The sequence below is a fragment of the Amblyomma mixtum genome, chromosome 3 (assembly GCF_055824585.1).
Source record: "Amblyomma mixtum isolate Tamu chromosome 3, ASM5582458v1, whole genome shotgun sequence".
Classification (NCBI taxonomy): Eukaryota; Metazoa; Arthropoda; class Arachnida; order Ixodida; family Ixodidae; genus Amblyomma; species Amblyomma mixtum.
The window spans coordinates 318,797,712-318,864,031 of NC_143014.1; the positions used below are offsets into that span (position 1 = coordinate 318,797,712).

Sequence of the window (66,320 nt, forward strand, 5' to 3'; positions counted from 1 at the left end):
CCACCGGAATTACGGATATTATTTATGCACTAGTAGAAAACAACTACACAGCTTGATTTCCACGCTTAGGTGATATTAAGTTATCGGATTTTGCGTATTGAATTCAATTCTTGCTTCATTAATAAATTCTAATGTTTCTTCTCCAAGCCAAGCACTAATTTGCTGCTTCTAATTTTTGTTTCATGTGCGCAGTTTAGACCACAAATAGTTCCTTGTGCTAACCCACCGCCTCCGAGCCGCCGCGGTGGCTCAGTGGCTATGGTGCTCGGCTGCTGGCCCGAAAGACGCGGGTTCGATCCCGGCCGCGGCGGCTGGATTTCTTTGGAGGAGAAATTCGAGGCCCGTGTACTGTGCGATGCCAGTGCACGTTAAAGAACCCCAGGTCGTCGAAATTTCAGGAGCCCTCCACTACGGCGTCTCTCATAGCCTTAGTCGCTTTGGGACGTTAAACCCAATAAACCAAACCAAACCAAACCTAACCGACCGCCTCCCCCATAACCAGCCATCGGGTGCACGCCCCTGGAAAAAGTGCTGCGGACGCCCTTGCTTGCATCCCAAAGAACGCTTCTAGCGTTCTTCTTAGCTGCCCGCCGCGCGCCCATGCGATACACCTCACAAAGAAGCGTAGTCATCACGTGTTTAATTACTCAGTTCCTTGAACAAATTCATCATCATTTCCTTGATTTACAGCAGGCTAAGATGAACCACACAGCTTGTCATTCTTGAGAGTCACAGTGCTTGTTTGTCGCAAAACTGCTGCTTTTCTCTCAGGAGCAGTTCTGTTGGAGGTTCGGGATGAATTCCAACCGCATAAATTATTTTGCTGGCAACACCAATTCACGTAGTATCTTCCCTAAATCTACACATCCTACACCTTCTATGAATAAAACCGTTGCTTCTGACTCCTTAAGTTAAACCTACATGAGAAAGTAGGGTGATGAGAGCCCTTTGCAAAATGTTGCTGGGAGTGCATATTAATGCAGTAGCGTTAGAAGCCTCATTACGGAAAAAAAAAACCCTCCTGGATTGTCTTAAAATCTGTTGGTTTTCCGAGACATCAATGGCATCACAGGGCTCCGTGACATGGCTGAGCTCTGAAAGGCCGACGGGGTGAGATGTTTTCAGACCACGTAAGCGACCTGGGTTGGCAGGTTCGCTAGCCACGCTGTCCGAGAGAGAGCTGTAGTGGCCTCGGCACCAGTGAGCAGCTCGGTTTGGTTGCGTGCAAATGTGTCTACACATCTCTACGTATCAGGTTGGACTACAGCCAGAATCAACGCCGCGCGTGTCTACAGTAGTGGGTGATCCCCGCAAGCGGAGAGTGCGACCACAGGAGTACGTCGCTGAAGATGGAGTATCGGCAGCTGCACAGATTGAGTGTATGCGGCGAACTGCATTTACGCAGGAGGAAGACCAGGCCAAGCGGACTGCAACCTTTAATGCTCCCGCACTCCCAACGCGTACTGTGATTAATTTCCCGTTAAATTTTTCACAAAAAGGTACACGTTGATGTATAGCTGCACATTGCAGGAATAGCGCCTAGGAGTTTTCACACAGCAATACGCATTAAATCTGGTCTCAACGTAGCACAGCCACTGGAGTGCCAGTTACCTCCTGGGCAGGAGCAGCGCGCTCTATCAGGCCGCTGTCTGAGCTACCAAACAGTGGTAACTAGACAAGCACCCGCGCTATGGTACGCCGCAGTCTTGAAGTTGCATCCAGTAATTTTGACGCTATTTTTTGAGTCACTGTAACACTTAGCTAACTCGCCTTCGCACGTGATCTTGAGGAGCCTTTAGAACTCAAATTACGTGCATGGACACAGGTTGCTGTGAGGTTTTCCGCGCGATAAAATTGTCTGCATCACAGCCTAAAGAAGTTATTCTTCTATGCAGGGCGCACGACGGAAGCCTCGTGACCATCCTGGCAGCTTTACACTGTTCCAGAGCTTCCTCAGAGGGCGGCGGAAGATATTTTATTAACTTCCTTTGAGAAATTTTCAGTTAAAGCTATTGCAGCAGCGTGCAGACGTCGTCTTTGCACTCTTTCGCGTGACTGTAGTTCCATTCTGTAAAAGAGTAGTCTCCGGGATTCAGTTCATGAGCTTTACCGTTAACGTCGCCTCATCGCCTTATCAATATTTGTGGTGAAAGTGAACGAATATAGTTTTCGCAGCTGCCGGCTAAACGTGCCGAAGGTGACGTGAGGCAAATTTCGTTGAAAACTTCAAGCACTGAAATATATTCAGCTTTCAACTTTTATTTTAGCCATGTTTCCGCGATTGCTCTTCTAACGCAGGTCTTTATGCATAGGTGGTGAGCCCCACAGAGAGAAACACATCAGCAGAATTATACTTGATTCAAAAATCTTGTTACAGGGATGGACATCTACAAAGCAGTTTTAATTAGAGTTCATCAGCGGGCACCTGGGCAGCAGAGATGTCAACGCCGAACTGCGTCGAGCACTAAAACAGCTTCTCATACTTGTGTGTGCAACAGATATATTCGTCACAACGAGATTGGACAGAAATTGATCTCGAGATGCATATTAAACTCTAAGGCCTTTTAATAAAAGTCATCTTAGTAGCATTAAGGTAACTTTTCATGTGGAATGCGTGAGATGCCTCAAGAAAAATGACGCCGCGAGGCCTCTCACAACACAAGTTGCTATGGTTCACCATTTTTTAATCGGTCATCACGTTAATCTGCCTTACCATTAAGGAAGCTTGCGTCTGAAAATTGTCACTGGCATGTTATGATGAGCGGGTGCAAGTGACGGCATCTTAGTAAAGGGCACCTACCAAATGAGTGTGCTTCGCGCGAATGGCACTTGACAGCCTCCTGAAAGATTTCTGCAGGCGCAGGCCTGATAAAATAATAAAATGATCAGCTGACAAAATGAACTGGCACTTCTTGTGATGAAACCATCGGACTGAGGCACTCAGAGAGCTTAGAAAGGACATGGTGAAACTGCCTCTTGACGTCGAGGTTGTCACATTCTAAAAACGCTAAGTAGACGTCCACATATCGAAAAACTTCAAAAACACCGGACCCTCCAAGACACTCCTTCAAACGTCTGTCGCGTGAGGCAAGGAACATGTCACTAAGTATAGAAGCTAAGCATGATTTAATGCAGATGGCATCCTTCTGAAGGTTAAACTCGCCATTCCATTCAGCAAAAGTTAAGTCTAGATAAAATGACAGCAATTCGAGGAAACTACTTGTGGTTATTCCGCACTCATTCTGGAATGCTACCGCACATTGCTTGTCAGTAAGATTACTCACGGATGACATAATTTCTGCTTGATGAATTGTGAAATGCAGGTGCCTTAATGAAAGATTAAAAGAATACAAATACGTCCCACGTGATACCACCACAGGCAAAGCAAAGCACTGCAGACAATTCAAGAAAGATGAACGTGACGATGAAGATTGTCATTGCGAGCCCCTATATCAGGACTGCACTGCGATAGGAAGACACCGTGATGCTTTGGCAAGAAAATTATCGAAGCACTGATAATAACGCGGCTTCACAAGGAATATATTGCGCGCGCCTTCGATAGCTTTATCAGAGAAAGAAAGAGCATATCTTGAATGCGAATGACACACGGCAGTTGGTTATTGAAGGTCGATGTTTCATATGCGTAAACTGCATCTCCTCGTTTCCAATTCCTGCCACACGTAGGGTATTTATACTCTCTGGTTTGCCAATAGTCTTCAGTCGCGAGTCAGCGCTGTGTTCTGTCGTCCTTTCTTGTCCTTTGTCGCTGTAAATACGGGAGGAACTTGCCCAGACATTGTACCCACACAGGGGTTCTTGGTGCGCGTGTTGTGTTATACATTTCAGGGACATTTCCCATCGTGCTCATGGCTATAGTTGATGCCAAGCACAGGTTTGTAATGGTCGACGTTGGCGCTCCAGGGCGGCGTAGCGATGGAGGCGTCTTCAAGGAGTGCAGGTTTGCAAACAAGCTCGCCCGTAACGCTGTCAATTGCCAGCACCACACGCCTTCCCAAAAGCCAAACAGTTGCACCACACGTCTTCGTCGGGGATGAAGCTTTTCAAGTGAGGCAGGATTTCTTGCTTCCTTACCCCGGCAAGAACGGGGAGCCTACCAAGAGGGTGTTCAATTACAGGCTTGGCAAAGCAAGGTATTTGATGACATTCTGTAATCTGGGTATGCCTTTGTCTCCTATGAGAAAAGAACACAAAATGCTCACCTCACTACATAATTTCTGGCCTTGGGATATTTGTACCAATAGTCCATTTACTCTAGTATTTTACACAGCACTTGAGGTACAAATAGGAAAATGAACTCTCAAAGAAAAGCAGATCGGGGAAGATTAAGACCTTCACCAAGTCAGATATGCTCCACCTGGCGTGTACAATTGGTTGCTGCAATATATAGGGCAAGTTACTTGATCAAGTGAAATTTCGTTCCGCTACGGAGCGCGAATAACGACTATGCAAACCTTTTTTGTAAGGTAAGAGACTATCAAGAATTTAGCGTATTCATTGCAGAGCATTGTGGAAAACGCCTTTGCAATACTGATTGCTCGGTGGAGAGTTTTTCACACATTTTGGATCTCAATATGCAACCCGGCAACTGTGGGACCACTAGCTCAGTTCTCTCACATTTATTTAGCAGGTGCTGGCATCCATTGACTTAAACTTGCTTGGGAGCTTTTGTTCTCTATGCTGATATTTGTGACTGTTTTCTTGTATTTTGTGTCCCTCAAATACATTACACTCTGGTTGCGCTCTTTTATTAGGTGTGTGTTGTTCTTCGTATAAAATTTATGTTCTACAAGCAACAGCCCGTGGAACTAAGTGCTCACCCACTGCTACCTTGACAGTCATGCTTCGAATGGTTCCTTTGTGCTGTATGCCCTTTAATTAGCTGTGTGCTTTAGTTTGTACAAAATTTGTTTTAGCCTTAGTCGCTTTGGGACCTTAAACCCCATAAACCAAACCAAACCAAACCAAAATTTGTTTTGTATAGTAATATTACTTACGATTAAGTGTATACTGCGCCGGGAGACGAGGCCTTGTCAGGTATGTTTGAAATGCCTTTCGCCTCCTCTGTGTACGTAGATTGTTCCTCTTGTAACCCTTCTTGTCCATGATATGCACCCACTTTAGACTGAATACAAATACAACACCACTTACTGTCACATTGGCCGTCAAGCTTCGAAGGGGCTAGGTGGTGTTCCATGTCAAACTGGAATACAAGAGAATGAATTGCAGTACCTCTTTGCTGCCTGTTATTCTGCCCGCTCCGATACATTGCATTCGGTTCGACAAAATACTTAATTATTGAATAAGACAAGGTGCCTGGGTAGTTGGTGCGGCATCATTTTTAGCGCCACGTAGTAGCATGAGGACAGAGAATGAAGACACGAAGGCAGGAGAAGCTTTGAAATTAAACCTTAATTCACATAAATTCCAAAACACTGGATACCTACTCCCAGAAAAAAAAACACCTAGCAGGGTTGCGAAATTTTTCTTGTAACACTGGTGGGTGTTTTGATTTTTTCATTGGGTGTATGTGCAGTGGTTTGGCAATTCTCTGAATTAATTAAGAGTAAGTTCAGCGCCTGTTTTGTCTCCGTGTCATGAAAGTGCTGTGCGCTCGTGCTCCTATGCGGTCCTTTAAAAGTATTATTTGTTGAACTTGACTTTTTGTAACGAAACCTATATTTTGCAATGAATTGCAGCAGTTCAGTTTCCATCTCGTGTTTGCGATAACTCGGGCAGTGACGAACTTTGTGGGCCACAAGCTGCGTGACTGTCAATATAGAGAGGCCTCGCCCCGCTCATCCTTGAGCAGCTGGTCCACCCTCTCTATGTCGCCGTCTAGCATTTCCCTCTGGTTGTCCCGGCGCTTTCTTTTCGTTCTGCGTTGCACTAGTCGAGGGGTTGCTGGGCCAGTCTGCAAGCAGCCGCTGGATGTGCTCGGCTCCGGGATGTTGCTTCTGCCGAGGACGCAGCTCTCTTGTGTCCGTTCTACCATTGCGTATAGCAAAAAAAATAGAACTGTAGAACTGAATCACTGCAAAGCATTTTTTAGCATGCCATAAACGAAGTTCAGGAAGGCAAAATGGCTCTCCAAAAACTTGCTCTGCTAAGTTTCTCCATAATAAACATGCATTCCAGACATGAGCCCACAAGGGCAAAGATAAAGTTCGGCCATGCTTACTGCAGTAATATGCAATTGTAGTTCCTCTTCTTAAGACCAGTTTGTGGCGTTTCTGGATGCTCCTTGTGAAAAGGTGAGGTGCATTTTATGTCTTTGTATGCCTTCAATATTGTCTGGTTCTACTGTATGTGTGGACCCTTGAATCTCGTATATACCTTTGCGAATACGCAGTAAAGAGCTTGAATGCGCACTATTACCGTCACAGTCACTGCACGTGGCACTCAGCACTGTCTGAGCAGTTTCTGCACGTTTGCTGGAGAAGGTTGCTTCGTCCGACTAGTGGCTGTTGCAGAAGGTGCTCAAATAAAGAGAGTATGCTACGTAAGGCTAATGACTGCACGCTACTTTACTTCTCATACCAGAGCTTTGCAAACATTACTTCATGAACGTTTGGAAGCACAGCAGCTCCAGTACTGTCCGGTGTCCTGGTATCGTTTAGCCTAGTCATAATCACAACAATTTCACAGAAGAGCAAATTCTATAGCTTGCGATTTTCGCACCTTTTTTCACTGCTATTCAAGCCTAAAACGAGGGATTCGACGCACTATAGTGCAAAATCCCAAACTTCAGCCGCCGCGGTGGCTCAGTGGGTATGGCGCTCGGCTGCTCACCCAAAAGACGCGGGTTCGATCCCTGCCCGCCGCGCCGGTCGAATTTTGATGAAGGCGAAATTCTGGAGGCCCGTGTACTACTCGATATCATAGGGTGGTAAAGAACCCCAAGTGGTCGAAATTTCCGGAGCCCTTCACTACGGCGTCCCTCATAGCCGAAGCCGCTTTGGTACGTTAAACCACCATAAAACTATAAAACCGGAACCAAAACCTGAAGCTGGTGAATATATTTTGCCTTATTAGTGTAACTACTGTACCTTTCTAATAAGGGAGTAATCACTCATTGGCATCTACCCGAGCGCAGCCATACGGCTACAAAGGAAAGCTATACAGCTTTCTCAGAAACTTCGTAGTTAAAGACTTTGTAGCCGTATGGCTGCGCTCGGGTGGATGCCAATGAGTAATTACTCCCTTATTATAAATCTACTCCACCTTGGGGGTTTCCCCTAAACATTTGACCAACACTGTTCCCACTTCGAGTTATTGATCAATTCGCTCTCGCCCTACCATAAGCTTGCCGTCCAGGTTAGCTCAATTGGTAGAGCGACTGCTCTGGTGAAGCGGTGGTCCCGGGTTCGAACCGCGGACCAGGACGAATTTTTCTTTAACTACGAAGTTTCTGAGAAAGCTGTATAGCTTTCCTTTGTAGCCGTATGGCTGCGCTCGGGTGGATGCCAATGAGTAATTACTCCCTTATTACAAACCTACTCCACCTTGGGGGTTTCCCCTAAACATTTGACCAACACTGTACCTTTCTATTTTTAAACTCCTTTAACATCATCTGATTGTTGTGTTGTGCTCCCCCCTCACTTATATAACAGTTTTCTATAGGCCTCAATAGAAAAATGGTTTCGAAAAGTCACCGTCAAGCGATGGAGAAATACCTGCCGATCTCCACCTGGTCCTTCAGAAACATGAGCAGGTGAAAATACGGCCACCGCACCGCGGCTTCACGACATCTGCTCCCGAGCCACTCGGAGCGCCATCCTTCTAGGCGCGGTGTTTTTTCTTGAATGTGTCTCTTAGGCTCTTCCACCGCACCTGGACATTGGAGCCTGCGAGTAAAGTTAATAATACCGCTTTTATTCATCTCAAAGGATGAAGAGGTCTCAGGGGAAAAAAGCCTGAAGGACTTGACCAGCCATCGATCCCTGTACACAGACAACAGGCGAGAATTTGTTACATATATCATAAGACATCATACTGATAGAAAACAAGTACAAAGTGAGATATACACACATTCCAAGAAAATAAAACGCAGCCAGTAAGCGCAGCGAAGCTCCTCGTTTAAATGAAGAAAATAATCGAAAAGCGCGTGGATCGCCGTAGTCGCTGCATCAACATTACTTTCGTGTAACATGCCCAAGAGTTTGGGCAGCCGATAAGCAGCCATTTGGTGGCCGTAAATGGTACTAGCAGTTTAAATATTCCGCGCTGGGCGATGTCTCATATCAATGTTCCGTTTCGATGTTCGATAGGCTAATGTTTGAAAGTGTTGAATGTGTTGAGAGGCCTGTTTTTATGGAAATTAGTCGAAAACTATAGACAGAAAAATCTTCATCCTGGTCGTGGCGACGCAAAGAAATATACTCTGTATAGCTGTCGTTACAGCATATGAATTCTTTCTAGGTTCCTTAAAGTCACAGAGTTCCATACAAGGTGACAATACGTTACATCAGAGAAGAACAATTAATACGCAAACTTCACAGATTAAACCCAGGTCGTCACCACAATGCCATCGAAAGTAAGAAAAATTATTTTAATATTACTCACACCCCTTTCAACAATAGCTGTCTCATTAACATGCTGCTAGCTGTCCTTCGCCTAGTCATTGTATAGTTACACTCTGAAATATAATGCATTTAGTTGCAAAGCTTTTCTACCCAATAGAATGCCTAAACGTTTCGGCGTAAACAACTACGTGCGGCCATGCCAAGTTGGCATGGACCTTCTCGGCCCTTTTCCAACTACATCTTCGGGAAACCGGTGGATTACCGTCGCCACTGATTACCTTACACGCTACGCAGCAACCAAGGCCCTCCAGCGTGGCACAGCAGCCGAGGCTGCGAAATTTTTCGTGGAACACATCGTCCTCAGGCTCGGCGCTCCAGCACTAATTATCACTGATAGAGGCACTACTTTCACTGCCAAACTCTTGGAATACCTCATGCCGCTGAGTGGCACTACTCACAGTAAACCAACCGCCTACCATCCCCGGACGAATGGCCTGACCGAGCGCCTCAACAAAACTCTCGTCGACATGCTGTCCATGTATGTTCATGTTGAGCATCGATCTTGGGACGATATCCTGCCATATATTACTTTCGCGTATAACACGGCTCAACAGTAAGCCACGCGGAGGGCGCCCTTCTGTCTCTTGTATAGCCGCCAAGTGTCTACAATGTTGGAAGCAATGCTGCCCCGTGATGGCCGCGACAACGACGTTGGCGCCGATCGAGGAGTTCACGCTTCGCGCAGAAGAAGCTCGACAACTTGCGAGAGTGGGCATCCTGAACGAACAAGACCGTGACGCCGGACGTTAAAACCGCCGTCACAGACTGATCACGTTCGCCCCGGACGACAAAGTGTGGGTATGGACCCCCATTCGACACCCCGGTCTTTCCGAAAAACTGCTCAAGCAGTATTTCGGCCCCTACAGAGTTCTCCGTCAGCTAAGCGACGTAATCTATGAAGTTCTCCCGGATGGGGCTTACCGGACTACTCGCCGTCAGCAGAGACCAGAGATTGTTCATGTAGTGCGAATGAAGCCTTATTTTTAACGACACATTTAGTGACTAAGTGCTGCGCGTTACTCTGTTTTTTTTTCTTCCTCCCTATTTTCTTGTTAAAGCATCGGGCTGATGCTCTTTCTGAGAGGGAGGGTAAGGCCGCGTCTACAACAATAGCCGCTCGGCGGCTGTCCGGCACGCAGCTCGTGCGCCACGCTGTTCTCATCTGAAGAATAAACTGGTCGTTCCACCCTGGCCGTCTAAGCAAACAAGCAAACAAGGGAAGTGGATTTGAGGGGCTCGTTATTCCCTCATTCCCCTTCCCTTGTTTGCTTAATTGCTTAGCGAGGGCCTCGGTTCTGGCAGCCTTGACGCCATAGGAAAGAATAAGAGGGTTCTCACACAGCTTCCACCCTCGCCGTTCGATGGCGTTCTACGTCACACCAGCGGTAACTCAGGACGTTCTACGTCCGCCGCTTACGAACGTGGGTGGCGCTGATGAACACTCTCAAGGTTAGGTTATTTGTAAACATAAATACCCCCGAAAGCAGAAGATTTGACAGCCGTCGCCGTAGCTCAGAGGTGGAGCACCGGACGCGTAATTCGGAGGTCGTGGGTTCGGATCCCACCGGCGGCATGTGGTTGTTTTTTCTTCTGCTTTTCTAATCAATTACCTTTAAGCGATAACATATTCATTAATATTCTAAATTGATCAACACCACAAAATAAATAAATAAATTTTAGAAAAATCCCCTGTGCCCCTTGGTTTCTGTGGCTGTTGGCTTCTCTCATATTTATAACGAGCCCCTCATTCCCCTTCCCTTGTTTGCTTATATATATATATATATATATATATATATATACATACGTGCATACATATGCACTTGAAGAAAACAGACGTGGTGAAGAAACGCTGTACTCTTGACATTTCGGCCGCGGACCGGCCTTCGTCTTTTTTTTTTCAGACGAATGCCATTCCCCGGCCAAAACGTCGACAAAAGCGCATTGTTTTTTCACCACGTCTGTTTACTTCGAGTGTATTGCCAACCTAGACCGAGGATCTCTTTCAGCCTTATCTATATATATATATATATATACGAGGGGGTACCCAAAAGAAACCGGACTTATTTTTGTTTGAACTTATTTGTTCACATTTTAAGCACAGACCTTCAATCTCCTTCAAAGCATTCCCCACTTGCAATGATACGCTTGTCGAATCTTTCATTCCATTTTTCAAAACATTGTTTAAATTCATTTTTTGTGATGCTTGACAGTGCCTCCGTCGTTTTTTTCTTCACCTCAGCAACATCAGCGAAACGCTTTCCATTCACCTATTTTTTCATTCTAGGAAACAAAGAAAGTAGCACGGGACAAGATCGGGAGAGTATGAGGGTTGAGGAATAGGTGTCATGCAATTTTTGGTCCAAAATTGTCGTAGAGACAGGGCTGTGTGAGCAGGGGCATTGCCATGATGGAAAAACCAGTCACCCGACCGGCACAAATCTGGCCGCTTCCACCGCGCACTGTTGCCCAGTCTTTTCAAAACATCCAAGTAGAAAGCGTGGCTAACTGTCTGACCCTGCGGAACAAATTCTCAATGGACGACTCCTCTCACATCGAAAAAACAAATCAGCATTGTTTTGAGGTATGGTTTCACCTGACGAGCTTTCTTGAGGCGAGGTGAACTTGAAGTTTTCCATTGGCATAATTGTTATTTTGATTCAGGATTCGATTCAGAAACACTTGAGTTGTCCCCGTAGCATCGTCCTTGTACGTGTTCCTTAATATTTCAAGAGTTTCTATTCAACTTTTTCCGAGCAAAAATCAGAATTTCATCGGCACACGCTGTTCACGAAAATCAGCCATTGCAAAAACGACGTTCACACAAAACAGTCGTCACTCTAAAACTCTGCCTAAACTAGTCTGACCTCCTTCAACGACGGCACTCGGCTTACTGACTCTGGAATGTTCGTTCTATGCGCTCCTAGTGGCAAAACGCGGTACTACAGAAGCTTTGTCGACCAAAAAATTTAGTCCGGTTTCTTTTGGGTACCCCCTCGTATATATATATATATATATATATATATATTGTAGCAGGATTTCCGGGGAAAGGAACTTAGCGACAGATAGCCAAAATGCCGGTCCGAGCTTCGGTCATCCAGCCAGCGATCTCGCGCCGCGCGCTAGCGGAGCGGCGGCCGCCGCTGCTCATCTTCCTCTTTACAATCACCCCCGGGCTGAAGGCGAAGCCACCCTGGCGAGTCAGGGAGACGACAACACACACGGGTCATAGTACGGCTTCAGGCGTGACACATGAACAGTCTCGCGGCTGCGTCGGCGTTGATCTGTGGAGGGTGTCACCGGGTCGACAATGTAGTTGACCGGGGAAGTGCGCTCTACGATGCGGTAAGGTCCGTGGTACTTGGGGAGAAGTTTGGACGAAAGGCCAGGTGAGGTAGACGGCACGTGAAGCCAGACGAGAGAGCCGGGTAGAAAACTGTCATCAGTGTGGCTTGTGTCGAAACGGAATTTTTGACGCCCCTGCTCGCCGGATGTTAACGACCGAGCGAGCTGACGGCACTCCTCGGCATGCTTGGACGCCTCCGAAAGAGTGGTGCACTCGGACACGTCGGGCCGGTAAGGAAGTACTGTGTCGAGTGGTGAGGAAGGTTCGCGCCCGTAGAGGAGAAAAAATGGCAAGAAGCCGGTGGTGGTCTGCGTGGCGGTGTTGTAGGCGTAGGTGATGAACGGCAGGATCCTGTCCCAGTCGGAGTGGTCGGAAGACACGTACATCGACAGCATATCGCCCAAGGTGCGGTTAAACCGTTCCGTCAAACCGTTAGTCTGAGGATGGTAGGCCGTGGCGGTATGGTGAGTGATCTTACACTGTTTGAGAAGAGATTCCACGACCTCGGACAGAAAAACGCGCCCACGGCCGCTCAGCAGTTCTCGGGGCGCTCCATGGCGAAGAATGAAGTGATGCAAGATGAAAGAGGCAACGTGTGGTGCCGTAGCAGCAGGAAGAGCCGCGGTTTCGGCGTAACGCGTGAGGTGGTCGACGGCTACAATAACCCAGCGGTTGCCAGCAGCAGTGTAAGGAAGGGGGCCGTAGAGGTCAATTCCACCTCTGTCAAAAGGACGGAAAGGGCAAGGGAGAGGCTGCATCTGGCCGACTGAGTGGTGAGGAGCCGGCTTGCGACGTTGACAGTCAGGGCACGAGCGGACGTATTTGCGGACGTAGGTGGACATACCGCGCCAATAATAGCGGAGACGGAGTCGCGTGTATGTTTTAAAGGCGCCGGCATGAGCAGACTGCGGGTCGTTGTGAAACAGGGCGCAGAATGTCGACCGCAGATGGGCAGGGACGACAAGCAACCACTTCCTGCCGGTAGGGACGTAGTTGCGGCGGTACAATAGACCATCACGAATGGCGAAGTGAGCAGCCTGACGGCGGAGGGCACGAAGCACGGGTGCCGCCGAGGAATTTGAGAGAAAACGTACAAGCGAAGATATCCAGGGGTCCTTATTTTGCTCGCTGCCCATGGTATCTGTTGAAAACGACAGCGAAGCGCAACCGGTTGGCGAGTGGCAGACAACGTCTGGCGGCAGTGGAGAGCGGGACAATGCGTCGGCGTCGTTATGTTTTCGGCCGGAGCGATAGATGACACAGATATCATACTCCTGTAGGCGTAGGGCCCAGCGAGCGAGGCGGCCTGTAGGGTCTTTCAAGGAGGCCAGCCAGCACAGGGAATGATGGTCCGTGACGATATCGAAAGGGCGGCCATAAACGTAAGGGCGAAACTTTCCGATCGCCCAAACAATCGCCAAGCATTCCTTCTCGGTTACTGAGTAGTTGGATTCCGCTTTTGTTAGTGCACGGCTCGCGTAGGCAACGACATACTCGGGAAATCCGGGTTTACGTTGCGTAAGGACAGCGCCGAGGCCAACGCCACTGGCATCGGTGTGAATTTCAGTGGGAGCAGTGGGGTCGAAGTGGCGTAAAATGGGAGGCGCTGTGAGCAGCCGGCGTAAGGTGATGAAGGCGTCGTCGCAGTCAGGTGACCAATCGGACAGGTTGTTGGCGCCCCGAAGAAGTTTCGTAAGTGGTGCGATGATAGAGGCAAAATTTCGGACGAAACGTCGGAAATAAGAACACAGGCCGAGAAAGCTGCGAAGTTCCTTCTGAGTCGACGGCTTGGGGAACTCAGCGACGGCACGAAGTTTGGCTGGGTCAGGAAGCACGCCGTCCTTAGAGACGACGTGACCTAAAATTGTCAGTTGGCGGGCGCCAAAGCGACACTTTTTGAGATTAAGTTGGAGCCCCGCGGCAGTTAAACATGTCAACACGTGCTCCAAGCGGTGAAGGTGCGTCTCAAAATCAGGCGCGAAGACGACAATGTCATCTAAGTAGCACAGGCACGTGGTCCACTTCAGGCCGCGTAAAATGGAGTCCATCATTCGCTCGAAAGTCGCTGGGGCATTACAAAGGCCGAAAGGCATGACGGTAAATTCGTGCAGGCCATCTGGTGTAACAAAAGCCGTCTTGGCACGGTCAGCCTCGGCCACAGGGACCTGCCAATACCCCGAACGCAGGTCTAAAGAAGAAAAGAACTCCGCGCCTTGGAGGCAGTCAAGAGCGTCATCGATTCGCGGCAGCGGGTAAACGTCTTTGCGGGTGATCTTGTTAAGCCGCCGATAATCGACGCAAAATCGTATTGTGCCATCTTTTTTCTTCACTAGAACCACAGGAGAGGCCCATGGCCTACTGGATGGTTGAATGACGCCTCGCTGAAGCATGTCGTCCACCTGAGTGTTGATAATCTGGCGTTCGGCTGCCGAAACTCGGTGCGGGCGTTGACGAAGCGGCAAGTGGGCTCCGGTGTCGATCTCATGGGTCACGGTAGACGTGCGGCCGAGTCGGTTTTGAGCCCCGTCGAAAGAAGAGCGAAACTGGTTCAGTAGGTTTAGTAGTTGGGCGCGTTGCGGTGTGGCAAGACTGGCGTCGACGGAATCGGCAAAGGCATCGTCTGTGGCCACAGCGGGAGATGCGGGCAAAGTAAGAGAATTAGTAGCAAGAGAACATGATTCGGCGCATCGTTCGGGATCGAGCAAAGAGTCGACGGGCTGAATGTGGCCAAGGCATTCGCCACGGAGAAATATGCAGGGGCTCAAAAAAGGGTTCGAGATCGGGATGAGGCTGCAGCCGTCTTGAACAGTGAGCAGAGCGAATGGCAGAGGCAGACCGTGTCGAGAGATGAAGACGTCGGATGGTGTAAAGACGACGGCGCCGTCAGATGCGGTGAGGCAGGAGACAGGGACAGGAACAGATGAGCACGGAGGAATCTCGATGTCGTCAGCCACAGACAGTTTGCCCCACGAAGATGACGTATCAGGCGAGGTAGCACAGCACGGAAGAAGTTCAAGCTCGCCCGGTCAAAAAATCCTTCAAAGTTCCTTCAGGGAGCCAACAGGATTCTTGACTGTCACCTCTACATGCACCTGATGGTCCTGAAGGAATCTGCATGGATGCTCTGTTTGCAATGGCGCGACTCTGACGGGGCTGAAGGCATCTCCATTAGCAGCTCTGTTTGCACCGGCGCGGCTCTGACGGTGCTGAAGGCATCTCCGTCAGCCGCTCTGTTTGTACCGGTGTGACTCTGACGGTGCTGAAGGCATCTCCGTCAGGAGCTCTGTTTGCACCGGCGCGTCTCTGATGGTGCTGAAGGGATCTCCGTCAGCACGTCTGTTTGTACCGGCACGAGCTCTGACGGTGCTGAAGGCATCTCCATTAGCAGCTCTGTTTACCGGAGTGACTCTGACGGTCCTGCAGAAATCTGCATGCAGCTGCTCTGTCTGCGGGCGACGTAAGCTTCGACCGTCACCGGCATAGCTGCGAATCGCTTCGGGAAAGTTATAATACTGGCAAGAAGCTTAATTGTACGTTTTAATCGGTTTGTGTAGCACACACCTTGTACCAGCACAACCGCTCACCGGTGGAGATTTATTTGGCCAGAAAGCAGCTTACGAAATTAGCGGGGACATATCTGAAACACACGTACGTATGCTCAAACACATACAATATTCGTGCAAATTGCATGATTCTTGCAAGCACGCATTAAGTATATGTGAGCTGCGCGCCCTTCCGATAGTGCCTGAAAATTCTTTGCACGGAGGCCATGAATCGCTGTAGAGCTCGCGTTCTTGATCATATGCTTAGCTTTCAAGGATCATCCGGCCGGCTTCACTCGATCCTGGCTCATTTTCGGCAAAACTGTACACATATCATATATCAATATTGGACGGTAAACGTTGTCTCGTAGTGAACTTGACAACTGATGCGTACCAACCAAGCGGTTCGCATAACTGAAGTACTTCTGCGTTTCGTGCGAAGCATGCAAAGACGGCCGGCCGCTATTCGGCTTTGCTGACTTTTCTTCACTCGTCCTCGGCGCAGACGATTCCAGGCGCACGGCATAAACTACGGCCAGGTGAAAAAAAATGTGTGTTAGCTGCGCAGTTAATTTTAATCTAGGGAGAACCATCAATTGAGGCGAATGAATTTTTAAAAGGTGCTGCACAATTAATTCTAGCTTAACGCGTTTGTGCGCGTTGCGCGCAAAAAGTAGAGCAAATGCGGTATCGGTACGTACGTCGATCATACTTCATACTCAAAACTGATTATGTTCGACCTTTCCGCTATGCATATGCTGCGCACCGCGTGCAGTGAACCCGCCCGCTATCAGGGCAGATCTGCCTATCTGATAGCCAGTACACGTACGCATGTTTGTGTGCGGCATACACCGGCCAGGAACTGCGCCAGTCGGAATTAACTTTTTCTACTACGCATAGCATTCCCTCGATCCTCGATCATCCTTTCAGCAAGGTGGAGACGCTGCATGCATGCTCGATCGTCCAGAGCTTCCTCGATCGGGCAACGAAACCAGTGCCCATATTCTACGCGGGAGCGCGCGCCCGCACCGATTTTCGTAGTCACGAGGAATTCATACGCCAGCGCACCTTTCAGTCGGGGATTAAGGTGACTGAATGCAGCGCACAGCGCTATAAGCGCGGCAAAGACGTGCAGCGAATTGCTCGCGCTGAACGACCGCGCAAATATTTTTTTTTTTCATGGCGCGACGTTTCTGTTTAAATAATTTTCACCAAGCAGGAAAGCGCCCTGCACTTGCATTGACTGTTGAAGCCAAGCGCAGTGAGTACACTGAAGTCCCCTCGAGGCATCTGTGTTGTCATGAGAAGCCGCACAACTCATGTGCGGCTCTCCTTCAGTCTTTATCTCCCAAACTCCCCTCCCTACGCAGAGTAGCATGCCAGCGATATTGAAACACCGGCTAAATTCTCTGTATTTCATTAAAGAGTCTCTCTCTCTCTGGCGATGTGTATCATTGAAAACATTAAACTCGCCCACCTAGCACCGCGATGTCAAGTGAACATATTCCTTGACGCTGGATTCATGATCTCTATGCAGTTAATTCCCAGCCCCCTGTATGTCACACTAAGTGAATGGGGATTAACCATCACATCACACCAACTGGCCAGCTCCACTGGCTGGAGGACCTTCTTTGAAAGGCATTTGCGTAAAAATTCTTCGTATCACTAGGGTATACGGCAACTTAATTGACAGCAGTAACAGAATTTTGGTTCCCGGAACACACCCATGGAACATGTAACGCTGCATCAAAAATAAGTGCAGCCAGTTTTGAGGCTTTGAGGTTTTGAGGATTGTTCTCGCAATCACTCTCCGAAGGTACCATTCCAGACGACTGGGAAGTGGGGAAGGTCGTTCCCGTCCACAAATCAGGTAGTACTGATTCACCTCTTAATTATCGCCCCATTTCATTAACAAGTGTACCGTGCAAAATCATGGAACATGTCATTTACTCTCAAATCATGCAATCTTTGGATTCAAATAATTTCTTCCATCCATCACAGCATGGATTTCGCAAGGGGTTCTCCTGCGAAACTCAACTAGCCATTTTTCTACATGATATTCACGCCAACCTTGATACTAACCTGCAAACTGACTCCATTTTCTTAGATTTCGCTAAGGCATTCGACAAAGTACCTCATCAACGCTTGCTTCTTAAACTCTCCCAGTTGAAGTATACATCCGAACATAATTGCATGGATTAAAGCTTTCCTCACGCATCACTCTCAGTCCGTCGTCATTAATAACCAACTTTCCAACCCGCTTCCAGTAACCTCTGGCGTCCCACAGGGTTCTGTTCTCGGTCCTTTGTTATTCCTCATATACATTAATGATTTACCCCAGCATGTATCTTGTCACATCCGCTTATTCGCCGATGATTGCGTCATTTATCGCTCAGTGACTAACCATTCTGACCAAGAATCCCTTCAGGCAGACCTGCGCCATGTGCAAGACTGGTGCTACCAGTGGATGATGATGCTCAACTCTAACAAATGCAAGTGCATGTCCTTTCCCCGCCGTCGAAATCCTCTTGTTTTCAAATACACAGTCTGCAATTCCCCAGTTGACCTCGTCCAGTCATATAAATACTTAGGAGTCACCATTTCTAATGATTTATCTTGGCGTTTGCACGTGACTAACCTGATATCATCTGCTAATAAAACACTAGGTTTCTTAAAACATCACCTACGGGAAGCCCCACAACACGTAAGACTACAAGCGTACATCTCATTCATTAGAAATAAACTTGAATACGCATCACCCATCTGGAGCCCTTATCAAGAATATTTAACACACGCTATCGAATCTTTTCAAAACAGGGCTATCAGATTCATGCACTCCTCATACTAGTACGATGTCAGCATATCATCCCTCAAATCGTAGTCAGGTCTAGCTAATCTTTCTAGTCGCCGTCGCATAGCCAGTCTTGTCCTGTTTCACAAGTTCTTTTATTCACCACTAAAACAAGAACCATACATTTGCGCACTTCCACAATGTAGGTCCCACCGCATCGGTCGATCATTCTCTTCCAAGTTTTGCGTCCACGTGGCCGTACCACTGTTTTTGCCAACTCATTTTTTTCTCGTGCAGCAGCTGACTGGAACGGCCTTCCCCATAATATTACTGCCATAACATGTTCATCATCATTTTCAAGCACTGTTGATTCCTGCATTTCGTAAACCCCACCCCTTATGTAACACCCTGGAAAAGGGTCTTTAAGGAAAATAAAGTGATGTGATGTGATCTACAAACATGATTTATTACACACACTAGGCCACAACAACAAAGCAGAGGGAGTAATAAATGTTGGACAGGAACGTGCATTATTCTTTACACTTAAAAGCAGCAAACATTTTAAACACATGAAGAAACAAGGATGACAAAGCATCATACTATCAGGCTGCAAGGCCAGGTATATCCTTATGTCTACAGACCAGATTTTAGGCAAATGCCTATTTTTTTCAAGGCATCATAGGCGCACCATTTTTACATATGAGCATGAATTAGGCGTTCACGACATGTTTAATACACATTTGATGGTGCCATAAATGCCTATTTTGGGCGTCAGCGCCTATAAATGCCGATTTCCAACGTTGGTGCCTAAAAATGCCCTATTTTGAAGAAAATGGCCCTGATATACGTTGTGGTTTTGTTTTCAGATTCTCTTTGTTTTCGAATCCATTTCGGTTTTGAGTTGAACCCACACATGGCAACATTAAATGACTTCGTCACTTGGGTGTGGTGAACACTACTCCAACGCCGACTGTGTAGACAATGTCAACCACATCAGCCAAAAATATCGAAATAACCTTTTTCCTGTTTCTGCCGTTTTGTAGTTACAGCTTGTAAACTCTGGCCGTTAAAATGGTAGTTGACCAGATGGTGCTACATTTTGGAAAGTACATGAAGTACGTAAGTTTCGTCCACATAATTCCCAGTGGGTTCCAGTTGACTGCAAATTGTTCCATAAGCTGGCTGGATAAAGTTTAACTGGATAAAATTTGCCATATTGGTAATCTGCCTTATGATCATTCCTTGTGCCTCATCTGCATGTCATCCTAATCAAATAGCCTTTGGCGGCAGTTTTCTTGGAGTAGGCCGCACTGGACAGCTGAGAGCCGTGCCAGTCGTGCGTGCATACGGAACACATTCATGCACTCAAACAATGTTTGATGCTTGTATGAATATCACTCTTTTGGCGTCACTCCTATGTCATATTATCTCAACCCTTCAATCGAAATGGTTTCCTACAAGCACACTCCTGTAACATCTGTTGGTGTGGAGCGTTCCTTTTCAGCTTACAAGCTTGTTCTCAATGAGAAGAGGCACAATTTTGAGCCCACCAACATGGAGACGTTGCTTGTGTGCTACTGCTTTCATGACTTTAGCAGTGATTACTATATGAACGGTGTTTATTTATTATGAATCCCCAGTGGATGTACGTAGGCCCGTGCTGAACTATATAATTATTTTCGGCATATAAAGCATCACCAGCACTAAGCGGCTACATTTTTAGCATCTCGTACTTATGGTTTCCAGACCCTTTTAATAGCAAGCACCATTTTAAGTCCGCGTGACTTCCGACACTTGGAGCCACTAACTATAAAACGCAGTTTACACAAATGGCGACACATTTATTAATGTTAAAGCACCGTGCATGCCTGCAAGAGATAAGTTTAATTCCTATGAGGATGACTCTGAACACATGTCGGATGCTTTAAAGTCACATTTGCATCAATTGCTAAATGCACGGCCTCTTGTTTTACTATTGTGCACGACAAGCAAATTGTTTGTTTTCAGGTATGCCAACGCATTTTAAAAGGCTTTGTAACCATCTCTTTTGCTCTGCTGAAGCATGCGTGTTGTACGAAAAGCTTCACGACAGCTTTAAAAAGAGTGCTTCTAAGGTTCGCACACAATGGTTAAGATCTCAAATCATTCCGGCTGTTTTTACTTTATGGCAGATATTGCGTGCTGATGTTCGGATCTGATAAGTGCAATTTTGATGCAGTTTATAGTGCCTATTTTTCTTTTTAGGTGCCTAAAATCAAATCTTAACCACCTATTTTTGGCGCCTAAAACATGCCTTCTTGGTGCCTAAAAATCCGGCCTCTACTTATGTCTTATAAATCCCATCAACAGACTTTGTCAGCATACATGGCAATGTGTTCTCTCTTGCATTATTTGCACTAAATACTTTGAAGCATAAATGTTCCAAGAATAAAAGAAACTTTGAGATTAGTGTAATATTGTCACGTAGTTGTGATGGCTGCAGTTTGGCAGTCAGGTAGACAGCAAAACGGCTTCCAAAGAAACACTGTTGGGCTGTTTCCCACCCACAAAGAACTGAACGACTCGGCAGCGGTGTAGCAACAAGCGTGCTTGGCGGTCGTCGAAGACAATGCCTGCCGCTTGTGGCCGTGCTGAATTTATAACTGACGACGAACTTTTGACAATGTGACAATATGGAGCAACCTCCCGTCACAATCTGAAGATTGGTGTAATTGCTGCTAACTGCAATGAATTTCATGGCCACAAGTTTGAAAAAAGTTAAACACACTGAAGAGCTACCTTAAAGGAATACAAAAATAAAAATACACTGAAACTACCTTCATGAACTGCACATCATACATCACTACCAGATCAATCTCTTTCCTTCTGGTTGGGCACTTCACACAAGTATGAAACATTATTAATACTAAAGAAAACACATTGCAGAGACACATCATCAAGGGAGTGCAAACAATTATTCTGATCAGCCGGTGGGTGCTGACACTGCATGATATGTAGGACATCAAACACAAGTGGTGAAACAAGAAGCCTTTGGGAGTGAAAATATATACAGCCTGCAATCTCATAAGTTCCAAGTACATAACAATATGAGCCGTCTACCATTTTAACATAACAAGAGCTGGTCTTTTTTGGAGTCAAATAATCCGAACTGTGTATAATAATGCTGCCAATTTGTGCTCGAAAGTACCTAGACATCTGAGGAATGCAGCCAAAGTGTGAATTGAAAATCATTTTTAGCTGCTCGGGAAATGAAGGAACAGGGTGTGGCACACCTAGAGCACATGTCTGGTAGCTGTTTGTGTGCTAAGCGCCAATATTTTTCTTGGCAAAAGCCAAATGAGCTGGGAGCTCCAAATTTCTTTCTGAGCTTCGATAGCACTGCTGCATTATGCACCGTTCAGCGACCTGCATAGGCACCAGCTTGGCTGCTGACACAAGCCGCAGTGCACGGCCAATCCCATCTTCAAAAGGAACCGTGGACACACCCCATAATGGGCCAAACATGCGCGTAGCCTTAGAAAGGTGCAGCAGCTGGTGAACATTATATGTCATAGCTGCCTCACCATAGAGCCTCGCTGCTATCCCTAGTAGCACAGTATGTAACTGCAACGTTGCCACAACATTGCCAATGTTGTACTATGTTGCGCTAACATTCTTCAACATTAGATAATGTTGCTGCAATGTTACCAAGCAACTTGCTGATAACGTTGCTCTGAAGTGGTCTTTTCACATTGCAGCAATATTGTCAAATGATGAATAAATGTTGAACCACATACGATGGCACTGCTATAACATTCATGCTATAGGTTAATATGCCCTCTCTGGCTATTTCTGAAGCCCAAATAGAAAAGTCGGTACCAGATCACTTCCCCTCACCGTGAGAGTATTAATTTGTTTATTAATTTTTACTTCGATTGCAAGTTTGCATGTGGTGTGTATGCAAATGGTGACACTAAGGTAGAAAGATATATTTCTATCTGAAATATTTTTAAACAGCTGGAATTACTTTGTTTTTAATTAAACAGGCAGACAAAATTAAAACTGCCGAAGAAATTTAGTTCTGGTTTCACTGACGCCCTGCAGTCTAATGGTCCAAATCCAAACCGCGGCTACTCGCGGCCGCGCCGAGAGACAAATTCCAATCCTGCGGCGTGCGCTGGTCCGAGAACTCGCGTGTCAGCGGCAGTCATGGCAAGATTTTCACGTTTTTTGTTCTTCTAGTACAGTTTTTTGGCGGTCGTCGTGCCCGCACTGCTGTGTTTCGTTGTGGTTTCACTGGAATTCAGCTGAAACAACAAAGGCTTGCCCAGAGGATGACCTCAATGGTGAGTGATTTCTAGACTTGCATTGTTGTGCTGTGACCTGTGTTGGTTGGCACAAAGCCAGTAGTGTATATATGTTACCCATGCCCTGCGTGATAGTTTGATAAAGTGCTACATTCGTTGTATCATGAAGAGAATGAAGTGTTCGCTAATCGAGGTGTCATTTCGGCAACGACGCCGAAGAACAGCAGAGGCTGTTCACGACGAACTAGAAAACTGTTTTCGTCAAGGGTACCCACGATGGTGAGAGCCGGCTTTTGCGGGTACGCATCACGAAATGCTACCCTGTTTGGCAGTTGTCAGTCTTGATAATGGTCATGGCAGCAGATTGTGCGCAACAGGAGCAGAACAGTTTCAAGATGCCTTTTCATCGCATTATGTTATTTTATCCTCTTTATCAGCGCCGGTCGAGGACGCAGTTGAAAGCCGCAGTTCTCACTTGTCAGATTTTAGCACCGCTAGCAGCATCCCTGACATAGAAAGTGCAACGTAAGAGTTGTCGCGAATTTCTGACAATGAGGAGTTGGTGGGTTATGAAGATAGGATGACACCTGAGTCTGGTTCCGCTACTCAATGTCTAGAGCACGACTTGCGCGTGTGGGCAATTAATAGCCAATTGCCTGCTTCTCACCTGCATTCCCTGCTTAAAGTGCTGAAGCCATACCATCCAGAGTTACCCACGGATTCTAGAAAATTACTAAAGACGCAGAGGCATAGTGATCCAGCGGTGATGAGCGATGGTCATTACCACTACTTTGGAATTTTTCGTTCTCTGGAAGAACAAGTTGTGCATGTTCCTTAACGTCTGCACTTTGTGCGAGGGCATTACACCAGTTCTCATGCATTCTACTGGAAGATAGCATAGATCCAGCGACATTGTAAGCAAGGAACCAGAATTTATTCTTTCACTTAACACTGACGCTGCTGCATCATGCCAGTAGTGTAGTCTTTGCCCTCTCATTCTTAATCAGATGTATACTCTTATAACCAACATTTATGGGACTGCGCAGCGATTTGCACCAAGGGTAGGAAAAGTTTTGGTTTTATGGGGTTTAACGTCCCAAAGGGTAAGAAAAGTGAAATATTCATTGGAATTCAATCATCCATCATCATCAGCCGGACTATACTCGCAGCAGGGCGACAGCCTCTCCCATATTCCCCAAATTAGCCCTTTCCTGTGTTAGCTGCATCCACTTGACCCCTGCACCCATCATCAGTTTGTGATCTAGCTTATGTAGCCCACGAAGAATCGGCCGTTAGCAACTATGCCTTTCAAATTGTGCACAGCAGTGAGGCTGAAAAAGACTATAGGCTGGGCCTGCCCTCTTCGCTCAGTTTACTTTGTCGGCCACCTGCCATGGCACAATTGAGGGAAGACAAAGGGAGTGATGTGCAACCACCTCCAGCCGCGTCTTCATCTACAAACGCCCTTGTGGTTTTAAGCAATTGAATGGCCGTCCCCATGGCTGACACCAGTAGGTCCGCTTGTAAGGCAGGATTCAAGCCAGACAGCAGCACTGGCCATTGCTGTGAGATGCGGGAATGGGAATTTTTGTTTGTATATTATTTGCTTGCTTTTGAGGAATTTTAGTTGGCATGAATAGTCGATGTCTTTTTTGTAATGAATGCATTTTTAGCCACTTTCAGAACAATTTGTTGCTCAGGGTGTTAAAATATGCTCGCGCTGCCAGGGAAGCGCGGATTTTTTCTCACTATTTTGGTTTGAGCCAAGTGACTGGACATAAGTTCTTTGTACAGAGCTGTCCAATGTCTGTGCTCATTGAGGATTATAAAAGATTTGTTATTAGACTTGTACCCACCAAGATGCTTATATTAGGAAATTTTTGGTTCTTTCTTTTTTTTGCAGGGATGCAGCTTTGCTTGTCACATCATGAATTAGAAGAGACCATCATTGTGAGCAGCTGGAGGCTACCAGAAGATAAGCATATTTTAGACGTGCTAAATTGTTCAGGCAAATGTTGAGAGTACTTTAAATTTGTAGTTTTCCAGTGCAACGGTGCATGACCAAAGAAGGGAAGAAGGATACTTGAAGAAAACAGCGCAGCAACAGGGACAAGAGAGAAGATGAGACAGGTGCTGACTAGCAACTGAAGGTTTATTGAAAAGGAATGCATAAAATATACTCTCTTCGCAACCAAGAGCGTGCATGAGCTGCGCAAACAACACTGATAACCTGTCAACTTCAGTCATGGTGGTCAGGATACAATAGTTCACAATCATTAACAAGGACGGATGGCCGTTCATGGCTGTGAACTGTTGAATCTTGACCACCATGACAGAAGTTGATAGCTTATCAGTGTTGTTCGCGCAGCTCATGCACGCTCTTGGTTGTGAAGAGAGTATATTTTAAGTGTTCCTTTTCAATAAACCTTCAGTTGCTAGTCAGCACCTGTCCCATCTTCTTTCTTGTGCCTGTTGCTGCGCTGTTTTCTTCAACTTGCCGTTTTACTGAAGTTGGGAAGAAGGATAAAACACAGCACTCACTGACAACTGGTTATTTAACGGCACAGACACTGCTTAAATGCCTGCAGACCAGCGGAGCAGGAAAAAAACAAACTTATCACACCTTTATCATCAAAACTATGAAAGAAACATCATTTCTGTGTTATATGATACAACTGAAGTATTGCTCGCACATTGTGAACCAGCTTTTTTAATATGATGCGTCTCTGTCCCTTCACAAGTGGCTTGCTTCTGCTAAGGATCTTCACACTTGAAAATCTCTGTACAATCACTGCAGTGCTTGACAAGTTTGGAACCTGTCCTCATTCTTTAGATCTCCTGCATGCAGTTTGCATTTACGGGCCTGTAGCATTTTGCCTCCATCGAAATGCAACCACCGCGGCCAGGATAGAACCCGTGTCTTAACAGGCCAGCAGCCGAGCACCATAACCACTGAACTGCCGTGGCGGCTCATGTATGTGTGTGTGTTCCGTAGGGCTGGAAAACTATGAACTTAAATCAGTGATGCTAACCAGGCCAACAACTAACTCTGCTGTTCATAATACCTCTGCTCCTTGTTTCTAATGGCCAATTAGGTGGCACTGCTACTTTGTTTATTTGTTGCAATTTTGTGCACAAAATGAATGTCTTATATTTGGGAAACACAAAGTCCAGGTGGTGTATGTTTGCAAGGTGTGCTATTGTTGTGTAGATAGTTTACTGAAGTGTTTTGTATTTCTAACATGCCAGTTGAGAGGTGTGTGTGCATTTTCATGCTATGGTAATGTGCCTAGTAACTGTTTAAAACATTAGCTCTGGTTCTTGTTCCTGAGTAGCTCACATGTGTGCTGCTCATCCCTTTTTTCTTAGCTAAGCTACTTCATCAAATTGCATGTTGTAGGTGTCACCATGCATGTATATCTTAGAGCTTAAAGTAAGTGCTCTTGGAAGTCATCTTAAGGTGAATTCGCACGGTGGACTGAATTGCAAATCTTGAGGGTGAACTGTGCATTATGTGGCTTGACGTCACGAATTGACGCCAACCAATTGGTGTCTGCAGATGGAAAGAGGAGGGCGTTTTTTTTCTATTAGGACAAGATCTGCTGTTTTCATCTCATGTGTGAATGCTTTCAGCATGCGGACACTGCCTTTACTTGAGGTGATGCTAGAGATCTTTTTGCGACCTCATCCGTTGTGTGAATATACTACCTTTGATGTGCATTTTGGTGTAAGGACATGAACTCTAACTATACCTAATTCACAGAACTGGCCCCAGCAATGACATCCATCAATGGGGCTAGTGGCAGTGGGCCAGACGAGTTTGGTGAGCGAACCTTCTTGTGATGCATGCCATTTTTTATTTTTCATAATCAAATCGGCCTAAGAAAATGTTCACTGCAAACAACGGATTTGTCCAATGAGCGCCTGTTAACCCTGTCCTGTGCCACTTGAGGGCGCCTTATCCCCTAAAACTTCTACTCTCATCCTTCCACCATCTCTGCTGTGCCCCTAACTTTGACTGTATGTGCTACATTGACCTTTCTTGAAATTGGTTACATACCCTTCCCAGGCCCCATTTCTTTCTGTACTTTTTATCTCTACTTTGTGTCGCTCTCCTACTCTACTGTGTGATTACATCTATACCTTTCGATAGCTTGCCGTCCTGCCTTCAGTTGCATTTCAAGCCTTTTCATTAAGCTTCATGTTTCTTTCCCATAGTTATCTAATAATTAAAAGCTTTTTAATTGATTGACATCCCCTTTCTTGTGAATTAACAAAATATATTAGCATTATTCTGGTCGTCTGGTACATTCAAAGTTGTTAGGCGTTGTACCGTGTACAGGTTGAAAAGTTTTCTGGCACAGTGTTCCTGCTGTCCTTCAGCAGATGCGCAGTTAATTGAACCTGACGTCTTTTTTTTTCTTTTTGCATTGCCTATGAGGCTTGCTGTACTGTCCCTTTCATTTTTGGCAGGATATGCGATTTTTCTGAACTGCTCTCGCTCCGCAGTGTTCTGCTGTGTCTTTAAGGCTCGTTTATGGGGGTTCAACGTCCCAAAGCGACTCGGGCTATGAGGGACGTGGTAGTGGAGGCCTCCGGAAATTTCGACCAGCTGAGGTTCTTTAACGTGCACTGACATCGCACAGCACACGGGCCCCTGGAACTTCGCCTCCATCGAAATTCCATTGCCGCAGCTGGATCGAACTCTCGTCATTTGGGTCAGCAGCCAAGCGTTATAACCACTGAGCCACTGCGGCCACGGTTGTCACTTGTCACTTAGCCCTCATTATTTCACCAGTTATCTTTTTAGCCATCAGTGTTAGTGTAGTTTGAAAGGGTGTACGCTAAAAAAGACGTACACAGGGAAAAGATAGAGACGACAGGAAAGAAGCGCAACTTCCAACTTTAATGACAACAAAAGAAGCCAGGCGCACATATATATCCGCTGATAAACAGATATGAGCTGCGTGATGGAGCGTGACCCCATCAACCAAACATAAGACAGCGCAAAAAATGCATATCTAAGTGACATTAAAAGAAACCCAAGAAAGTGAACATATCAAACACCTGCCGAGGTAAGGTAAAAAAGTGGGATTCGTATCGGCTGACAACAATGCATAACAACATGGGAAAACAGAGCTGTATGAAAGATGACACTGAAAAAGAGGATAACACCATAAAAAAGGCTAACAACATGACGAAATTTTTAACAAAGAACAAGTGAAAGATGGAGATAAAAACCGTGTAAAGGGTGGTAAATAAAGGCACATTGGAACATCTAAAAGGAAACTAAAACATAGAGAGGCGAACGGGTTAATAGTCTAGATGTACCCATCCAGAAAGGCAAGTTCATTTCTAGACAGGTTAATGGAAGGCGTGCTAACGCACTTGTCTTTCCTGAGGTGAATAAAAAAGGCCTCGATTACTTCTCTTTCTGTCTTGTCCTGAGCCTTAGCTAGAAACTTGGTTTCATTAAACTTGGGGTAGCAGTTCTGGCAACTGCTGCAGTGTAATGGAAGGTTACCTCCAGACCTGTTCTTCATGGTGACGTTGTGCCTGCGGGCGCGCTCATTGAAACATTTCCCGGTTTGACCCACATACACTTTGCCGCACGTCAAGGGAATCTCGTACACAACATTGGCAGTGCATTGTGTGTACACGGTTTGATGCTTGATATTACAGGCCTTCTTAACACGCTTCCTGGTCACCATCGGACATAATTTCGCCAGTTTGCAAGTAGCCGAAAAAACCAGCCTAACCCCGTGACGAGACGCAACTTTCTTTAAATTGTGTGAAAGACCATGCAGGTAAGGTATAACCTGCACAGGTTTCCGTTCTGTTTGATGTTTAGCATGCTCAGAGTTTTTAATTTTTTGCAAAAGGTTTTCAGACATGTTCGTGACCAGATTTGCAGGGTAACCTGCAGCAGAAATTCGGTCGATCTGGCACTGGAAACTTTCACCTATCTTGTGGCCGCAGGATTTTTCTAATGCAGATTTCATGCAAAGAGATACTATGCCAAGCTTTACCAGCTTGGAGTGGGCACTATCATAGGGCAAAAGTGACTTCTTTGAGTGCGGCTGATAAGACCAACACACATGATAATTTGTAAAAATAAGCTGTAAGTCAAGAAACTGGAGTCGATCATGATCTGCTCGTTCATGCGTGAATTTTAGACCCCTCGATGAAGAACAGAAGGTAGTGAGAATTTGGACTACAAGTGTATCAGCAGCACAGTATGAAGGTGCGTTAAGAAGGACAAGATAATCGTCGACGTATCTGAAAATACGTGTTATCCCTGTGTCCTTCAAGCTAGCTTCAAGGCGCCGGTCAAATGACGCCAGAAAAATTCCGCATAAGACCGGTGCGACTGAGGAACCTATACAAATTCCGGCTTTTTGCAAGTAAAACTCATCCTGGAAGCAAATAACAGTGGAATCCAAATAAAACAATAGTAGGTCCAGAAATTTTTCAGTTGTGACACCGGCAGAATTTTGAAACCTGACTTCGCCAAATTCTTCCAAATGTTCACGAACAGCATCCAACAACCCGTCGTGAGGCACAGAGTAAAATAAGTCCTCAACGTCAATTGAAAAACCAGTTGTGGCCGATACCTTGCCTCCCTCCAGTACCTGCACCACTTCCTTTGAGCTTCGAACGAGGTAAGGGTAAGCGCCAGCTATTCTGTCCAGTTGGCACCGAAGGAAGTCACCCACAACTTTTTGCCACGTATCCCTTTCAGACACAATGGCACGTAGTGGACAAGCAGGCTTATGCGTTTTACCTGAAAAGAATATTTCGAGGCATCCTGTCTCAGCTCCTTTGACCGCCTCGGAGCATGCTAAACATCAAACAGAACGGAAACCTGTGCAGGTTATACCTTACCTGCATGGTCTTTCACACAATTTAAAGAAAGTTGCGTCTCGTCACGGGGTTAGGCTGGTTTTTTCGGCTACTTGCAAACTGGCGAAATTATGTCCGATGGTGACCAGGAAGCGTGTTAAGAAGGCCTGTAATATCAAGCATCAAACCGTGTACACACAATGCACTGCCAATGTTGTGTACGAGATTCCCTTGACGTGCGGCAAAGTGTATGTGGGTCAAACCGGGAAATGTTTCAATGAGCGCGCCCGCAGGCACAACGTCACCATGAAGAACAGGTCTGGAGGTAACCTTCCGTTACACTGCAGCAGTTGCCAGAACTGCTACCCCAAGTTTAATGAAACCAAGTTTCTAGCTAAGGCTCAGGACAAGACTGAAAGAGAAGTAATCGAGGCCTTTTTTATTCACCTCAGGAAAGACAAGTGCGTTAGCACGCCTTCCATTAACCTGTCTAGAAATGAACTTGCCTTTCTGGATGGGTACATCTAGACTATTAACCCGTTCGCCTCTCTATGTTTTATTGTCCTTTTAGATGTTCCAATGTGCCTTTATTTACCACCCTTTACACGGTTTTTATCTCCATCTTTCACTTGTTCTTTGTTAAAAATTTCGTCATGTTGTTAGCCTTTTTTATGGTGTTATCCTCTTTTTCAGTGTCGTCTTTCATACAGCTCAGTTTTCCCATGTTGTTATGCATTGTTGTCAGCCGATACGAATCCCACTTTTTTACCTTACCTCGGCAGGTGTTTGATATGTTCACTTTCTTGGGTTTCTTTTAATGTCACTTAGATATGCATTTTTTGCGCTGTCTTATGTTTGGTTGATGGGGTCACGCTCCATCACGCAGCTCATATCTGTTTATCAGCGGATATATATGTGCGCCTGGCTTCTTTTGTCGTCATTAAAGTTGGAAGTTGCGCTTCTTTCCTGTCGTCTCTATCTTTTTCCTGTGTACGTCTTTTTTAGCGCACACCCTTTCAAATATGAATATGTACCAACTAGCCCGTCAAAAAGCTTTACTACTGTTAGTGTAGCAGCCGATCAACTCTTCACTGAGATGTGTTTCTCATAGTATTAATGTTTCTACAAGTTTTAATACAGCATAACCCTGCTGATGTACTCCTCACGGGACTAAAAAAATTGGCTGTGGCTTAGCTCAGCTATGCCAGACATACGTAGCGAGAGGTAATGGACCTTCAGAGGCTAGGCGAACTCGTCGAGCTGCATTTTCACGGCGTCGCTTATTCAGACGTTCTGCACGTTCTTCCTCGGTCTCGTCGCCTTTGCCTTGTTTCGTTCCAACAGCTAAGCTTGGTTTGTTTCAGCCTCTCCGACTCGCTCTTCATCTCTGGCCACAACAGCTTCAACGAACCGCCCTCTTATACAGGCCGCTGCTCATTCATTCATAAATCTTTAATCACAAGGATGACCTGAGGCCCAAGGGGGAAGTGGGTTGGTTAGGTGAAGGTGAGGGTGTCGGTCTCTGATATGAAGTCTAGCAGGGCACTGAGCTTGCGCTTGGCGTCGGTACTGGGGGCCGTCCAGTCATCGTATGTCTGGATGTGGTAGGCAGAGGTGTAGCAGGCGCAGAGGCTCGCAGTGCCAGGACAGGTCCAGATCAGGTGGTGCAAATCAACAGAGTCAGCAGGGCAATCGGGGCAGCCGATCCTGGTTCGGTGCCATCGACTCGGGATGTCCGGGGTGTACGCTGCACCGGCTCGCACCTTGTGAGCGAGAACTTAAGCCGGGCGAGAAAGTCCAGAAGGAATGGATGGAGTAATGTCTGGGACAAAGTCCCACGACAAACCCCTCTGCTCTTGTTAAAGGCGTGTGATGATAGAGTCAGGTATTATGAGCGGGATGGGAGAACGATAAGGGTGGTCCGAGTTGGTCGGCTCACGTTAAGGCAATGCCGACGGTCTTCCTATAGCTGCGCGCCAGCAGCCTCGTGGGCAGTCCTGTTCCCGGTCCCTTGTGCGTGATTTCTGGGTGTCCAGTGAATGCATACGTAGACCTGGGAGGTCTCTTGCTGTGCCTACTGCTATCTCTGGCTCTCCTCCTCCTCTGACGTTGCACCAGATGGCGCGGCTCCATCTGGCAACGGTTGCTAGGCAGCGGCGCAAGAAGCGGTGTGACCACGGTGTGACCACCGCCGCAGTGAAAATGCTACTTTGCGACCAATAGCTCTTGCTACAAAAAAAAATGCAAGAGCGAGGAAACATTAGAGGCAGGAAGTAGGACAAATTTAAAAATGACAGGAATGAAGAACTAAACACATTTATTGCAGTGCTGGCACTTGAAAAAATCATGCAGCATTGTCTGCTGCATTTTCTTACGTCCGGTGAGGACTACTCATTTCTCCAGAATTTACGGGGCTATGTGGCTGTTGCGATCATTGCAAACATACTTTCTGAGAATGTCTAATGCCGCTACAGCCAACATAATGGTTGGTTCCAGCGGAGGCTAGCCCTCGTCCTCTTTGTTGCCACTGCTGTGTGCATCCAGAAGTCACAAAAGATGTGATGAGGTGCGGAAGGACAAAATCAATCGCGCCAGCCACACTAACACTAGCAGCACAATTACAAAGAAACAAGGATAGGTGAAGAAAAATTAGCTGTGGTTTAGCTCTGATTAAACATGGCGAGAAGCGGTAGCTTCATGTGGCTGCGCTTTGCAAAGCTTTGTTTGTTTCTAGTTTCTCGGCTTGTTGAAAGATTGTTGTTTCTTTGGACTTTGCCGCACGTAGCTACGTGAAACTACTGCTTCTCACCAGGTTTAACCGAAGCTAAACCACAGCTGATTTTTTCCTATACCCGTGGTGTTAGATTTTCTGCGTGTGGAGCGCTAATCTTCCTCTTTGTATTCTTCGTCTTCCTCTTGTTATTCCTCTTCAAACTCCTCTCGAAATCGCCTGTCACTGATCAATCATGAATCGCTCGAATCACAAATTACCATGATATTGCATGAGCGGCTGTGTAACCTAGCAGTTAGTATACAAGAAGCACATATACAGGGTGTCCCAGCTAAAAGTAACGAAGCTTGTAAAAAAGAGGATGATCCCTAGCCGAGTGAGACCAACTGAGGGTTGTTGCCAGTCGCGTGTCCTAGTCAGTAGTATTTTTTTTTTATTATGCAAACATGATTAAATAGCAGAGACTAATTAGCTAACTTTTTAATTATTGCCTACAGGAAGAAAGTGTCAATGCAGGAGTTGTAGATCCCTTTGAAAAATAACCGTTTGCCGTGTTTGGAGCCAAGTACCACTGATACAGCTTCTTTTATTTGACTTAAAAGAAAGCCCGCGAAATACAAAAAGAGCCACGTGATAGGGAAGCAGTTTCAGCGCTCCCAGACGACCAGCCAAGCAACGACATTCGCTTATCTTTGCAACGTTGTCCCGAACGGGGTTCGGCGTTTTGTGATGGTTGCGAGATATACGTAATTAACTCTCGCATCGGCGCTAGGGCGACCGTTTCTTCAGCGCGTGACGGTGCAAGTTAGCGGCACGGCCACATTCCTATCACTCGAGGCGAGGTTACGCGTGAAAAAGCGCTCCATGCGAGCCGCGCTTCACTTCCTTGAAAAGCAGCACCCGCTCACTTTCCATGACGCATAAGCAGTTCCTGGTGCATATCTCGCCACCTCCTCAAGACGCCAAAAGCTGTACGGGACAGCGTTGCAAACATAAGCGGATGTCTTTGCTTGATCGCTCGTTTGGGAGCGCTGTAACTGCTTCCCTATCACGTGGTTCTTTTTGTATTTCGCGGGCTTTCTTTTAAGTCAGATAAAAGGAGTTGTATCAGTGGTACTTAGCTGCAAACAAGGCAAACGATTATTTTTCTATGGGATCTACAACTCCTGCATTGACAATTTCTTCCTGAAAGCAATAATTAAAAAGTTAGCTAATTAGTCTTTGCTAATTAATCACGTTTGCATAATAAAAAAATACTGCAGACTAGGACACGCGACTATCAACAACCCTCAGTTGGTCTCACTCGTCTAGGGATCATCCTCTTTTTAACAAGCTTGGTTACTTTTAGCTGGGACACCCTGTATATCTCCAGTTTTATTGAATTGTCACACCGTGGGTCTGAAGCTTAGTGGTTAGCGCACCTGGCTCTCGCCCAATGGACCTGAGTTTGAATCCCACTGATTGTGAGGTTTATTTGTTTGTTTATTTTATTTGTGGCAGACTTGAAGGTCATGTTGCGTACATGGCGATCTCAGCCGTGCACCTGTAGCAGTGAAGCTACTACTTCAAAAAAGTGCAACCACTGTGGATGATGATGGCACAGCCTGTCTGAATGCCGTCTGCCTAACACAGTGGTGCTAGACATGCCAGGCCAAGTAAAGCCGCTTTAGAAGTAAACATATGACTGCCACTGTTTCTCATTTAGGCTGGCATGGGGTGTTATTTCACAAGTATTACTGTGTAGGAATGTGGCCGAAGTTACAATGCAACGAACAGCAGGGTTTATAATGCATGGAACCCTATTATCATCATGCCAGATCTAGACCACTACAATGTGTAGCAGCCAGGAAAATGCAGCACCCATCAACTCAGCAGCGACGTTCTACTGTGCAAAGCTTTCACTGTTACCTTGAGAGCAAAATACTTAATTTTTTTCATTTACTTGATAGCCCACAATGTCAAACTGAACTCAGTTTGCTTTTGCTTATATGTGCTGCTGAGGTGCATTGATATTTGTGTACATCCTTTTCTTGTCAAAAAAGTATGCTCAGCCGAGGAGATGGAGAGCGCCGCGGACTGCCAGCTCCAGCTGCCTGGTGGGCAGGACACTGTGATAGGTTCTGCTAGGGATGATGGAAAGGTGATTGTGCATGTTCTTAAGTCATATAGTGTATCAAATACCATAGTAGAGTGAGTGAATGATTCTTAATTAAATTGGGGCTGGTACATAGTGAAATGGGTACAGTTTAGAGGATGATGCTAGCTTACAGTAGAAACTTATACTAGTCCCAGTAAGTGTGCCGAAAAGGGTAGTGTGCAAAGCATAGATGTGTGGTTTCAGACAATATCATGTAAGGCACAGGTCAGCATTTCTAATTTGTCATTTTTGTACTTCATTACCTGACGATGCCATAATGGGTCTGCAGTTATTCTTGTCCTGAGGAAATTCTTAGTACACAAATAATTTTTGATCATGAGGAGGCTGCCTTGTTCTGTCAGGTATGCCTAGTTGTTGGTATGGGAAATTTATTCTCATTTCTGAAGTTTGTTTGAATTGGGGCAGAGAACATTATTTCAACTTTTGGCGGTATTTGACTCGGAATGAAGAGAAGCTAGAACTGTCAGAAGATTGTGCTATATATTTCATGTTGCACGCAAGCAATTTCTTTTTTTTCGAATTATAAGGCTAGAAATAAAAAATCTACTGATTTTGGACACTGCTCGCTGTAAAAGAGTGCATTCATGCCTACATAATTTTTATGTTTTTCAGCTGTTTGTTTTAAGTTATGAAATATTTAAAATCCCTTGATTCATTGCTGTTAATGTGTACAAATGCGAAATTCTCCACGTTTGCTGCAGGTCTATGCAGGCAGTGGGCTCTGGATGGAGCCTGGTGCCTGGCAGATGCTCCTGAGAGCACCAACAGACTCAATGTTCTGCCGCGGTGCTACTCAGGTGTATTGGACACCTGATGAGCTGAAGAGCCGCAGCGTGACTGGCGTGCTTTCAAATAAGTGCCGGTCTCTTGGCAGAACAGAGGCGAAACCGGCACTTACACCGGAAAAAGTCTTCTCTGAAAGGTGCTAGTGCTTTTTTTTTCTTTGCTTTGAGTAACACCTAGGCAATCAAACTTTGCTTCAGCCAAATACAGTCGCGCTCACTTACAGAAAGCGTGATAGTCATGGAGATCCTGTTCATTGTATCCGAGGTTTGTAACAACTGCAATGTCCTTATTGCATCCAAAACTGCAAAGTCGGGCAAAAGTGACGTTTAGTTTTTGCAAGGTGTGTTATGCCCATACGTTTCTTCATGCAGGCTCTATCACAGCACTTTCAGAGATCTCCACACTGTTTGTGTGGCTCTCGCTAAGATCCGTTCTGCCAGTAACCTGATTTATCTATTTGGTTGTGAAATTAGCGTTCTCAACGACTGGTGGCAAGTCATTGTGCGCGTTCTCCGATCTTGCTGCGACAAAGATAGTGCAATTGACATATCTGCACAGAATGTATAAATAGCATTGCCCGTTGTTTCGAGTAATCTCTGTCTTTGGTTTTCATGCAAGCATCTCAATGCATCCAACAACACACAGCAGACGCGGAGTGGGTAGGCCCATGTGTCGTCAGCAATCAGAGGTTGCCAGACAAGCAGTCAGTTCGCAAAGGAAACGAAAATCGTTTTAAAGATATCTGCCGCACGGAATCAACTGAAAGTTTTGGGTATAGTAATTTAATGTGTTGGGAATTAAATGCTACAACAAGGGTATGCACGAAAGTAGGCTTCATGGCCCCTTTAATGGCGAACATTCGTTTCTGTGTTTTTTACAATGAGAGTGGTAATTCTGAATCTCACTTTTGCATTTATCATGTATCTAGTTGTGTTCAAATGTGGCCTATTTTGTGTTCTATTGTGCAGCTCTGTTTCATATCTACATGGGAGACATACCAAAGGAGCTTGCAGAGAAGAGACTGAAAGCCGTGCGCATGCACCTCTCACAGAAGCTGGGGGACGTGCAACGAAAAATTGGAGGTCATGATGTATAAATTTATTTTGCCACTTACCTATGCCGAAGCCGTCAGGCGTCCCCGCCCAGAAACGTTCGTTTCGTACCAGCATCCACCGCAGTCGACACCATTTCGTCCTGCCTGGCCACCACCGCAACGTTTCCGTCCATGGCGGACACCGGACAACCTACCCATTTGTTATGTCTGCGGCATTCCTGGCCATGTGATGCGTCCCTGCCGCCGCCAAGTGTTGTCCCCTGCTGCCAATACTGACCCTCGAGGTTACGCCTACGCCCCTCCCCAGCCTTTTCACCGCACTTCGCCTTCTGAGACCACTGCTTCCTCCGATCTCAGGCCGTCTATTCGCCGCCGTGCTCCATCTCCGCGTCGTCGCTCGGTTTCCCCGATGCGCCGTCGTCCCTCTTCCCCTTCGGAAAACTAGTGCCCGCAGTTCCGGAGGCAAGAACTGCTTGCTCGTCACCAAGCTCAAGACCTCGACTTTCTCCGACAAATTTGATCGCGGTTTCTGTGGAGGGCACCGATGCTTTCGCGCTTGTTGACACCAGTGCTGCTGTATCTGTACTAAGTGAGAAATTGTGCCGCCAGTTACGAAAAGTGATGACTCCGCTATATGTTTTTATGCTTCGCGCCGCTAATTCGCAACTTATTGCGCCTTTGGGGGCATGTACAGCCCGAGTTACTATTCAGGACGTTCTGTATATTGTTGAATTCATCGTCTTCCCATGGCCGTCTCACGACGTCATCTTAGGCTGGGACTTTCTCTCCCAACATGACGTTGTCATCGACTGCGCTCGTTCCGAAGTCGCCCTTCTTCCCTTCGGCGACGACTCTGTGAACGCTTCCACTAACTTGTGCTCCAAGCTGACTGTGGCTGATGACGTCATGATCCCGCCGTGCTCTGCTGTGCTCGCCTCTGTTCATTGCGACTCTGGATCCAACGGCCCTGTCATCTTCATCCCGTCCGACTCCTCTGCTTCTCGCCACTGTCTACCCCTGCCATTCGCCGTGCTTGCCGTCTCAGCCGGCTGCAGCGCCTTGCCCCTGACGAATCCATTCCTGTGCCCCTCCACTCTTCTTCGTGGTGAATGCTTGGGATGTGTCCAGCCTTTCGCTTCCGTCGTCGCCTGGGACCCTTCTGAGGACGACTCCTGCCGCCTGCAAGTGTCTTCACTTACTTCCTCCTCACCGTCTCCTGATCCCGTTCCCGAGGCCGTCTTTGTGGGCTCAATCGACACAAATCTTTCGCCACCGGAGAAGACCCAGCTTGCGGCCCTGCTAGATAAGTTTCGGTCATCGTTTGACTTCTCTCACCACCGTTTTGGTCGCACTTCAGCTGTTACACAACGGATCGACACTGGCGCCCATTTGCCGTTGCGCCAACGACCATATCGCGTCTCGGCCACCGAACGCCAGGTTATCGACACCCAGGTCAATGATATGCTGCAGCGTGGCGTCATACAACCATCACACAGTCCTTGGGCTTCCCCCGTCGTCCTTGTCACCAAGAAAGACGGCTCTATCCGCTTTTGCGTTGACTACTGGCGCCTCAACAAAATCACCCGAAAAGACGTCTCTCCGCTACCCCGCACCTCCACCAAGATGTAACGGCCTTTATTGACAGTTGTGAAGGCCGGTTAGAGCGGGCAAGGACAGGTCCGGTCCCGCAACAGTTCACGCTCTCGTCTCGCGCCGCGCGTCGGCTCTGCTGCTTCAGCTGCCGATCGTCGTCTTCTCATCTCGCGCCTCGCCTCGGTTCTGCTTCTCTGACTGCTGATCATCTTCCTCTTTACAGGTTTCTATTTTATAATAAAGCTTTCGTTTGCCCTAAATCTGGTTGTCAGTATATATATCGTAGGGCATTACAGACCCTTTTGGCCAGCTTAATTGGAAAATATTATTAGTAGCAGGCGCTGCCTTTTTGCAACAGCTTGCGATGCACTAATCGAAGAAGCTATGTTATCATGCGCAATGTGCAGCACACATTTCTGAGTGATGAAAAAACTTATCTATTGTGCGCCATTAGGACTGGCGTCCCTCAGTAGGCCTAACACTATCCCGATACCTGCAAGCAGGATCTGTGCCAACAGGCCGACGCCATTAGAACCAACAGGTCTGACACCGCCAGGTCCATCACCATCAGGTCCATCACGATCAGGTCCATCACCAACAGGCCCGACAGGCCATCACCAACAGGCCCGACAGGCCCATCACCAACAGGCCCAACAAGCCCAAATTACGGGTTCCTTCAGCCTTCAGACCGATAGGCTGAAGGAATTTTTGACTGGGCGGCACGAGCGCAGTCGATGAGGGCCTCATGTTGGGTAAGAAAGTCCCAACCTAAAATAATGTCATGCGAGCACGATGAGAGAACGACGAATTCAACAGTATATAAGGAACCGTAAATGATGACCCTGGCTGTGCAGGCGGCTAAAGGCGAGATGCGCTGTGGTCGCCCTAGCGCCAATGCGAGAGTTGCTGGCGTATATCTCGCAACCATGGCAAAACGCCGAACACCGTGCGGAAGAGCGTTGTAAAGATAAGCGAATGTCGTTGCTCGGCCGGTCGTCTGGGGACGCTGAAACTGCTTCCCTATCACGTGGTTCTTTTTGCATTTTGCACACTTTCTTTTAAGGCAAATAAAAGAAGCTGTACCAGTGGTACTTGGTTGCAAACACGGCAGCCGGTTATTTTTCTATGGGATCCACAATTCCACCATTGACACTTTCTTCCTGAAGGCAATATTTAACAAGTTAGCCCATTAGTCTCTGCTAATTAATCACGTTTGCATAATAAAAAATACTGCAGACTAGCACACGCGACTGGCAACAACCCTCAGTTGGTCTGACTGGGTTAGGGCACTTCGTACTTTTTAAAAGCTTGGTTACATTTATCTGGCACACCGTGTATATATATACATGGTCTCCAGGCTAACTTTAGCGAAGGGTTAAAAGATAAAATATTAGAGGTAGGCCAGGGAAACCACTTACATACACCTACAAACCGGTTTCCGCATCATAAGCAATTTTTTGTTTTACTATTAATTAAGGAGTAATTAAGATAATTTTGCTCAATGCCTAAATATTGACATCAGACGGCAGATGTGACTAACAAAGTTAGTGAGCACCTTTAGAAACACCCATTTTATTTATTTGCGACAAAGAAAGCCTCACGTGTATCGTTTTTCCGAGCTACAAAGAAATTCCGCGAACTAAAAAAGAATCACGGGACTAGCGCATTCGCGCTCCACGATTGTGCTGCTCTCAATCCTGGCTTGAGTGAACGAAATCAGCTGCTGGTATGTCGCGACGACCCCACTGCTTCGGCAGGCCGATATGTCGACGGTGAGAGAATAATGAAGGTGACTGTTCATTCCGACGCGTAGCACAATTATTTATTAATCGTTTTCCACCGCTCCTATCGAGTGGTTAAGGATGGGTGCTACTCGATTAAAACCGTGGAAAATATCGATATTGAGTGCCCTGCACATGCTGACGAGCGTGCGTGCAATGAGCGTTGCATGGAGAAGCTCTCCCCAGTGCCTCTAACAATGGACAGTGTTTTAGGTCCCATAGCCTGCCCTAGGTAACAGGGACATGCAATGCAGTTCTTTTTCCGTATTTAAAGGACATTGGACAACTTGACCACCTCTGATTTCGGCTTGCATGTTGCCCTCATGGTTTCTTCAAGCTGTGAACTTTGTTAGCCCATCTGTCGGATTAAGCACTTCATCATTTCATGTGTGACGTCACTTCTCGCCGATGCACCTTGTACACATTTCATGGCCGCATTTTAACTTCTCCGCTTTTGCTTTTATTTTACCTTTTCGCATCGCTTTCCTTCCGCCTTTGTCTCCCAAATTCCATTCCCCATGCAGAGTAGGATGCCTGCGATTTTTAGACGCCGACTAAATTCTGTTTCTTTTTTTCATTAGAGCATCTCTCTCCGCACAATGGGCCGCGTTCTTAAAGATATCAAAAACGCTAATAGAAAAAAATTAAAGCTTTCTGATGGGCTACTTGTGGGTACATTCTCTCATAGTAGAATCCTACGATCTATGAAAAACTGCGTTCATAAAAAATGGTCTTGTCTAGAATATCTGGATATGCTGGTACTCTCAAATCATAAGATGACAATTTCACTGGGGATTGAATCAGGAACCTATGCAAAATGTGCTCTGAACTGCCCGCGTTGTCATTTTTCTTGAGGCATCTGTCGCGCTTTGTACTTCAAAATGTAATTTACTGCTATTATCATTTCTCTATTAAAGGCCGAAGATATTAGTATCCCTCTATAGACCAATTTCTCGCCAATCGCATTTTGACAGAGATATCTGATGCATAAACGAGTATTAAAACCTATTCTCGCGATCAGCACCGTTCGATACTGAAGTCTCTGCTGCACGTGTACCCGTTTGATGAACTGTAATTACACCACTGTTCTGTAGCTATCCGTCCCCATAATAAGCACTGTTCAACGCAGTTTTATTTTTATGTGTTTTTCTCAGTGGGGCTCACTGCGTATGTATAAAGACCTCTATAGAAAAGAAATATGGCAGAAACATAGCAGCATTGCTGAAGTATATTTTGCTGTCAAATGAAAGTTAATTAAATTTCAATTACCCACTTTTTAATGAAATTTGGCTTTCATCTCCGCCACGTTTAGTCAGCAGCTGTGAAAGCAATATTAATTAATATTCATTAACATACACCAGAATTATCGAGAAGGCGATGTGGTCATGTTAGAAACAACGCACATGAACTCGAGCACGATGAATACTTGTGTACGTAATTTAACTGCAGTCATGCGGAAGAATGCGAAGGAGGTGTCGGGTCTCGTTTTTAATGCCCAATGCTGCAAAACCTTTTACTGAAAATTTCTCAAAGGAAAATAATAAATATCATGGCCGCCACCCTCTGCGCAAGTCCTGGAATCTCCACAAGCATCCGAGGTGGTCAGGTAACTTGCGTCATGCACCCTGCATAGAAAAATGCGTGCTTGAGGCTGTAAAGTAGAACAACTGTATTTTGCATAAAACTCGCAGTAACCTGTGTCCATGTCAGTAATTTTCGTTTTAAAGGCTTGTCAAGGTCACACAGTGTGCGAAAGCGAGAGTTTGCTGACAGTTACAGTGAGCCAAAAATAGCGTCACAATTACTGGATGCAAGCTGATATATACGGCTCACCATAGTGCTGTTGCTTGACTAGTTACCAGTGCTTGGCAGCTCAGACAGCTTCGTCACGGTTACAGCACCCCACCATGGTGGATCAGGCTGGTGCAGCACAGAAGGTAGCTGGAACAGCCATGATCGCTGGGCTACTTTGAGCCCGGATTGAATATTTATTACCAAGCGAAAACGCCTCGGTGCTATTCCTCCAATGTGTAGCTCTGCCTCGACGTGTAGCTTTTTTGGTGAAAAATTGAGCATACACCTAGTTACATTTCGTGTAGTGATTGTAATAGCATTAAAGTCTCAAGTCCACTTTAAAGGTTTTTTCACCTGAGGCTGTGCACGCGCCGATACTCCATATAAAATGCCGTAGAAGTGCAGTGGGCAGCGATAGTGAGAATGGATAGGGCAGAGCTATGTGCAGTACTCGCGGAATACAAAACCTAAACAAGTTTTTCCCGCTCGCGCGCGATATTGCAGGCAATGTCCGAAGTATAACCGGGCACGAGCGACCAGTGGCCATATTTAGAAAACATAAAAATAGACTGGATACACAAAGCCGCGCGGGCGTAGCGTCCACTCGCTGAATAATCGCGTGCGGCACACTGGACAAGCGGCAGGGGTGGGGCACCCGGCCGCGTATCGCTCGAAGTAGCACACAAAGAGCGTTCACGTCACACGCGCACTGACTGGAGATGAACAAGTGGAAACTCAATTCTGTCGGCTGGATGAACGCATAGATGCTCACTGTTGTCCTGTCCCGAGTGCACATACTGCCGCAAGACAATAGGAGCGCCTTGTGGTTGTACAGGGTCATGCACGGCGCCCTTTACACCGCGAGCATCTCGCAGCGCTGCTCTGCTATGGCTTTAAGTGGCAGAGCGCTGGAGCACCTCCTTCCACACGCAGCAAGACGCCCGGGATGGCGAGAAGCAGGGCTTGTAAACGGCAAAGCTTGCAACGCTATGGCCGTAGTGCCGTAAGCAAATCTGGCGCGAAAGCTCAAGCACGTGACTTGAACTTACAGCGCACCCTATCATCGCGAACGGCTTTGGAGCCGTGGCGCCGTGGTGCATCCGTCGCTACAGCAACGCTGCGCATGCAGAGAGCCGTGTGGGTGAGATCACGTGATACAATTCCAGGGGTGCACTTAAGTCTGCTTAGGTGCAGTAATGAGAAAGCATTTCTCTTACTTTTGATTGCTGCGTGTTCATTTCTTTATGCCTTTGCCGTCATATCATCTGCTAACAGATCTCTAGGATTCCTAAAACGTCATCTTCGTCATGCAGCGCAACACGTTAAACTTCTAGCTTACAAAACCCTTATTAGACCTAAACTCGAATACGCCAGTCCCAACTGGAATCCACACCAAATATACCTAACAAATGCACTCGAATCAGTTCAAAACCGCGCCATTCGCTTCGTTCATTCTGCATATTCATATACGATAAGCGTTTCATCTCTAAAGAATAATTCCGGTCTCGAAAGCCTTGAAACTCGCCGTCGCGTCGCCTGCATGTGTTTGCTCCACAAGTTTTTCCATAGCACTCTGAATCAAACACCTTACATTTCTCATCCAACCCGCATATCTCACCGCACTGCACACCCGTTTCAGATCGCCCGGCCTCTATCGCACACTGCAACTTTTTCAGGTTCCTTTTTTTCCCCGCACCATTGTTGACTGGAATGCCCTCCCCGCCGATGTTGCCGCCATCACGTGCCCATATTCATTCTTATCTGCTGTAACCACTTGTATCATACTGCAATGACATGTATTTCTTATTGTTGAATATACTAACCCACCCCTTATGTAATACCCCCTGAAGGGGGTCTTTAAGGTGAATAAAGTGAAGTGAAGTGAAGTGAAGTTTCTAAGTCGTGTTTCTGCACTAACTTCAAGTCTACAGTGGTGAGCAGCCTTGTCTAGAGCGCTCGGGCGGTGCACTTCCTTGCAAACAAATCCAGATTTTGTGGCAGCCTCTACGGTCCAGCTGCAACGCTTGCACGGAAGTAGCACCAGATAGCCTCGTAAACAAAGCACGCACGAAAACTTTGCCCTGTAATGAGGGGCTGCTCTCTAATTTCGGTTTTTGTTACCAAGTGCGCACTGCTCAAGCGCTCTAGACAAGGCTGCTCACCACTGTACATCTGAAGACCTGGGTCCCGTTGCTAGAGCGTCTAGTAAGGACACCAAAGTACTAACTGACTAATTAGTTAATTAATCTAATTATTATTTATTAAATCACTAGTGAAGCAAAGCATCCATTTGATGAAATTACCAATGAGTGTGTGAAATAGTTCATTAATAGAACTGAATACTTAATACCGTAAATAACTAATTGTCCAATTAATAAATACACTTCGTGACTTAAGTGAATATAACCGAATTCTTTCTAATTCAATCATTCACAATTCACCAATTCAATCAAATTACCGATTCATGTGTAAAGTAATTGATTAATTAAACTAACTGATTATTTGTCCAATTAATTGATTGCAAGTTTAATTATCCATTCTGTTGACTTAATTATTCCCGCATATTAATTACATAATGATTTAATCCACTATTCTTCTAATCACCCCTATAATGGATGATTGACAGTTCCTACGGAAGCGCTCTGATGACAGGTCCTGTACACGCCACTCATGAGACAAGAAGTGCGTTCGCATTAAAAGCTCTCCCTAACTCGTGGTCACGGGGTCTTCTGACATCACACACCTCGTCGACCAAATAACGATCGGTCATGTCACGTGACCTTATGTCGTCATCGCTGTCTCGACCAATCAGCGAATTTTGTGATTAACAATACAGGGTTTTTTTCCGTCTTAAGGCCTCCAGTGCTACCGCATTAATATACACTTCCCAGGTACAATTTGGACAGCGCTTTAATCATGCAACTCATTCACCAAGGTCGTACCTAAGAAGTCAAAAGGCACGGTTTCTTTCAAAGAAGGTGAGGAATGTGGAGGTTTAGAGATACTGAATTTCGGTTTCCGGCCAAAAACCTTATGCGGTTGAAATTAACCCCGAACGAAGCTTTACCGTAACAACGTCTGGGAGAAGAATGGCTCTTTGGCGACCAACACTGAGACTCTGAGGAACGGCGACGTGTGAATAATTTTCGTTTACGTTAACCAAAAGTTATCCTTTTAAGGAACTGGCTAATTACGTTAAGCGATGACTACGCTTCTATGTGCGGTGTAGCGCTGGGCACGTGGTAGGCATTTAAGGTGAACGCTAGAAGAATACTTTGGGCCGGCGGGGGCAGTAGCGCGGAGCTGTACAAATACCAAGATACTGCGCGGCGACTAAAGTCAACAGCGTTAATGGCACGTGCTATCTATGTTTCGTTTCGCGGAAGTCAGCCTCCACTCATCAGTCAACTAAGCGCGATGCATAATGGATTGTGTGTCCCGAAAAAGATAAATATGAGCGACCGAGTTGTAGTGAAAATTAAAAATCTTTCACGCCTTCTTTTCCGACGCTGCGCGACAGAGCTAAAATTACTTGTATTAGTGCATGGTAGAGAGAGGGTGTGGTAGATGGTCCTATGTCCTTAGTGCAGTGACACTACATGCGCCAAAGCAATGATATGCATAGAGAATCATACATTACTAGTCAAATGTTTAGGGGAATCCCCCAAGGTGGAGTAGATTTGAAATAAGTGAGTAATTACTCATTGACATCCACCCAAGCGCAGCCACATGGCTACAAAGGAAAGCTATGCAGGTTTCACAGAAGCCTCGCAGTTGAAGAAAAGTTCGTCCTGGTCCCGGGTTCAAACCCGACACCACCGCGTTACCGGAGAAGTCGACTGCTCCACTCCACGTCCTCCTCTACAATCTACTCCACCTTGGGGGATTCCCCTAAAACATTTGACCACAACTGTCGCCACTTCGAGTTAATGATCAGTTCGCTCTCGCCCTACTTTAAGCATGCCGTCCCAGTTAGCTCAATTGGTAGAGCGACTGCTCCGGTGAAGCAGTGGTCCCGGGTTCGAACCCCAGACCAAGCCGAATTTTAATTTAACTGCGAAGTTTCTGAGAAAGCTGTATAGCTTTCCGTCGTAGCCGTACGGCTGCGCTTGGGTGGATGTCAATGAGTTATTACTCCCTCATTCATACATTACCCTTCCTCTGTTAGTTCATGATCTAAAACCGACTGCATCGCCAAAGCGCTCCTTTTGTATGGCCTTCTTTTCTCGCCAAAATGGGCAGAAATATAGGATACAAAACACCGTACGTGGCTAGGTTAATATCCCATAAAATACAGTTTTTCAGATATAAAACACCCCGTCTTCAAGGTGCCGGTAAGCATAATTTTGTAATCGTTGTTTCAAGTGTTTCGATAGGATAATATTTCGCTTTCGGATCATTAAGAACCTGTTGTGTCATGGAAGCGAAGTTTGCAGTTACAGCGAAAGGAATATGACCCATAAAATGAAGAAACTGCTTCGCAGAACAGCTTCCTCTGTCTTTAGGGTAAAAATTTCTAACAGCTTTTTGAATCACGTAATTTTTTAGCTAAAAAATTGAATGGCGATTACACGACTGGTAATGCGGAATAGCGCTAGCTGCCATGCGCTAGTGACACGCACAGAAAGATGCAGGTTGTGCGGGATGGCCGGGCGGGACTGCTGCCAGCAGGTCACCCTCGGCTGCACGGACGCTAAATGGCTACGAGCACAAATATGCTTTTCCGGGAACATTTCCTTGTTTGTTTGTTTTTGTTGTTGAGGAGGGGTTACCCCCAAGCGTAAGCTACGGGCAGTATGCGAGGTGTGGTCATGCATGGAACCCTTATTGGTTGGCCCCCCACGCGGGCTGCCCGTGCAGGGTGCCCCTGCCGCCTGCCTGCGCGCGTGACGCTCGGCTGCATGGGCGCTTTTCGGCAACGATGGCGAGTATTCTTTGCGAGGAACTTTAACCAAACTCCCTGATTGCGCAAAACGAATCTTAAATTACAATGCACGGCCAAGAGACAAGTCGTCACGGAAGCGCGGACAAAATTGTCTGCGTGGGGTTCCATTCAGGTGCGTCAATTCACTAACCCCTGCCATTACCGGGGTCGAGCAGTGTGCGGGAAAACACAGCTGTTCTGAGGCACGCATAGGTAGAAGCGAACTAGAGCCGAGAACTTGGAAAGCGTTTGTGAAACACAGGCTACAAAATATTTCGGCGCTTAACGGCACGTGCTTAGGTGCGGTCTGCGGCCCGACCTTCCCACGCATAACCTTCAGGAAATAAACTGGGAAAATGTCGAATGACCAGGCTGCAGACATTCACATTAGACGAGTGTAGGTCCCTTTGCAAAACGTCCAAACGCATCGTAGCTTTAAATAGCAAACCAATCTCGTCATTAACTAGGACAAAAGCAGGAGAAGACTTCATAAAGGCGAGAATGTCGTAAACGAAGAATATTTTCCTTCCCAATGTAGATTAATTTCAAATATGTCACGGCCAAGTCGGGGCCAAGTTCGATACACTGGAAGGCAGATATACAAAAACATCTCTAATGCGCGTGCGCGGGATTGACAGTTTATTGAACCAAAGAGGGGCGCTTGGATACATGCCTGTTACTCGTTGCCGGCTGCACGGTTGCATCCTTTTAAACTTCGTTTGCTTATATTAAAGCTATATATGCTGCCTCAGTCATTTGTTTCTTTTTTCTTAGTTCTTAGTGACTGTTTTCCCGCCTTCTGCGGGCTCCAAGACGCGCGTATTCACCAACTGCACCTTGTACAGCCACAAGGCTTCAAGCGCTATTGATGGACCACGGGCAGTGAAGAACGTGAGAGGGACTTAACTAAAAAGATTACAAACATAAGAGAGCATGTAAAATGCGTATCTGGCCGGCAATTTTGAACTTAAAACTCAAAATTATTTGGCGAACCGTGTTACCAGTTTTTTAAAGGAAGACGGCTGTAAACATTAATCTGAATGCTTTCTAAACAACCTTACAAGACACTAATCATGCTGATTTGCGGCTTAAAAGAGACTGAACACACCTTAGGATAGTTACGAGGTTAAACTGTAAGAAAAAATCATTACGCGAAAGAAAGTGGACTGCAACTGCCATCCTCCAGCTTAAAGCGTGGCTCTAATCCACCACACCGATGGCTGGCCGGCTTTTTGAATGTATTGCACCTAGTTTCGATGTGGCTTCCTACCCTCCGGTGGGTGGCGCTGCTATCGCTGGCTGTACCGGCTGCATTTGGCGAAAATTCCTCCCGCACTTCGCTTCTTCTTAGACTAACGGTGCACATGTATCTTTTCTTCGAACTTGAGACGTCTGACCATCGTGGCTGTGTACTTGCCAGGCTGTGGCCTTGCATAATTACGACGCATGGCCTCAGTCAGGTCTTACCTTACCAGCGCAGGGACTGCGGCTTTATCGGGGCGCTAAAGAATTTCCATTCGGGGAACGCTGAGTTCAGCCTCGTAACAGGCGAGCTTTTCTCCTAGGCGTGATGGGTTAGCGGCGTGTGTTTTCGCACACTTAAAGAGACTTTAAGGACAACTCCATCCAATTATATTTTTTCTCATTTAAAACCTTTTCCCTGGCCCTTTTCTTTCTGGCGAGAGGACCGGGGTTCGGATCCAGGTTGGTGCCACGCAACTCTTGACCTGGTATAAAAAAAAAACTATGCGTGTCAGTGGAATTGCATGACCAGGCCTGGGGTGCGGCCTCATCGCGATGACCAGAGCTGACAACCCACTTCCTCACCAGAACAGGATTTGGCCACCCTGCTGCGGTATTTGGCCGCAACCTTGTATGAAAAAACCAATTAAACCTAAGGCCTCAGTCCCCAGCGGCTGTGGAGCAACTGATCAAGGCGGCGGTCAAACCTGTGAGCAAGCCGAGAGTGCTAAGAATCACTGGCTCCGGACAGGCCGCCATTGGAAAGTGAACCTGGGAACATTTGACGCTACAACCTTATTCAGTGAGGCTGGCTTAGCAGTGCTGTTGGAGGAATTAGCTGCTACTAAATGTGATGTCATATGGATTAGTGAGGTTAGGAGGACAGATTAGGCACAGACAGTACTAAAGGGCGGGCACGTACTTTTCTATCGTGGATTAGCAGACAGACGAGAACTAGGTGTGGGATTCGTAATCAATCAGGATATAGCTGGCAGCATAGAGGAGTTTTATAGTATTAACGACAAGGTGGTAGCTGCCGTAATTAGGCTTAATATGAGGAAAGCTGAAGGTGGTGCAGGCCTACGCGCCTACATGAAGCCATAATGACCAGATCGTTGAAAGTTTCTATGAAGACGTGGAATCGGCATTGACCAAAGTAAAATCACAGTACACTGTACTGATATGCGACTTCAATGCGAAGGTAGCCAAAAAGCAGGCTGGAGACCAGGTGGTAGGTGACTATGGCATAGGTTTTAGGAATAGCAGGGAAGAGTTATTAGTAGAGCTCGCATACATAAATAATTTACGGATCATGAATACCTTCGTACGCGAACTAGGAAACAGGAAGAGAACGTGGAAGAGCCCAATGGTGAGACTAAAAATGAAATTGACTTCACACTGTGAGCTCACCCTGGCATCGTAGAGGATGAGAAGGTACTCAGGAAGGTCTGCTCTAGAGAGCACAGAATGGTAATGTCTCGTATTACCTTAGATTTGAAGAACGATGGGGAGGAATCTAGCGAAGCGGAAGGCTATTAACGAGTTAGCGATAAGACGGAAAATAGAAGAATTCAGTATTTCGCTGCAGAACAGATTTTCCGCTTTAACTAGAGAGGACGACCGTAACGTTGAAACAATGAACGATAATAGCTATCGTTACAAAGTGCGCCGTAGAAGTACGCGGTACGATGGTTGGACAGGATACCTGCAAGCTAAGCTATCTCAGGAGACTAAAGATCTGATTAAGATACGCCAAAGCATGAGTACGTCAAACTCCACAGGCAGAATCAGAGCTAGCAGAGCTATCGAAGTTAATAAATAAGCGCAAGGTAGCCGACATAAAAATTAACACGGAGAAAATCAAGCATGCTCAAAAGAACGTAGGTATCCTAAAAGCAAGCGAAGAGAAAACTCGGCATAGGTAAGAACCAAATGTATGCGCTAAGAGACAGAGGGCAATGCCATTAGCAATATGGATAAGATAGTTAAAGTAGCCAAAGAGTTCTACAAAAATTCATACAGTAGGGAATGTAATCAGAACGTTACTGAGAGAGGCAGTAGAGCCCAGCAATGGGACATGCCGACAGTAACGAAGGAGGAAGTAAAGAAAGCCTTAGGAGCAATGAAAAAGGGGCAAGCAGCTGGTGAAGATTAGGTAAGAGGATATTTCTTGAAGGATGGAGGAGAGATTGTGCTAGAAAAACTAGCCGCCCTGCATACACAATGCCTTGTCACCTCGAGTGTACCAGGACCTTGGAAGAACGCTAACATTATCTTAAATTATTAGAAATGACACATCAAACGCTTGAATAATTAGAGACTGATCCGCTTACTGTCCGTTGCATACAAGGTATTTACTAAGGTAATCGCTAATAGATTCTGGACAACCTTACACTTCAATAAACCTAATAATAAGGCAGGCTTTCGTAAAGGATACTCGACAATAGACCATATTCACGCTAAAAATTAGGTGATAGAGAAATGCGCAGAATATAACCAACCCCTAGATATACCCTTCATTGATTAATAGAAAGCATTTGACTCATGGAAACTTCAGCTGTCATGGAGGCATTGTGGAATCAGGGAGTAGAAGAGTGTTATGTGAAAATATTCGAAGACATTTGTAACGATTGCACAGCTACCATAGTCCTCTATAAAGTCAGCAGTAAAATTCCAGTAAGGAAAGGTGCAAAGTAGAGAGAAACGATGTCGCCGATTCTGATCACCACCAGTTTACAGGAGGTTTTCTGGGGCCTGAAACGGTAACAGATGGGTTAAGAGTAAATGGAGAATACATGAGTAATCTGCGATTCGCTGATCACATTGCCTTGCTAGGTCACTCAGGACATGGACTGCAAAGCACGATCAATGAGCTAGACAGGCAGAGCAGAACAAAGGGGCTAAAAATTAACATGTATAATACCAAAGTACTGTTAATAGTTCAGCAAGGGAAGAGCAGTTCACAATTGGTGGCGAGGTGCTGAAAGTAGCAAGGGAATATGCCTGCTTAGGGCAGGTAGTGACCGCTGATACGGATTATGAGAAGGAAACAATTAAAAGAATAAGAATGGGCTGGAGCGCATATGGCAGTTTCTCTCAGCTCATGAATAGCAGTTTACCAATAACCCTCAAGAGAAAAGCATAAAATAGCTGTATCTTACCGGTACTCACCTATGGGGCAGAAACGTGGAGGCTAATTAAGTGCTTTCAGCTTAAAGACAACGCAGCGAGATATGGAAACAAAAATTATAGGTGTTACGTTAAGAGATCGGAAGCGGGCGGAGTGGGTGAAGTAACAAACGCGGGTTAATGACATCCCAGTCAAAATCAAGAGGAAGAAATGGGCTTGGGCAGGGCATGTAATGCGAAGGCAAGATAACCGCTGTTCCTTAAGGGTAACGGACTGGATTTCAAGAGATGCCAAGCGTAGCAGGAGGTGGCAGAAAGTTAGGTGGGCGGATGAGATTAAGAATTTCACGGGGGTAGGGTAGCCGCAGCCGGAAAAGGACAGGGTTCATTGGAGAGACATGGGAGAGGCCTTGCTCTACAGTAGGCGTAGTCAGGCTGATGATGATGATGATGATTTAGTTGTTCTTCTCTTGATGTGTGCGGACGCATGTATTTTTCTCCACTGGATTGCATCCTGTTCTTGATAATGAACGTGCAGAATTTTTATCAAAATAGATGTTCAGAAATTGTATAATGCTTTATATCGGGAAAAGCTATTATTTGCTTATGTATCTTTCTAAAATTTCTATTTTTCTTTAAAATAACCTTTTCTACGCAAACTAGTGCGTACGTTCGTTTTGTATTTTATCATTTGGTCGGTTGTTCACATTTCTGGTCACGTGCATGTACTTTCGAGTTTATATTGCTCGAAACTTTGTAATGTTGCTTTGTTTAAGCTCGAACGATGTCAGCACTCGTTTTCATCACTTGGTGAGGCGACATCCAATCACATTTATGTTCGATCACTGCAGCCACTCGCAGCTGCCTGTGCACTATTCGAGATTGCTGCAAACCCAATTGCCGCGCCTTACCTCGAAAGTTCTTTATCAGCTTAAACTGAACGCTGCTGAGAGAGAGCCTAATTCTCTTCTTCTAAGGCCACCGAGCACACTTGTTGCTATCGTCATCGCAGAGTTCAGATATTTGTGGGTGCAAAGGAGCCCAATAAATAGTTCGTTTCAATGCACCATCAGTCTGCTCGGCATTGTCACCACCACATGATAAAATAATTACCTCCTCCCCCCCTCCAAAATTAAGCAAGCTTGTAAAGGGCGTTACGGCATCCTAATATAAAAAGGAATACGTAAGAAAACGAGAAATAACAATAGCACTCCTGGCCAGGCGTGAAGAATGAATAACATGGCTACAGTTCTTGTTTTGGCACCCAATTATTTCTTCTGCATTTCAGGCAGTGGTTTCCCATGCTGTGCGGCTGGCAAGCAGCTGCGCGCCCTTCAGTTATTCTGCCCAATAATTTCTGCAACTGCACGTGGAAGGCCGTAGCGGTGAGTATTGCACAGACACCTACAATGTGTCACTTACGGAGTCAAATATCAGAACCCGAAGCAGCTCCTGTCTAGATCACCCTCTGCGATGCTCAAGGTAGTTCAGCCGAACGCTCTCCATGCTGAAGCGGTCCCAGCGTTCTCGTTACCACGGGTGCCGTCGCTGCCATGCTGCCCATTGGCGAATCGCCACTCCTATGGATGGACATGCATGGAGCGCAATAGGAATGCGTTGCTCCACAGGCCCCAGTGAGCCCCACGTCACCTGCAGTCTGCACCAGGCAGGTAATGTAAAAACGTGACCACGAAACCAGAAGCAGAAAAATAGAAACATCTCGGAGTTACAAAACAGGCAAAGAGTAGCCGCATCCGCAAAGTCGGTCATTGCAGCCATCCATTAGCAATGCCACCATACGCAGGCAACGTTTTCTCGGTGCTGAATAAGGCAATCATTAAAACCCCTTGATTGCTCAATACACTTTTATTTTCAGTCTAATAATGTCGGTCATGCGATGGTAGACTAATAACAAACGGGATTCCCTTTGCATTCCCACATCAGAGATAACACAGCAACGTGATTTACTGCCTGGCCAGAACAACCATCAGAGGTCGACAGCTCACAATTGCTGAAATAAATTTTCTTTCAAGCCCTGAAAGTTAAAGATGAAACGTATATTGCTCTCTACCCATTTTGGTGATTTGAAGGATAACACGTTGGCATAAGCGCTGGGGTAGAGGTAGAGCTCCCACATCACGTAAGAGAGGAGCGGGGTTCGAATACTGCTAAACTGTTCTTATTTATGTTGGGGCAAGTAATGTAGAGATTCCTGATCTTGTACATACCACTCTTCCGCACCCAGTCCCAGAGGAGCACGCTAAGGCTTTCTCCGCGGCCTGACCATTCCCGGATAAAGCTGCGCACCTGTAATCCCCGGCCCGCGGAACCGCAAGTTTCCGGGAGCTCATTCTCTCACTCTCTGTCTCTCTTTCTTTCGCATTCCGTCTGGTTCTTTTCTTGATGAGTGCGTTTTAAACAAAATTAGCCTGCTTTGAAGCGCCATTGTAAAACTCAGATCCAAGATAGTTAGTGCATTTTTTTACAAAAAAAACAGCCTTGCAAACCTCCGCCCCGTCAACACGCGTCTTCTACTCGTCTCTCGAAAGGACCAGGCTTGAGCGATGATCCGTCCTGCTAAATTATTTTGTTACCAAGTACCACACATCGGTTATTTGTTTTCCACCTCCTCCTTTTCTTCCTGTACGCTTGCTCTGGTCAATGTATTCTCCGCCTGGTTCATTTATTGTAGATGGACTTTAGAGCACGCTCGCTGACCTGCACGTTAGCAACACGTCACTTTTCGCCTTAAAGAATCATCCGAATTGGCACTACGCGTGCCTTAAAAATTAGTATGAAGGTCAGCAGTTAGGCTAATTGTCACAACATATGCCGACGGTGCCTAGGTTTCAGCTCGGTTTAAAAATCTAAGAATGAAGAAGTTACACTCGCGCGCACGTTTCAAGCTCAAAGCGGCCCGGGCGTGAGCTAATGAGAGGAAACGTTTGCGCTTGCTCAAAATGTGTGCTTCGATAGCGCGCGAGCAAGCATTGCAGGATTCTATGTACAGCCCGTACTCGGTCAAAATGGCCCGGCATAGCATTAAAACAATATCCCGGTTTATTTCATGCACGTTCTTTGTTTCCGGAGTTGAACCTAGGTGAGCGAGAGCTATAGATGCAATTCACACGGAAATCTACTAATGCTTTGTGTGGTATGTGTGGTTCATCGTCCCGCAGCCGCACCCGGGCTGAGAGACAGCGCATAGTGACGAGCTCCGGAACAAAAACGATCACTTCACGCTCATTAAAGGGGACTGGCATCGCACAGCACACGGCCGCTTTTACTTGTGGGGTTAAACCTGAGGGGTCTTGACTGGGCATGTGGAATTCGGTTCAAATAGGCAGAACAAATTCACAAGGTCAAACATAAAGCCGCACTATCTTTCTTTCGCCGCGAAGAGCGTACCACTAAGCCGGGGAGCGCAGGTTTATTCCAAGCAGCTGGGTAGCTCGCGAAAACATGCGGTTGGGTGAATCAAGCGTAGGTTTTGAAAAGTTGTCGCTATGTTTGAAGCATTGGAAACGAGACAGAGTAAGCAGCCCATTCGGGAGGCCACTAAATTTCGAAACTGGTGGAACCCCGGCTGCCAGTACGGCGTAACCTTTAGTCGACCCTACGAAATAGCAGAACACCTAGCTCCAGTTTACTGTGTTTGTGGGAGTGGGTGTGGCGGGGGGGGGGGGAGGGGGGGTGAAAAACCTTCTGCTAGTGTGAGGTTTAAACTGCGGACATCAAATGAGATGCGAAGCCTTTGGAGCCTGTAGGTAAGAGTCTCACGTACTGGTAGTATGCGAAAGCCTGTGCTGAGATGCCGCGAGCACCTGAGTGTCGCGAGCATTCACTTTGAGAAAGGGGCGCAGCACCAAACCGGTGGCGCAAAAACACTTTTCTCGTTATAGAAGTCGAATGCCGGTGTGGCGGCGCCTGGCTTGGATTAGGGGATTCTCGTCAACGTTCCTGGTAGAGTAATCAAACTGTCTCGGTTGGTCGGAGACCCTGCAGGCGTTCTGTGGTGTGGAGGTATGCTTGAAGGCCAAGGGCGGCACGTTAGGATATTAAGCGCAGCTCACCCTCTACGGAGGATTGAAAAGGAGCTAAAGTCTACCAGGATCATTTGGAAAAGCTCTCGCTGTTCGCACTCCTGCCCTAAAACCATAACCCTACCCTCATAGACCACAGCACGGAGTACACTCCCACATCCACCCTGTAAATATTTTCAGCTGGCAGATCAGAAGACTCTCGCGGACGAGAACCTCGGGGCTTGGATTCGCTTCTAGTCGTAGTATTTTCAAACATCCATATATATTGTTCATCTGCGGATGAGGAAGGACGAACTGTCCTTCCTTGGAAGGATTCTTTTAAGTTTTGGTTTAATTAAGCCTGTTCTGCTTTGAGTGCAGAATGGAGCTATTATAGCGAAAGCAATACTCCTCCCAAGAACGGCCTTTCGCGTAGCGGCGGCCACTTGCCATGTTTGACCTTTATAATGACCCCTGACGTCATACCATGCCTAGTGACGTCACAGCGTGACGTCATACCAGGAGCGAGAGAGAGGCTACCAACTCGGCTCGTCGGGTAACGTCGGCCGCTTGGCACGGCGTGCCGCGCCCCTCCCGCTAGATGAGCTATTGACGTTATAGTGTGACGTCATACCGGGAGCGAGAGACGGGCTACCAACTCGACGCGTCGGGTAACGGCGGCCGCTTGCCACGGCGCGCCGCGCTCTTCCCACTAGAGGCGCTGCATATGCAGTATAAAACACCGGCTTTCCCGACTTACCAGGCCTAAGCACAACTAAGACCCCGCCATTTTTTTTTTGTTTTACAAATTTTAAGAGCCGCCGAATGCTAAGAACTCTCTTTCCCAGAGGAATATGAACGTGCGGCTATGATTCGGTGCCACAGCGTCGTGCTCATGACCACAGCACAATTAGCATGCTAGGCTAATAACCAGGTAGACCTCTCCTTTATTCATTGAAGTCCCTGTCTCTCTCACTGCGGCACCGCGGCGAGGCGAAGACTGCTTTGTCTCCCGTAATGCGCCCTGTAGTCAGCGTAAGAAGCTGCGAACTTCTGAGTTGATTCGTAACGGTAACGCGTCTTCGAGTGCCACCCGAGCGTGAGCGTTATAACTGAGGTGGTCTTATCATTGCTGAGCCATGTGCTGGCCAGGTGCCTGTCAGCGCTCTGTGTATAGGCCGCCACAATTCAATCGAACTTTTATCGATGCATTAGCGTTTGCATCGATTGTGTCCCAGAACCCCCCCCCCCCCTCCCCTCGTACCCGCGCGAACAGTACTAGCGGAAATTTACAAGGCCCAGTGGTCGCTTCCGCGTTCATTGTACGCTTCGAAGCGGTTTGTCAGTGGAGGCCTCTGGCTAAGATACTGTGCAAAGGGGAATTAATGTGCAATAGCTTTCGGAGTTGTTACTCTTGGCTTGCAGTGCTGATGGTAATGGGAGAATGGCGCGTTCGCCGCCACCGGATTTAACGCGCTATCAAGAAAATCGCTTGCTTGCGAGGCGCGTACAATTTTGGGCGTACGAGAGCGGTCGTTCGAGTGCGGCCATGCCTACTTCTATGTGTGATGAAATAATCATTATGTTATCTTTTATGACAGAAGTTTGAGAATCTTGAAAGTCACCAAAAACGAAGCGTTAATTTTGGCATGCACGATGCACCGGCGGGTTTACAGAATAGGGAGGCACAGGGGGTGGGGGGGGGGGGGGGGGGTGCAAGCGCGTTCCTCACCGAGAAATATTGGATAGGAAAATTGTGAACGAAAGCTGTTAATGCCACGTTTTTCGTTTCCACCCCATCATGGTTGTCGGCGCCTTACCACGAAGGAGTGAGGGGAGGAAGAGGGAGGGAGAAAACAGGTGAGGTGTGCCAGGCTGATTTGTCGTAACACTGTCGGCACTGCTGATGGCTTTGGGATACGGAAAGTAGCTGCAGCAAGCCCGGTGATCACTGCCGGACTCCTGCCTTTATATATGGATGAGCGGCCGTGCATGACGGACGCGGATGCGCGGACACCTACCCCGTCCCTTATCCCATACTCCCTACCCAGAGTTACGGAATACTTTGACTAGGATAAACATTTCGCACAGTCCTTGTTCTGGCTTAAATACGGCGCCAGAATTTTAAGCATCCAGTGATTTTTTTTAAATTAACGGTGAAATGCACTTTGAAAATTAGCCATCTCGATTCTCAACCGCTTCCTCTGAGATCTGTGCAGAAATTACTCCAGGTTGAAGATAGGTACCATGCAAACCACGCTCAAAATTTAGAACAATTACAACTTTACAACGATGAGCTCTCGCGAGGAGGTACCATAGTCAAGGAATAGAAACCATATTTCTCGACAAGGGCATCTCTTTCACGCAGTACAGCCAGAAAAAAACGAGAGTAAATCACCGTGGTGGTCGCTGGGAACACGGCTGGCAGGTCAACCAGAGTGGAAGCTCCTCCGGGAGGCAACTCGCCAAGGCATTGGCCGCCCTCGACCTGGAGCGCAGTGGTGGTGGCCAAGCCGCTGGAAAACTGTCGGACCGAGACGACGAGGCACTTGGAGAAGCTGGAAGACCGGTGGCCGGCTGGATGAACACAGTGCCCGGGTTCATGCGTGTGCGTTCCTTTCACCGCAGGCGGCCACTGGATGACGAACTGCGGCAGGTCAGCGATCAAGGCCGAGAGAGATGTCACTGCCATTCTGCCCAGGGGATGAGCCCGGCGCATGTGGAAATGCCCTGGGGAATGAAAAAAAGGATGGCCATGTCTCTTGTAGAAAGAGTGGCTCTTCATGGTCAGTCTGCCAAGCTGCCGACTGCTGGAAGTGAAAAGTTGTTGTTGTTGTAGCCTACGACACCGGAATGGAACGGAAATCTCGCGACATTCTTTTTTGTCGTCTGCCTTGAGTTCTTGGCGGCTCGTGCAGGAGGACAGATGGAGACAGCAGGAGGCAGAAGGCGCAGCTTTATGCGCTTACTTGTGCCATATGTGTTCACGGGCGGAAAAGAACACTTCTTGAGGCGTTCATATGTAATCGCGTTAGGGATGACCAGGGGGGGAGGGGCACCCAGGTTGCTAGTATGAACAGATGGCTTCAAGGCGGTCGCAGCTTCTGCCTTGGGATGATTTACGTCCGAAGTTCAAAACTCAGCTTTTTGAGTAGCTCAGCGTACTATTCTTAGGCACCTGGGCTTTTTCAAAATTGGGAATATTGAGTTAGAACACGTTTTTGGCGTAGCATTGTTAGCGGTGTAGTACATCAGAATACAGCTAAGGCGTGGTAACTAGGAGGATAGTTAATTAATACTAAAGAATTAACTTTTTATCTATTACTGTCATGTTTGTCATCCGAGAACTGGGAGGCGTAGACGTAGCATCGAAGGAACGTTTGTTCCTGCTACTTGGAAGGAATCCAACAGGTTACATACTGAGCGTGGTGGGCCCGTGCGAGCGGTCTTTCAAAGCCAGCACGGACTCCCGGATAAGAGATAGCCGAGCAGTGAGCATGCACAGGCAGTACGCGATAACAGCACGCGTCCTTGGTTGGTTGGTTGGCCTCAAGTAGAATGACACATACCCACTACGGGGGAGTGGCCAAGACACAAGCGGTGACCTGGTTTCGCGCGCACACAACAATTACTGTTTCTTCTTTATAATTATTTAGAGGCGTGTAACCCACCGTAAGTAGTATCCATATCAAGTTTTAGAATTTTGAAGCGGTTGCCCTCGGCGCTGCGGCCCAACAAATTTTGGCTATTTCGTCGAGTTACGTGCACTGGAGAAGTTGCTTTGGCTGCAAACATTTTGAAAGCGCACGCATTTTTGCCGCGATTCAGAAGAAGTTTGTTGCCCACGGTAAAAGCGTTTTTGAAATTCTAAAAATTAAAAGCAATATTGCTTATGGTGGGTTACACGCCCCTCAGTAATGAAAGAGCATAAGAGTAGCAATTAAAAAAGTTAACGATTCACTATTAGTTAACCATTCTTTTAGATAGCACGTATTAGCTGTATTCTGATGTGCCTGACTATGTTGTGCCTAGAGCGCGCTCTTCTACCTTAAAAAGCCTATTTTTAAAAACTGTGTGTTGTGTTGTGTTGGGTTTAATGGCGCATAAGCAGCTAAGGCTATCATGCGCCAAACACAAGGTATAGGGTATTTCTTTTATGCAGATTTTTGCTAACATGCGAAAAAACGGTATAGAGGGTTTAAGGTGTGTTGTACCGAGTAATAAGACAGGAAAAAAATTTTAGAACTATCTGCAAATAAAAGTTTTTAAGTAGGCCGGGTTACCTCATCAGCGGTCCTTGGCTGGGCAAGGAAATTTAGGTTCCTAGCTAATCAAATAAAGACCTCACTCTTCTTCTCGAGGATGAGAGCAAGGTTGAAGTGTGTTGTATATAAAGCGAAGCAGTGGATTAAATTTTACAATTTCTCAAGAAAACCTGCTTCTTTTAAAAAGCTAAAAACACACGACGAGTTAACAATGGCATTTTCACCTAAGAGCAACGCAGGGTGTAAAGGATTGCATTCATTATAAAACCTAATAAAGTGCTTCTTTCTTAGTTTTTCGAAGTATGAACATGAGAGTAAAATATGAGAGTAAAAAGAGGCCGAAGCTTCCACCAGCTTGAGACCATCCCTTCATATTTCTGACCTGGACGGCTTTGCCACCCTCGCCATCCCTCACACGATGACATATAAAGGCGAGAACAGGTATTCATTTTCGCCCATAGCTATACATGACAGAACTAGGTGCATAAAACTGCGTCTTCTACCTCCAGCTGTGAGCATCGCATAGACCAACACAACATGAACGTTTGGACCGTTAGTGAGGTCGTGTGGAGGCCCAGAGGTTTTGCGTGCTTTTAATTTTCTTGCAGAACAAAATGTTCACGACCACCACCTCCTCCCGCACGAGCCAGCACAATCACGAGGCTAACGACAAAGAAGAATTGCTCGAGATTTTCGTTCCATTCCGATTTGCAGCTCCAGCCGTCGGCAGCTTGCCATACAGGCCATCACGAGTCACTTTTTTTTTAAGGGACGTGGCCATACTTTCTTTTATTTTCCCAGGGCATTCTGTCCTGGGTCCGGCCCATCTCCTCGGCGCCACAGAAGTGGCATCCCTCTCGGCCTTGGGCGTTGACATGCCGCCGTACACCGTCCAGTGGCCGGCTGGGGCGAAAGGGAAGTGCCAGCCGACACCCACGTGGTGTGTTCATCCATGCGGCCACCAGTCGTCCAGCTTCGCCAAGGGCCTCGTCGTCTCTGTCCGGCAGTTTGGCAGCGGACTGGCCGTCGGCACTGTGCTCCAGGCCGAGGCCGGCCGATACCTTGGCGACTTGCCACACGGAGGAGCTCCCATCCTGGTTAATCTGCCAGCCGTGTTCCCAGCGACCACTGAGGTGATTGACTGTTTTATTCATCCGACCTGAGTGCGTGAAGGAAATGTCATTGTAGAGAAACACTATTTCTATTCCTCACTGCCGTATGTCTTCTGACGGTGCAGTTTTGTAATGTACCACCGCGTTTTTGAATGCGGTTTGCAAGGTGCCTGCCTTGCACCTCGGGGGATTTATGCACAACTTTTAGAGCAAGCGGCTGAGGAGGGACGTGCAAATTTGCGTGCTAATTTCACAGTTCACGTTTAAAATTCACTGGATGCTTGCTCTTCTTGCAGCGACTTTCAGCGATAGCAAGGACGGTGTAATTGCTGATGCTTGTCAGTGTTTAGTAACTCTGTGTAGAGGTGTGAGATGGAGATACGGTAGTCGTGCGTGCGTCCACGTGCGTTACGCATGGCCGCTCATCAATCTTAAGAGAACTTGCTGGACTTGTTGGTAATTCATTGCAGGGTGTTCAAAGTTATACTATTAGGATTTTTTAAAAATAGAAGTAGCACTACACAAAACTTGTTTTTGTACATGCGTAAGGCGGCTAAGCGGACGCACAATTCTCTGGATAATTGTAATAAGAGTAATGAACTAAACTCAATATTTAACCTTGTCAACACAGCAGCTAGCATTCATTTTATATTCAAAACTTGGAGATAATGGTATTTGACTTTTCAATTTCTTCAATTTTAGCAAAGCGCCTGTGTTCTCTTCGTTCTAATTACGCATGCGAGACCGCGGCACTCGGCATGACAATCATCCCTGGTGTGACGCAGCTGTTATTTAAAGGGCGACAGGGAATACTTTTCGCATTTGGCCACCAGTGCGTTATCGCTGCGATTGACTGCATGCGAAGTTTATAAAGCTGCACTACGTCGTATCGCCCACCATATTAGCAATCACTTAAAATGCAGTGCACGCCACACGTCGCCCGCATAGTCCTTCTTCGGTTTCGCTGGCCAAGAAGGAAAAGCGCTCATTGGGCGCATTTGTTTTTCATCCCCGGACTGTCCGGGACTACTTGCGGCCTCGAGTCCGGTATTTGTTTTTCTCAGGCAGCCCGAAAGCTCTGCCCACCATCGCGCATCGCCATAGCAACACGTTTGTTTTTCGCCTATGGCAGTCCGCTGGCTACATGGGGTTGCGGGGAAGGCAGCAGACGACAGCTGCGCGCCGCGCTGCCAGTCATATTGAGTTACACTCTGTGTGCATATTGCGTACTTTTCGTGTTCCTGGAGAACGGTATCGTGCGTTAAGCCTTCACATGAGGTTCGTAGCTGCTCTCTGAGCCATCGTAAGGCTGTTTGTTCTTGCATCTTCGTTCTATTTCCTTGAAATCCACCGCACACGGACGCGCATTCGGAGCTGCGAGCGCGTTTTGTTTGCTCGTGTCGTCAAGAGGTTCTTGTTCGCTTGTTTTGCGACATGCTGTCCGCTCGCTTACCTGAAAGCATCGCAGGTGATACACTCGTATACTGGAGCAGCTATAGCGCTTGTTGTCAACATTGTTGCCAAGACTTTCGTCTATCTGCCTAACCACAACGAGTGGGCTACTTTGTGCGAACTTCGCCGTGAGCAGTAGCGGCGAGCATAACCCCGAAGCTGTGTTCTGTAATGCAGCTATGCTAAGCTGCGTCGTGGTGGCTATGGCTTGCGTCGTCTGCTAGCAGATGACAGCGTCCAGGTACGGTAACCGAGGGGGAGCCCGGCTATGGCCGTGAGTTCGCAAGCAGCCTATGACAAGTAGGTCATGGGACCACGACGCTGTTTCCTGTCAGAGCGTAAGCCGAGACCTGTCAGCAAGTAGTCCGGGACTGGATAAACAAATGCGCCCATTGTCGCCCGTCGGTGCCCATTCTTGCCAGACGGCATGCCAAATGAAGCAGCTGCACCACACCTCGGAGGCGCTTCTTTCTGAAATCTTAGAGCTGCATATCTCATGACACAGAAGCATTACTCGCGCCGCGGTGGCTCAGTGGTTATGGTGCTCAGCTGGTGACCCCAAAGGCGCGGGTTCGATCCCGGCCGCGGTGGTTGAATTTCTTTGGGGGAGAAATTCTAGAGGCACGTGTACTGTGAGATGTCAGCGCAGGTTAAAGAAACCCAGGTGGTTGAAATTTCCGGAGCCCTCCACTACGGCGTCTCTCATAGTCTTAGTCGTTTTCGGACGTTAAACCCCATAACCCAAACCAAACCAGAAGCGTTATTGAAATTGTACAAAATAGAATAGTCACCAAATGCCACTTTTTCTAGGTTTTCAATATAAACATGCATGATAGCTACTGTGAATAAAGAGTTAATTATTCCATTTAGTTAATTAATTTTATTGCAATGACAATTGCCGTCGCAGTTTGCGTCCGTGGTCTTTGCACTTTGCATTTGTTGTAAAAATCCTGAAAATATAACATTGAACACCCTCTATAAAGGCCGGCGCCCTGCGTGGGTGACGAGGAGTGCTTCACTTGCCTTCCCTCCCACAGCGCCGTCGCTAGTGGTAACAGTGGTCCCACCAGTCAGCTTGACATGTTGCACCTGTTGTCCGCTTCCCTCTCCACTTTCCTCCTCGCACTCTTTCATTGTAGGGCACGAATTCTAACTTAAAAAGCCTCAGCCTGCACCGCTCAAAGCGCAACAGGCTTAATTTGATCAAAGAGTAAAAGAATCAGTCCAGGGAAGCACACTTGGCCCTTTTTCACTCGCAGATGAACAATATAAATGAATATGAGAAATTTCTACCAGTAGCAGCAAAACCACGCGTCGGGGCGTGGGCGCCTCAATACTGCCCGAGGAAAAAGAGGACGGGATGGATTTCGGAGCGGAAAACGAAGGTACGGGGTTTAGGGCGGGAGTACGAACAGCAATGGCTTTTGCAAACGATCCTGATAGAGTGGATCTCCTATTCATGACTGTTTAGAGGGCGAGGGCCCTCTGTTAGCCGGACGTGCGGCCCTGGGCCTCCAAGCGCATTTCCACAACACAGGATATGCTTGCAGGGGTTTAAGGCGCTCATGGTGCCGATTCAACTCGTGGCGTACGGTGAAAGTGGCGCGTTGGTAATGTGTATGCCTGCGATGGAGCTCCGAAGTCGATCTACATTAAACGGACCAGGCGAGGAATACATTGGCCAAAAGAGGCGTAAAGAACCTAAGGGGCAGGCGGAAAGCAATTAATCGATGTATGTGTACACGGTCACAGACCAATTTGGCTCGACTGAATCATCGCACGAGCATGGTGTATGCGAGAGGGGAATAGAAGACGCGTGTTGACGGCGGAGGGATTTAATTGAGACTAATATTCAATGCAGGTTGTATTCAATAACAAGTAGACACGCAAATGCATCAAGGAGAGAGCGAAAAAGAAAAAAAAGAAAGAAAGAAAGAGAGAAAGAAAGAAGGAAAGAAAGAAAGAAGGAAAGAAAGAAAGAAGAAAGAAAGAAAGAAAGAAAGAAAGAAAGAAAGAAAGAAGAGAAAGAAAGAAAGAAAGAAAGAAAGAAAGAAAGAAAGAAAGAAAGAAGAGAAAGAAAGAAAGAAAGAAAGAAAGAAAGAAAGAAAGAAAGAAAGAAAGAAAGAAAGAAAGAAAGAAAGAAAGAAAGAAAGAAAGAAAGAAAGAAAGAAAGAAAGAAAGAAAGAAAGAAAGAAAGAAAGAAAGAAAGAAAGAAAGAAAGAAAGAGACACAGCGAGCGGGAGAGAATGGGCTTCCCGGAAACAAGCAGTTCCGCGGGTGAGGGATTAGAAGTGAGGAGCTTTCTCCAGGAATCGTTGCGCCACACACAAGACCGGATGTACACCATCGGAACCACGTGCGGAAGAGCGAGTGCAGAAGAGGGGTCGCTAATGAAATGTAGGAGTGTCACACAACTTTCCCCGAGATAAAACAAACGAATAGCTCAGCAGTATTTCTTACTGTGTGGAATGGTTCATTAATTCTTTTAACAAACTGCGTAAATAGGGAAGACACACACAGGTGACGAGGTAAACGAGATGAGCGCATGTTTTCAGTTGATTTATGTTGCCTTTCAGTGTGAGCTTCAGCAGACAGTGATATGAAACACGCCGAAAGAAGCGACGGTAAATCACTTCAGCGCACATGCAGAGCGAGACAGTGGAATATTATTTCTTCAAATTATAAACTGAAACAGATTTTTCAGTGATGCGAGAATCACCCGTTTTCCTATTGTGGTACGCCTCCAACAGCTAAAGTGCTAATGTATTTCTGCCTCTGCCAAGAATCTTCCTAGTTCTCTGAAGTCATGAACTGCTGCCTTTCCATGCAATTCAGTAAGCGGCCAAGTTCGCTCCTTTTCATTCTTTATCGATATCAGGCTCTCAATTGTGCATTCATTAAGAAACCGGTCCGTCTGCCCTATGTGGACACGTCTACACATCAACGGAATCTTGGTAGACGACAGCCGTGGCATATTTCACAAATGTTTTGCATGCTTCGTTCCCAACGCACTTGTTCGATCTCCTTTGCTAGTAATGTTCGGAAGTAGCCTGGCGAGCTTTGGCGGAGCTGGAAAAACACAGCGTGCTGTGGATGCTTGCCACCTTTTTTTTTTGTAATGTGGGCGAGATTTTACATATAAGGCAAAATGACGGGTTCCGTCTCTGTAAGCATCCGTTTATTCGTATTACAACTCTTACCACTTTTTCCTTTTTAAACAAGGTTCTCGGCCACAGCCAATGTCACTGCGTATGAGATGCTGGCTCAACTCATCACTGCAACTTTATTCTGAGAGCTGGACATCATTACACGCTGACAAGGCTTAATAGGAGCAGTATAAAAATGATGCCAAGCATACATAGCGTCCCTGTAGTTTTTCCGCAACACGAAAGCTCGGGGGTAAACACCCGAGTAATAGTGGCCAAGGCGCTTGACGAAGTGTATTACGGCATAAAGCGTCCAGAAACGTTTGTTGAATGTGCCACGGCTGTCACCAAACTCGTCTCAAGCTTGAGCGCGTATACATAGGCGAGTTGAGCCGATGTGTTAATGAGTGCGCATGGGAACGTGCGCCATCTATGAAAAATGGAAAAGGGGCGAACTTGCCCATTCATTGCATTACACGCACCACTTGAAAGACAAGGTTTAAAAGTAATAATATTTTTCGCAATCGGAGGAACCAATCACATGAGTTGCGTACTACATCAAGAAAAGGCTAATGAATGCTTCAGTGAGTAAACAGTTTCATTCTGTTATTTGAAGAAAAAAATTTGCGCAGCATTTCACCTGACATGGGCTTTGGCGCGCCTTTCTGCTCCTCTTTACGGGGAGTTTCCTATCACTGCCTATAACGGAGGCACTTAAAGACAATAAAAATCAGTTTCCTGAGTGTGTCGTTTCTTGTTAGCGTAATTTGTACTTGACGAAATCTGAGGAAAATCGCCGAAGGAGAGGCGCCATGGCAGGCTGTTCTTCTTGTGTTATGCTTAGATATTCATCTTTACTATAAGCACAAGTGGACAGTGTGATCTCTTTTACTCTAAAGCTGCCAAGATATGCTCGTAGGAACTGGTGACGACAACGAATGCATAGTCCATATTTTGTCGACTGCAGAAAACGTGTCATACTTGATATCACCAACATTTGAGCACAGCAGTGCGGATTTCTTTTCTACGTTTGCAGAAAACTTCTTTCGGTAACTGTGAGCTGTAGATCTCTGATGTTGTGTCCCCCACAGCCTGAGTCGCTTTGAGACGTTAAACCCCCACAAACAAACACAATTTCAGGATTGATGAGAAAATGTTTGATTACGTGTTTGTGCAGACAAAAACTCATGCTGAGCTGCCAGTCACCTGTGGAGGAGCGCATCCGTTTTGCGCTCCATGCATCTCCACCCAACGGTGTGGAGACTCACCAAGGGGCAGCATGGCAGCGACGGCCGCCGGCACCTCGATGGCGCTGGGACCACCGCAGTGTGGATACCATTCCGCCGCATCGCTCTGAGCGCCGCATAAGGCTATCCAGATGAGAGCTGCTGCGGCTTCTGGCGTGCTGCGGCGTAAGAGCTTAGCAATGCTTCCCGCTATGGCCTTCCAGGCGCAGTTTCAGAATATATTGGACAGGAATGACTGAAGAGCGCGCAGCCGCTTGCCAGCTGCACAGCCTTCCGAAGCCATTTCCTTGAACGAAGAAGGAAATGGGTGCCCAGTGCACAACAGTAGCCATGCCTTGTCGTTCTTCTGGCCCGGCCAGGAATATTATACTGATTTCCCGATTTTGCTCACATACATTGTTTATTTTTTATTAAGGTACTCTTAGGGCCTCTTAGACTCCATAAAGTGTGTGCGGGGGGGGGGGGGGGGGGGCGAG

At 46.7% G+C, this 66,320-nt stretch overlaps 1 protein-coding gene across 1 annotated transcript; it reads left to right on the forward strand.

The window, feature by feature from the left end:
* Nucleotides 1-25,653: 25,653 nt before the first annotated feature.
* On the forward strand, nt 25,654-37,493 carry LOC149355743 (uncharacterized). Its single transcript, XM_089583994.1, has 5 exons — nt 25,654-26,223; nt 26,329-26,388; nt 34,182-34,279; nt 34,999-35,219; nt 36,052-37,493. The coding sequence occupies exons 2-5, from the start codon at nt 26,343-26,345 to the stop codon at nt 36,170-36,172; spliced, it is 486 nt and encodes a 161-aa protein (XP_089440120.1). The 5' UTR covers nt 25,654-26,223; nt 26,329-26,342; the 3' UTR covers nt 36,173-37,493.
* The last annotated feature ends 28,827 nt before the right edge of the window (nt 37,494-66,320 follow it).

Coding starts and splice junctions, on each gene's coding strand:
- LOC149355743 (XM_089583994.1), top strand. CDS start 26,343: ATGACATCCATCAATGGGGCTAGTGGCAGTGGGCCAGACGAGTTTG. Junction 26,389..34,181: donor CAGTGGGCCAGACGAGTTTG/GTGAGCGAACCT, acceptor TTGTCAAAAAAG/TATGCTCAGCCGAGGAGATG. Junction 35,220..36,051: donor GAAAAAGTCTTCTCTGAAAG/GTGCTAGTGCTT, acceptor TCTATTGTGCAG/CTCTGTTTCATATCTACATG.